We start from the raw sequence: 60,948 nt of genomic DNA, 5'->3' as shown, positions 1-60,948 counted from the left end.
GCAAAGTGACAGATACACAAAGCTTCCGTCTCTGCAGAAAACGTTTCTATACTTCATCATGAAGATGTCGGACCAAAGTCCTCACAATATGCCACTTCATGATGGACTTAATAAATGTGGTTCTGGGTGGTTTGGTTTGGTTCTGTGTGTGTGGCAAAATCCTGAATGTTAAATGACTCAGAGTGTGAAAGCGGATTTAATGGTGTAGCTCTACCTAACGCACCAGCATATGTGTGTACTGTACACAGTAAAATACATAATGTTCTCTTAACGCCAAACAGCGTACGAATGGTTCCATTTTGGCTACATTCTTCGGAGTTAAATTAACAATGGGATTTTACTGTGTGAGCATGCGTTTACTCCAATCCACATGTGGCAACATGCTGGCCATGCAGCGTACCTCTCTCTCCTCTATTCTTCTTGGTGCGGTCGATGTGGTCTTTGAGCTGGATGTGGACCTGCCTCTCATTGGGCAGGTCTCTGATGAAGGGATGTTTGAGGAGCTGCTCTGTGCTGGGCGACTGTGGCTTTTCACCAGACAGCTCTCTATGAACCCCACACACACACACACACACACACTTCAAAGATAACAGATATACAAACTCATATAAGCACGGCACCAAGTGCTGCTATGAGCTTGTAGATCTGCTATTTCACAAACATCTTGAACATTTTTAACAAATCTTTGCTATTGGGGGAACCAGGCACAACACATTTTCTAATGGGGGCCCGCGGCCAAAGTTTAAAATGTATTTTTGCCATTCTTATAATTTATGTCTGATAGTGACAGTGAGAGGGAGAGAGGAAGGACATAAGAGTGCGGGTCGGTCACATGCAGTAAAGCAGCTTGTGTCGTATTTGAACCATGGTCAGCAGCAGCTGAAGTATGTAATGTGTTGGGAACAGGAGTAGAAGACTAGTAGCATTGGGTCAGCAACAGGCTTGTTTGTTTAGCAGCCTTACATGTAAATACTGACCATATCAAGCCAGGTCTTTAACATATTTGGATCAATAACAAGATCAAGAACATACCACCATGCATTTACTCTGCCCGCCAACATACTACTGGGACTGGTAATATTAGAAGTGATGTCAGGTATATTGTACACACTGAGAAACAGCATAACAAAAATAAGCAGTGCACCACCCTGTGGTACCAACTGGCATTGCATATGCCTACTGACTAACAAGTACTATAGCATTATTTATATATGCACTCATATTACTTAGTGAGAGTATGTTAGTGTTCATTGGTTTCAAGTCACTTACAGTAAATATAAGTCAATCTTAAGTATTCCTCATTCACTCCAAAATCTCGGTTGTGAAAAATCATGCATCATTCCAAAATATACTGTAAATTCACATTATGTAATTTCCCCTCCACTGGTGATCGTAGTGAGATCACCGATTTAGTTAAGTTGATTTTAATTGTAGCCTACACAATGCTTCTGGTACACAATAGATACTCATGAGTTACTGTTTTTATTACTTATTCATTTATAAAATGTGTGCTCTAATTGTTAAAAGTTCAAAGCTGGGTCATAAAACCTCCAAGTCCAAAGTCACAAAAGTCCAGTCACAAGTAACCGAACAGAACAGTTTTAGCCTAAAATTAAAAGTTGTCATTATTGGCGGAAGTTTGTACGAACTACGTGTCATAACTAGAAAACACTGACATATGGGAACAGTTAATAGGCCGGTCCTAAATGACCTGAGACTTTTTGAGGGTTCAAAATGTAGAAGCAAGTCAGAGATGTGTTTATGCCCTAATCCACTGAGTGATGCAAAGACAATGATCAATATTTTCAAATACATTTTGTGACTCAAATTGACACTGCATATAGGACCTGTTGAACCCATTTTCTGGAATGCAGCGAGATACATCTTCATATATTGCTTCGTTCCTGTACATTCCTACAAGTTTCACTTGTGCTGTATTAGAGCAGGTTACTGCGTTCAGACTGAGATATATCTTTAGAAACCTTTCTAGTGTTTATTAATTTAATTGAACTCCAGCACTTACTGTAGGTGGGTAAAGTTAAACTTTATTCAAAGGATTTCGCACATAAGTTAAAAAAATAGTCTCACCTGCTCACACATCAGAGCGATGGGGTTGTTTACACAGCCATTGACAATCTGAGCTCCTCTACCCACAGTGAGGCCTAGAGATTTTTCATCCCACACTCGGCCTCCAATTCTGTCCCTTGCTTTGAGCACCACCACCTGGAACATCATTCATATTGCACAGGATTAGGGAAAATTGCTGCCATCTGCCAATGTACTGGAAGATAGTTTACTAAGATACTTTATTTTTTTACTAAATTTCTTTTATCCCACGATTTTGTAACCCTTTTTCACCCGGTGCCAATTTTCTAAGTGATCCTGCACTCAATTTTCTAAGTGATCCTACACTCCCCCCACAGCCTAGGGAGCCCAGGGCCGAGCTCATGCCTCCTTCAATGCATGAGAGCCAACTGACCTTCTTGTCACCTGACAGGGGGGAGTTTCCCCGACTAAGATACTTTAGTTTGATGGTCTAGCCTAACCTGCATGCCTAAGTTCTGCAGTTGCCGTGCAGCAGCCAGTCCTGATGCCCTCGCTCCGATCATAATCAAATTTTTCTGTAAAGACAGGCAAAATATTCCACTACAACCAGGGGCCATACTAGAGGGACAAATTTACAGAGATACTTCACGGTATTTGACCTAAAAGTGGTTTAAGTGTCAAAGCAAGAGACTTTACCATCGCTGAGATGCTTCAAAGCAAGATATTTAAACCTCAACATCTGTCAGATGACTTCTTGAATGAGTCGAGGTGAAAAGCACTCAGGTGGTGCAGCGATGAAGGTAAAGTACCTTCCCACCACCCCGGAGTCTAGGGGTTCGAATCCACCGTGTTGCATCCGGCTTGGCCGAGTTTCTATACGAACCGTGTGGGGAGGGTAATATTTGTCACTGTACCTAATCCTACAGGCTGGGGGCGGTTCCTGTCAGCGGGTAATGTTGAGTGGGAGGAGTAGGACAATGGCTATACGTCCTCCCGGTGTGGGCTGCTCACTGGTAGGCGAGCCAGTAGGGTAAAAACCATAGATATAGAAACCTAGATACCTCATTGGCCTCTGCATTTCATTGGAGCGACATGCTTGGTATGGTGGCCACCATATTTCCGGGGGGAACGGGCACTGGCCAATCACAGCGTGTTGACTACTGGCCAACCACAGCGCGTCTTTTCCAGGACTTGTCAGAATCTAGTTGTCCCGCCCCCACCTGCGTCTGATTGGCCTACTGAACGCCCCCTTCTGTGACGCACACGGAAATTTCCAGCTGCCCCCCGGAAGCATAGAGGAAGCGGAAGTGCGTCCGAGATGCCGACGCTTCAGAGCCAGAGGAGGCGTCTACCTTTATATGTCTATGGTAAAAACAGCAGTGACAAGCAGTGGGAGGAATTAATTGGCATAACGACTAAATTGGGTAGAAAAGAGGGTAAAAGTCATTGGCTACTCTAAAGAAGGAAAAAGAAGAAGGGAGTCAACACTCACAGAGCGGTATTTCTCAGGCAGGAGAGGCTGTTTGACTGCCAGCACTCCAGTGTTAATGAGGCCCTTCCTGGTCATGAAGCGAAGCACCTGGTCCAGCTCCAGCACACAGCGCACACGCACAAAGCCATGGACGATGACATGTGGAGCGCACTTCTGGGGAGTCAGCACCTCCTGAATGAGTGGATTGAACGAAACAAAGGGGGTTCAAGCGTTATTCACTGTTTCAAGGGTAAGTTTCTCCTGAAACATTTTATTTTCATTTGTTGCTGCTGTGATTTCAGACATATTGGGTGCCAGTGGTCACTTCAAGGCTACAGAGAGCAGGTTACATGCAAAGGAAGCAAACATCGTTCTCACACTTTTAAGAGTTTTCAAAAAACGTGACGCGCTGTGAGCTTGTATATCTGCTATTTTTTAATAGCCAACGGTAAAATTACACAGATGCTTTCCCGGGAAAATATAAAATAATTGGACGTCATTACTTCATCTATACTGTACCGTACAATCCCTGTGCCAGGAGGCCAGAATGAGGTTTCGCAGGGCCAGGTACATGGTGGGTTCTCGAGAAAAGTCAGGAAACTCGTACAGCTCATCCAGTTCCATCATATCTGGTCGCACACACAGGGCTTTACCACACTCATTGGGCTGATAGAAGGGCTGGAAGTATGGACACATACCTGGAACTGTAGAAAACAATCATCATTGTAATGGTTAAAATATGACAAGATGCATTCTGGATGGATTTATTTAATGGCACAATTTGGAGCCAATGCTCCCTCAGAGTAAGCTGCTCCCTTGTAACGGTTAGACTTACCCTTAAATACAATTTAAATACATTTCATAAGGTGTTGCATTTAAAAAAGCCTTTAAAATGCCAAACATGAACCAAATGCCTTTTATATGTCATTCTTCATCCTTGGTGACTTTCACTGTGTAGATCACTTTAGTGTCGTTACCACTGTCTTTGTACTAGATGGCATACTTTTGGCATACGTTTGCTTAAAGTTACAGCCAAATATGTAGAAGGCTCAGTGTTAAAGCTGCAATCCATAACTTTTAGTAATGTGAACTCATACATGACAAGCCTAAACTATGGATGATAGCGTTAATGTACAGTTAACCAGCATTAACCATGTAAAAGTAGTGCATCATACAGTAGTAATATCTCTTGGTGGATGCAGATTATTGGGTAAAATGTGCACAAAAGTAACTGCCATGGACTGGAACCAAAAGATGAAAAATAATATAGCAGGGCTTTGCCTAGAAAGTGGAGGGTCTCGGTCCCAGACTGACTGAACCTGAAGTTAGAATAGTTTACTAGACAATACACATACATTTGTAAACATGTTGACAATGAGTCATATGTGGCAGGCACTATAGCAGCTGCTGCTGCTCGGTGTGTAGTCTATAGTGGTGGAAAGTAACTAAGTACATTTACTTAAGTACCGTACTCAAGTACAATTGAGGTATTTGTACTTTACTTGAGTGTTTAAAAAATACTTTTACTCCATTACTACTCAATTACAACTCGGATTCCAAATGTTGTACTTTTACTCCACTACATTTATTTTAAAACTTTTGTTACTCAGTTACTTTGTAGATTTTTATTTTTATTATAAAACATACATTAACCACCACTTCAGCCTACATTTAGGCCATTTGAAAATAGCAGATATATAAGTTCGAGCTTGTAGATCTGCTTGTAGATCCGCCAATCAGCGTTTCATATCAGTCCATTTAAATAATGTTACTGTGTTCTGAAGGACATTTATTTAACACCATGTTCTCTATGATAGATTGTGTATTAAATCAACTACATGTGAACACGTTAGCCATTAGCTAGCTAACAATTGATATTTAAATGGGCAGATGCTTGCATTGCGTTGGTGGCGGGGGTTATTACATAACATAACATCCACTAATGTTTACAAACAAGAACCCTTTCTATATCATAGAAAGGTTCAGTTTAAAGCTGAATACATTCTAATGTTAGCATTAGCAAATTAATGCTACAATCTGGGAATCCATTTGTAAAAATGTCTTGATTAAATTCAACTCTAAGTTTAAGCCTTCTTCTAATATCAAAACAAAACAAGAACGTCTCGTTTTAATGAAAACGGCGTCAGCCAATCATATCGTGGGAGCGCCACACCACATTTGCATATGCTCGCGCGCGCTGCGCTATAACAACGCAACGGTTGTCGTTCAGCGTCAGACCGTTCCTGCTGCACTGGTACTGTACTAGACCGTTAGCATCAGAGATGGGGAAACCGCCTGCTCGCCAGTCGCTCGTCGACATGCGTCCTTCCAAGATCATCAAGAAGCTTGCTCTCACCAAGTCCAACTCTGGCTCCTTGAGTCAGAGGAGGCGGCGGCGGGAGAAGCGTCTGGAGGCCATCTTCCAAGTCACTGAATCGGTCAAGCGAGCTTATGCCCTCGACCAAATCCCTCTCTGGCTCCACCTCGACATCCTCGAAACCATCCAGGAGGAGGAGAAGGACAAGGAAGAGGAGGAGGCGGCTCCTCCTCTTGCCGCGGCGATATAGGGACTCGATTGCAGTGACAACACAACGGCCCTTTTAAGGGCCAACCACTCTCTCTTTAAAAAGGGAAAATTCCTCTCCTGTTGATGTTACGTTATAGGAAGGCTAGCCTGCACTCACTCATACATTCACTGTACAGACTAGCCTTGGATCAAGACGGTCATCGGTCAGTCTTTTATCAACTGAAGGCTAAGTCAGTTTAAGTTTAAAACAACAAACTCACGGTTGTTAACATGGCGAGAGAGCACTCAGCACACATAAGCACCTAGCCCTGAAACATGACTGTCATACCATGACAGTCATGGTGCCGAGTCCCCCTGGTCTAAAGTTGTGTTCGATTTGTTCACATTGCCATCTCTCACATAAACATAAACGTTCAGATTTCAAATATAAAGTGCTTACCACCGAGCCACGGATGTTACAAGGCGATGCGGACCGCGATGAGTACCCGTATCTCCCGTATTGTTCAATAAAAAGCATTTTAATCCCATCGCCGGCCATTTTCTTTTTTCTTTTTTTTTTGTTTTGTAATGTATCAGAGTGCAATACACCTCCCAACCATTAGTGTCGCATGGTTGAAAGTATCGGAGACAATTTGGAGAAAATGGCCGGCGATGGGATTAAAATGCTTTTTATTGAACAATACGGGAGATACGGGTACTCATCGCGGTCCGCATCGCCTTGTAACATCCGTGGCTCGGTGGTAAGCACTTTATATTTGAAATCTGAACGTTTATGTTTATGTGAGAGATGGCAATGTGAAAAAAATTAACACAACTTTAGACCAGGGGGACTCGGCACCATGACGCTTGTATACAAGCGTCATGTGAACCATGGCTAATAAGCACCCAAAACACTCAATATGACAACGTCGTCGATGCAGCGGCTTTCTTTTAGCTGCGGAGCGCCGTTGATGATATTATATCCATAGCGCTCGCATGCAGCGTTATTATTACAGGGGGGGGGGGCGTGAGTAAGAGCGGCAGCCAGCCTGCTGCGGCCATCGTTAAAGCACCCATATAAACGCTCGGCTCACCTGACCTCCACACACAGAAACATATGAACCAGACTCACTGAGAGTACAGAGTTAACTTGTTAACATGGCGAGAGAGAGAGCACTCAGCACACTGTTAAAGCACCCAAAATAAATCACTTGAGACAAAACACTCCACATATGACGGCGTCACCGTATTGACCGTAACGCGCGGCTTTGCGCTGAGGAGCGCCTTGAATATGCATCATGTCCATACCAGGCACTCACATGGACGTTATTACAACGTTCAAACCGATCAACCATTACTAGTCTCAAATCAAATCTCCCCCTGATATATTAACACATATAGCTTGTCTGAAACAATGGTAAATCGGGCAGGCTTCACCTGGCTTTGTGCCAACGATTCAACGTCAGATCGTATATTACCAGGTGTGTTGTCGTCAGTCTGACAGATGAAGATCACAAGAGCAGCGCTCCTTTCCAAAAGGAATCTCACTCAACATACTTTAGCTGCTAGGCTACAACCATAGTTATAATATATACCTATAGATATATACCTACATCTACTGGCTACAACCAGGACACTACATTTCTACTAGAAAGACTAGACTTACCAGAGACTGCATCGGGTTCTTCCTAGGCTCATAAGATCCAATCCTCTGATCTGATCCGGGTTGGAAAATTGCTGTCCCGACGTCTCGAGGGAGGTCTCTGAGCTGGAGGTTTCCATCGAGCGGCTCATCCTTCAGGGCTACATTCTGTAGGGAAAACAAGCCTAGACTATCACCAATCCTAATGCTAATGCTAGCTCTCTGTAACCTGGTTCCAGACCATAGACCCCGCCCACTCTCTGAAGCTCCACGCAGCTTCAGGCTGATAATCAGTGCTCAGTCTCCGAGCACATCCAGCGTGAAGCTCCTTCAAAGGCAAAGCTGTCCTGCTTTAACAGCAAGGCAAACGGCAAGCCTGTAATTCTAATACTAGGTGATTCCTTAACATCATCGTCACCTACAGTATTGTCTCCCCGGTGGAAATGTAACAGAGACTGAGCTTGTTCCATCTCTGGTTGACCTTCTATCAAACAGCACGTGACACGGGGGGAAATTACGTCATGGACAGGTAATAAGTTAGACTCTGCAAGATAGCCCCACCTGGTGTACAAAGCCCGCAACACCACTCACCTCTAGCATTCCTGTTATTACACAGTCCAAACATTAGACATACCAGGCAAATGAAATGAGGGGCCCATCTGATATAGTAACTGATGACATTTGTTTAAGAAATTCAATTTAAATGCATGCCTGTGTAATTCTTTTTATTTTTTTTCTCCTTTATTTATTCAGGGAAGCCCATTGAGAGCAAGCTCTCCTTTTCAAGGATGTCCTGATAACAGCATATAAAACACATACATAATGAAGAATAACAAACATTTGAATCATATTACAACGTCACAGATGCAAATAAATATAGTGTTACATGAAACAGGTGCAGTCACTATGTAGTGTGTCCTCAAGAAGCACCCTAAATGTCTCTATTGAGACCAATCGCACCAGTTTCAGAGAGTCCTGAAGTTTGTTCCATTTGTGTGGAGAATAATGAATGAAAGCAGTCTTTCCTTGTTCACTGCTCTTACGTGGACTGGTATATCTAATGTGTTTGTGAATGTGTTTAAGGTCTATTACTAGCAGGTATTTTCTAATTGATCATTTTATTATTTCCCATGATTTAGATTTTATGTTTCTGGTTGAAACTTAAGTTGGCAGTATACCAATGTTCATCTCATTGAGGCCTTATTCTGTGTATGTCATAATAGGCAAATATTTGCCTATTATGACATACACAGAATGGGGAAACTAGGTTTCATGTGGTTAATGGTAAGGCTGCAAACTGTGGTTATGTGAATACTTTGTAAGACAACAAACATTGCTCCCACAAAGAGACAAATTAATACAGATTATGAAAGGTACCATTGGCCATCAAGTATGGTGCCATGACCAGTTTACAACATTTTTCATTCAATTTAATCTTGTTAACAGCTTGATTACTTTTCAGAAAGTTCAGTTCCAAAAATCTACGAAAAATAATTCCTATCAATGAACAGCTCCAGTGTTTGTGTCTCTGTGTCACACACACACACACACACACACACACACACACACACAATTAAATAATCCTAAAACCCAGTTAAGTGAATTTGAGCTCTTCTTCACATCTCTCTATTAATGCTCTGGGTCCATGAAGATACATGCTGGACGACTCTTTCCCATGGTTTGGTCCCCTCGTGGTCACTGCTGCTCTGAGATGATGAAACCCTATTTCTGATTCTTGACGTAGCGTGCAGCATGGACAAGTGCAGGCCCATCACGTAGCTGGTAATGAGTCTGGCTGGAAGCAGAGCCCTGGTCACCCAGCCCTATAGAGGAACATAAAGCCTGGTTTATACTCTGTAGTACCACGGTGTCGCTTGCCAAAAAGCTTTTTGGAAAGCAACACCCAAGGTCAAGGTTCAAGGTTGTGCTTTATTGTTACATCTTGTACACAGGTACATAAGAGTAAAACAGATTTTTGTTCGGCTTCCTTCAGACAATGCAGCAGCATAGGTAATAAGAATAATAACGATAATAAAAAGAAAGAGTGCAAAAAAAGCTAAAAAAGAGAACATACACAACACAGGAATATGATCTTGGTACAGTATATTATATACACCAACAGCTTTTTTTTGTAGCTGCCACATTACTTTATGTAAACAACTTCACAGTATCTTCTATATACAGCAGTTTAGGTAGGAACAGTTCAAGCATATTAAAGTGAAAGAAAAGGACAGGAGAGGGAGGAGGAGGGAGGAGGAGATGGGGGTGATGTGATATTATGTCAAATATCATGTGCTTAAGGGCTTGTGACACAGGGAGCGACACTACGCCTGTGTATCCGCTTGGATCCGCAGGGTCACACTGCGCTCCTCATGTGAATAGATGTGTTTCTACGAGTCACATAGAACAGTTCAACAAAACACTCACTATGACGGTGTGGGGAAGGTAACCGCTGGTCCGGCTCTGGAGTTCTGCCGGCACGTAGCGCTTGTCCAGCCTGGGACTTCTTATTTTACTCAGCTTGGTGGCCATGAAAAACCGCAATACACCCTGCAAGGAAGAAACTTTGATTGTTACAACACACACAAACCACTGATAATAGGAAGAAACTTTGATTGGTACAGTTACACAAGCAAGTAAAGAAAGTAGTCTGACTCGAGTATGACTCGGCCAGGAATCCCAACCTCCCAGTCTCAACCAATATTGAAGTCTGAACTATTTGTTTGAAAATGCCAGAACAATTACTTTTATAGCTATCTTAAGCGAAATGTACACTATAATATAAACTGTGAATCTATTTATTCATTTTATTTTCCTGTAACTCTGTTGAATGAACCCTAACTGACTGAGTGACCCATGAACTATCCTCTAGCACCACCCTGAGGCCAAATATAAACATTTCACACAGATATATCATAAGCCAACAGGCAGATTCTGACTTTGGTGACCCCATGGCTTTGCCTCTAGTGTCACCCTTCAAACTAAAAATGTCAGTGTAAGGATCAGTACGACTTCTATAGGCTTTTAGACTCCTTCTTAATGTCCATAAACATTCATTTGCATGAATCTAAACAGCTGTTTGTGTCATGGCTATATCCACACAGAACTTGAAGTGGTGCAATTATCTTTCTAAACAAGGTTCATTTTTCCACTGTGAATAAAAGCATCAACCTATTTGATTAATAGCTTGATTCTGATTTATTTGTCACACTCTCAGTGTAAACACCTTTAGTGTTCTTTCTAAGAGCTTGTTTACATTCCTTGTTACAAGGGGACTAAAGTGTATTGACATGCAGGCAGAGAGACACACAGATGTGATGTTAATGTTGACCACCGTGTCGATGAACTAGAGAAAACAACAAATAAATCACATAACTTAGACAGACTGACTAGAGATGAAGAGTTGCATTCCAAAATGTACATTGTAATACAATAGTTTGTTTTTCAATTTGACAAGAAAATAGGGAGGTAATAAGACCATAACATGATTCTGATGAAGATTTTTAAACTCTCAGAGATGAATGAACACCAAGGATTTTACTGTGTAACAGAACAATAATGATGTGAATGGAGTCTAATAGAATCATTCTCTAATAGAAATCTTTCAATGTTGTTGTGATTGCTATTCATCAGAAGTCATAAGAAAGCACTGAAACTATTTTGTAGGATGTGTGTGTGTGTGTGTGTGTGTGTGTGTGTGTGTGTGTGTGTGTGTGTGTGTGTATTGTGTGTGTGTGGGTGGACATGTGTGTGTGTGTGTGTGTGTGTCCAAACACACGTCACAAGTGTGGACACTTGAGCATATATATGTAAATCACATTGTCACGTTGTTGTACAGGTGATGGTTTGTTTAATTGTAATCTTTTTCCCAGTGTGTGGATGGTTGAATAATTGACATTTAGTAATAAAACTGCATTGAGCAGAATGAGCACATGATCCACATTTTAAATTACCAGTAGGGAATCTAGGGATATTGTCTAAAAAGGTTCAGGGTCCGGGAGGGTTGTGTTCTGACCTGACCAGTATGGACCTGATGTTGGGTGCTCGTCAGTGGCGTACCCACCATAGAGGCAGGGCAGGCGGCCGCCTGCCCAACTAAAATCTCGCCCTCCCCTAGAAAATAAAGTAAAAGACTGACTGAAAAACAGGCAGTGAAAAAATCCAACCTACACCGGCCGTCGGCCCATTAGCACGCCTCCTCGTCCATTCACGCAGGCAGGCAGCTAATCACCACCGTATAGTATCCATTCAGCAGAGCGACCCTCGCCTATAGTGATGCAAATGTATGCCTTTGTCTTCATGGGGTGCCAGGAGTGCCAGGGGTGGGGGTCTGGGCCATCACCTGTACTCACCTGGCATAAAAGGGACTCTGAGAGCAGCTTGAGTCATTCATTACTAAACTACAACATGAAGAGACCACTGCTGAATAATTGATTTATTGATTATACTTGCAAATGTTTGTTTTTTTACGTTTTTCTGTTTTGTAGTCAGTGTAGTCACTACAAGTTAACAACAACACTACACTGTAGTTACAACACTACACTGTAGTGTTGTTGTTAACTTGTTTTCCCCGAGATTTCCCCCCGAGATTTTTTCCCGAGTACTGGGATCTCGCCTGCCCTAAATGTAATTCCTGGGAACGCCACTGGTGCTCGTTTGTATACTACTTGTAGGGGGTTGGGGAAAATAGGCTTGAGAGTGTTGTCAGAACTGATGCGGTGCCAGTGTTTAAGCAGTGTGTTGTTGATTTCCTTACCCAGTGGGGAGTAAGTGAGGAATCACTGGAGGAGTGGGATTACGGAACAGATTGGTGGTTAGAATGTTGTTATCCTTGACTACCTTGATGTCCAAGAAGCTGATTTCCTTAATGTCTGCAGCCACGGTGAAGTGGAGCTGTTGAGGTATTCATGGAACATGTGTACGTCTTGCCGACTGCCTGAGAAGATGATAAAAATATTCTTTGTAAATCGTTCATAGAATTTGACATCAACATATATTTTCTGGGCACAATACAAATGTTTTCTAAAATGTCCCCATATACAGCTATACATTAGCCAGCTATGGGGCCATGTTGCTACCTATCGCACAGCCCACCCTCTGTAAGTAGAAGTCGTTTGAAAAGGAAGTAGTTATTCTGTAGGACCAAAGTGGTCAGTTCCAAGATACGATTAGTAGTGCTAGGATAAGCATCAGTTGATTTCTGAAATTCAGTGGCAGGGTTTCTTGTTCATTTGAGAAAAAGAGAGAAACCACTGATAAGTCAACTATTCAGCAAAGTGGATAAATGTTTCTACATGCCCTCTGTCAAGGTTAAATGAGTAAAGTGCCTTGATGTTGGGGCTGTGATATTTAAACTTAAACAGTTGTGAGTTTTAATCTGACCCATGGCCTGTGCTGAATGTCATCCCCTCTTTGTTTCTTCTACACAGCAAAATCCTCAGTGTTAATTTAACTCTGAGAAAAAAGTTTAACCAAATGGAAAAGTTCCATTTGTACAATCTGGGTGTTACAAATTGATAAATTAACACAGTATTTTACTGTGTACAGCGTTCCTGTCTCTCTCCTCTATGCTGTCTAATAACACTGAATTGACTCTAATGTCTATTACTGTACCTACATTGATTATTATGTATTTATTGGCATCTATATTACTATATATTCTATGCACTGTATCGCTTCTCTTGCATTGGACTGTTTGGCCACCAAAATAAATTTGTTGTACATTCTTGTCCATTGTCAAACTAAAATCCATCCACCCAATCAACTACATTCTGTACATCCTGTGTGTGCTTCTTCCCTGGAGAGGTCCATTGTGAGTTATTGCTACTGCAAAATAAGATGCCACAAGGCATTTACACTCAGCACATGGCACCATAGCTGAATGGTTAGATGGTTAGAGAGCACGCCTGGGAAGGCGAAGGTCCCAGGTTTGATTCCAACTGTCAGCAATGTGTCTAAGTGGCAAACTGAGCAAGACGCTTAACCCCTAACTGCTCACCGAGCACTTTACACCAACGGCTGCTCACTGCTCCAAGGATGGATAAAATGCAGAGGACAAATTTCAAGTATGTGCAAATATACAATGGTAAAAAACACCCCAAGGAGTGGGGACCAAATTATTATTATTTATTCTACTACTGTGCCACTTGGGGGCAGTAAAGGACTAGTCAGGAATATTACCCCTTGATAATATTGGAGAAGGAAATTGATACCAAAGGGAAACAGATACGTTTCATTACATGAAACGTCTGTCTTTGAATCATTACCTTCACTTTGCGTTGGTTCAGCTAGAGCAGCTCTTCTCAGACCCATGATAAAGTGTCTGTGATGGAACGCCCGTCTACACTGGATGTGTTTGTCCTCCTGAAGGTACCTCTGTGGTACTCTGCATGTTCACACAGCTGTTCACTTGGAGCTTATCCAGACACTCCACTGAACCTGAAGTAAACACCAGCTTCACAATGTTCATTCAGAAAACATTGAGATTCAGAGACTTCAGACATAGACATTTCTTTTTTAAACTATGAAAGATTACTGTAGGCATTTAACATTCACATTAATATTTCAGATTTTACAACATTACAATATCAGTTATCTTATTTTCAGATGCCAATTTGTCTCCTGGAAACAAAATGTGTGTATAAATTCTTGCAGAGGTGTTAAGACGTCAACGTAAAAGTAGTCCCTCTTGTACTGTAACTGACTCCTGGTATAACACAGACAATTATCTGTCCAAGCGTGTGCATTTGCACTTCCCTAAATCATTCATTCAGACTTTTTTTTAACGTACTCCCTCTGTTTATGTGTGAGTGACTCTAGCCTAGGAAGAAAACAGTGTTATATTTTGCTGCATACACCCATTTGTGAAATTGTAGGTGATAAAACAAATGAATGGTTTCTCTCTCCTGACTGGAGAGAAAATGGTCCTCACAATGTCTATTTCTCAAATTTTACAATACTTGTGCGGACATTTGGTCCAAGTACACACAAACAAACAAACAAACAAACAAACACACACACACACACACACACACACACCGTTTCTCTCAGCATGTTCATAGCCCTCTTGTTGACAGAAAGTACTGTTATTGTAGTACAACCTTGTACTTGGACTTCAGAAATGCTGTAAAAAAAAAAAATGGTTTTTACCTTAATTTATTTGTCCTTAGTCATGATCACCTCCTTCTGCTGGGCTAGTTCCTCCTGAGCATTACACAAAGCCTCCTATGGAGTAAAGGACTGAACAGTGAAATGGGATTTGTGGAAAACATACAGGACATTTTCAGTTGTTGTTATAATCCATATTTACTACAAGGTAGTAGCTTACTGGACGACACATAGACACACTAAAACATACAGAAACTGCATCTGTCACAGTCAAAATCTTCATTCCCTCACCCAACTACTAAACTAGTATATACTTTACCTTGTTCTGGGCCACTGTGGTGGACATACTAGCTATCTATTCCTTAATGGCTTTCATGGCGTCATCCACTGCCTGGATCTGTTGATCTCATAACCAGCCTGCTCTCTTCGCAGTTCCTCCAACTCCAGGGCCACCTATATGCATGGATGTGCCCACACATGGACAGAAGACAGGATGAGATGATAGAAGACGGGTAAGACGTGGCACTGTGGCCTGTCCACTCTTAAAAGCAGTTTTTTTGCCCCAAAGATAGAAATTAGGGTCATATCGCATACTGTAGATTTTGATATGGAAAATATGGTATTTGTAATTGTTTACCCCACAATATAGGTCTGCTTTACTCCAATGTTTACATCATTCTTTAACATACAGCAAACTATGCACAGAAATGGCATTATTCTTTAGACCAGTGGTTTTCAAACATTTTGTGCCCATGGCACACCAAAGTGCAAGTCAAAATCTCAAGACCCACCTGTATTAAAATCTGTGCAACATAGCCTCTATGACATGTGTTATTATCACTGCAAATTTGTATTTTTATTTACTAATACCAAATAAACAAAAATAAACTGTTTTCTATGAGTGCTTAGTGCTTATTTTTTGCTGCTAAAGGCAAACTACCTAGAAACAGTCCTACAACACCTTTTAACTTAACTTTATGACATTGTCTCACTGGCAGGCAACATGAAGACACCAGAAATCTGCATACCTGCTGTTTCTCCTTGAGCTTCTTATTGAAAGCATCAGCTTTGGCCGCGTTGAGTTTCTGCTGAGAAGCTTTGAGCTCCTTCTCTCTCTCAGTCTCTGCGTTCTTCATCTTGTTCTCCAGCACCTTGTACTTCTCCTCCACTTGCTTCTGCACGTCCTTGGTGCTGCACAGAGCCTCCTCGCTCACCTCTGGACGGATGCTAACACACCCAACACAAACACACTGTTTACATTAAAATGCGTGTACGTTTAATAGCCCATACTTTTTAAACCACATTAACCCTGGCATTCCTATTCAGGGCAAATTTCTAAAGTAACTTCTAAAAGCTAATTTCCAAAATAGTGAATCTACAAGTTCAAAACATATCCCGAAGTAACTTTGTTGTGAGCTTGTAGTTCGGCTAGGTACATACAGTAGGGCTTAAGACATGTCGTTAGATGTGACTGCATGGGTACTGGAGGAAAGTAGTACTGAAAACATTTGAGTGTGTGTGTGTGTGTGTGTGTGTGTGTGTGTGTGTGTGTGTGCTCACCATAGACAGTAAAAAGGTCCTAACCAATGGCCTTGTGCAGTCTCTCCATCTCCTCCAGCTGTTGGAAGGAGCTCAGCTGCATCCAAAATGTAAAAGAAAATAGGGCAAAACAGAGTCATAATATAAGGGTATACATCAAGGATCTGGGCACAGAACTGTAGTAAACACAGACCAATATATGTGAGCAGAGGTACAACATGCATGAACCAAGTCTGAGAATTTAACTGTGTGAATGTTTTTGAACCACCATACTTAGTTGACCGTATTCTTATGGACTACACTAGATATCTTAACCAGAAATTGCCGATCTACAAGCTCACAACGCATCGCGTTGCAATGGGTTGTGAGCTTGTATATCTGTTATTTTCTGCTAAATGTTAACTCCAGAATAGGAATGGTCCAAGTGGTTAATTCATTTAATAAAACATTACCTCTGGTGGCTTCATATTTAGGACTTCCTTCCTTGAAATAATCAAAGCAAAATATGACAAACTACAGAGTATATAAATGCTGTATCAATGTTTGACACATGCAGAAATGCAATCAGGCAAAAGGAATCCCAATTTGAAACCAATGTGTGCAGTTATTAACACTCTATAGCCATATAACAAGGTTAGACAATTCATGAACACCTAAGAGTACATTTACTGTAGCACCTTCTTCTACTCCACACAGCCAATGGCCCTCATTTATCAACGCGGTGCAGCCCAAATAATGGGCGTACGGCGAGATCACCGCACCTTTCGGCATTTATCAATATATCCTGACGTTGGCTTCATCCTACCGTAGGCTGAGATCTCACGTCTGGTAGAGACCAGTTGTTGACTTTGGCTGCGCCCGTTTGTTCCATCCTAGACCTGCAGAGCAACATTGTCTGACTGTCTGACAGGCATCTGGACACATATATCCACTCCAAAATGTATATCTACACTATAAAATTTTATAAAGTAATTTAAACAAACTGCTTTAACAGTCATTCAGATAAGATTGCAGATCTGGCTGCATTGAAAATAGCAGATCTACAAGCTCACAAGGCGACGCATTGTGAGCTTGTAGATCTGCTATTTTCAAAATATACGAGCGCTTTTGCGTCGACCATCTTTTCATGGACAGTGAGGTCTACAAACTTACAGTAGCTTGTCCTATGGTATGGAGTTATGTCATAGAGAGTTATATAGGCTACAACCTGGCTGGGTTAAGGATATAAACCTGACGCTCCAATCTCTTATAACGTGGGTGGTGGCACGGGATCACTGCAGTCTGCAGACCGCCCGAGTCTCATGGGGAATATAGCCTACATGACTGCTTTAGTGTAACTCGAACGCGCAATGCTCGGTATGGGGTAAATAAATATACAAACGTATTCCATTCATGGCGATGTGATTGTTATCATAATATGTCATTCATGTAGGCTACAAGCCTACGTGACTGACAAAGATTGTACCATAACGGATTATGAAAGAGTCAGACACAGTTGGGCGCGTGTGTGTGAGAGAGAGTGAGAGTGAGAGTGAGAGAGAGAGAGGCGTGTGCATGCGTGCGTGCGTGCGTGTGTCTTGACAGGCAGCGAGGCGAGGCGGCGAAACTCTTTCTTTGGTCGTATTCTGGTTCTTCATGTCGTAAAATCGGGGTGCTTCGAGAATATTTAAGGGCGTGTTATTTAAATGACGCTCGTTTTCAGACGTGAGATTTATCAAGGCTGGGACCAAATGTACGCTCGGATCAGCTGTGTAGGACGTTGGCGTACGGCCGAATATATGGAAAAATATACGCCGGTTTATACGCTGCGTTGATAAATGAGGGCCATTGGCCCTCATTTATCAACGCGGTGCAGCCCAAATAATGGGCGTACGGCGAGATCACCGCACCTTTCGGCATTTATCAATATATCCTGACTTGGGCTTCATCCTACCGTAAGCTGAAATCTCACGTCTGGTCGAGACCAGTTGTTGAGGTTGGCTGCGCCCGTTTATTCCATTCTAGACCTGCGGAGCAGCATTGTCTGACTGTCTGACAGGCATCTGGACACATAATCCACTCCTAAATGTATATCTACACTAATAAATAATCCCTCTGAAAATATAACATTTTATAAAGTAATTTAAACAAACTGCTTTAACAGTCATTCAGTTGCATTGGCTATGTTAAAATAGCAGATCTAAGCTCAAAAACGGGTTGCATCGCCACGCGTTGTGAGCTTGTAGATCTGCTATTTTCAAAATATACAGCGCTTCTGCGAGCGCATTTTCGGGACTCCCGACGATCTTTTCATGGACAGTGAGGTGTACAAACTTACAGTAGCTTGTCCTATGTTATGGAGTTATGTCATAGAGAGTTTTGAAGACTACAACCTGGCTGGGTTAACGATATAAACCGGACGCTCCAATCTCTTATTAACGTGGCGGAATCACTGCCGCCGAATCACTGCCGCCCGTCCGAGTCTCACAGGGAATATCCTACATGACTGCTTGTGCACTGCTCGGTATGGGTTAAATAAATTAATATACAAACGTATTCCATTCATGGCGATGTGATTGGTATCATAATATGTCATTCATGTAGGCTACAAGCCTACGTGACAAAGATTGTACCGCTACGGATTACATGAAAGACACAGTTGGGCGTGCGTGTGTGCGTGTGTGTGTGTGTGTGTGTGTGTGTGTGTGTGTGTGTGTGTGTGTGTGTGTGTGTGTGTGTGTGTGTGTGTGTGTGTGTGTGTGTGTGTGTGTGTGTGTGTGTGTGTGTGTGTGTGTGTGTGTGTGTGTGAGAGAGAGAGAGAGAGAGAGAGAGAGAGGCGTGTGCGTGTGTGTGTGACTTGACATGCAGCGAGGCGAGGCGATCGGGGGAAACTTTCTTATTGGCTTTTGATGTCTTTGGTCGTATTCTGATTCTTCTTCATGTCGTAAAATCGGGCGTTTTGAGAATATTTAAGGGCGTGTTATTTAAATGACGCTCGTTTTCAGACGTGAGATTTATCAAAGCTCCGACCTGATGTACGCCAGGATTGGCTGTGTAGGATTCGTTGATAAATGTGACTTCGACGTTGGTGTACGGCCGAATATATAAAAATATACGCCGGTTTATACGCTGCGTTGATAAATGAGGGCCAGTATGTCTATATTGTCCGCCTAGGACCTCCAGAGTCCTAGGCAGGCTCACTAACATCAGCTATAGCCGCTGGTATAGAACCTGTACCTCTGCTGTGTCTTCCATCGCTAATCCATCTTCTGCTGACTGCTCTTCACCGCGGACTAGAAGAACGTCTCCACACGCTTCTGCTTGGTCAGGAAGGCCTTACTGATGTCAGCTACAGCACAGATACCCAGCTTATAGTCATCTGAAATTGAAATATGGAAAACATGAGATGTGTGACACTGCAGAGGCACCTTACCATATTTTGTCCATCACATCTCCTTTGCAAATGAATAGAAAGATTAGGAATTAGAAATGCATGTTGATTAAGACAACATAGAACAACATGTTGAATGTTTCCTGTAACTCCTAATTAACCACATGAACCCCATAGCGTCCTTATTCTTGTAATTGGCAAACAAACGGTTGACATTCAGCGATAATAGCCAATCTGCAAGCTCATAACACCTCGCATTGCAACGTGTTGTGAGCTTGTAGATCGGCTATTTTCTGCTAAGAGATTTGGTGCAGAAGGGGAAAAAGGATCAACGAAGTATATAGGGTTTAAAATGGTTAATGATAAAACAAAAATATGTCCTGCCTACTGTTGACCCTTATGGATGTTAGTATCCTCTTCATCATTTTAAAGGTGTTTCCTTCCATTCAGAAATTCCACTCAAATTGAAACCAGATCAGTTATTTGGTTCAAATAAGTCAGACACCAGATTGATTGATCAGAAGGTTCACATTTCAACATCATGCAATTAGACAATTAGGCACCAACATGTAAGTGGAAACGTAGCTACCACATTAACAAAGTAGACTGTTATTCAAAATGTGTTGATTATAATCTTTACAACATCCCTCTCTGTAGAATGTATTTCAAGTTTTATAATCACATTTTCAAAAGTAACTTATCAGCAATAAAGTCTGCATAATGATACTGCTCACAATTATCTTTATTTTTGATGGGTTTTTTCCTCTCAAATACCCTAACTAAGGATCTGCAGACAAAGAGTGATTGTTCATAGAATATGATATTGTCAAATAATGTTCTTGTCATTCAGAAGCAGACAGACAGACAGACATCTCATACAGGCATACAAACAAAGCAGTTAGCAAACAAAACACATAACAACACAAGAAGGCAACAACAACAATGATATAGCATGTCGAGGGTTGAAAGCATCAAACAGATTGTACAGCTACTCATATCAATACCTCTCCTGTCCAAGTCCTTCAGGGATTTGGATGACAAGTCTACTTTGGGCTTATTGAGTGTGGCCCTGTACCATGCTCTGTAAACAACATTACATTAGGATTCAATTAACAAGTATATATAGAACACAACATAACTACACTACTACACTACAACACAACAAAGCCAAGACTATAGCATCATAACAAAGCAGTCACATTGTGACTGCTTTGTTATGATGCTCTATAGGTGTTGTGACTGTCACAACACATTTTCAAAAATGTTCAAGAATAACGAAAATAGCCAATCTCTATCTCTGGTCCATAGCATTGGACCAGAGCAAGCCGATCTCGGCAATCAAAACTTGTCATGTCACAACGTGATGTTACTTATGAGCTTATATGACTCATAACATGACAATGGTGGATTAAAAGATAATAAATAAATACTTGACACAGACAAAGAGGATAAGCTTACCATACAGCAATATTGGTGAGTTTATCAGTTACAATCAGACTCAGCCAATAATTAATTACAGTCAGATTGTCATCTATAGTTTCATATCCATTTGAAGGTTGAGGCATTAAACGTGAATTTAGTAAAATATCTACACTTTTCCACGAGATTCAAACAGCCGAATTGACAGCAGAAACACATGTAACCTTCCTTCAATGAGCAACTTTGGTAGTGTTATGGTGAAACGTGTGACCTGCCAATATTATGTCATGTGACTGAGGACTTGTTATGTGGAGTCCAATATGGTCAAATATTTCGACAGGTCACACATTTCAGCGTAACACCGCAGGAGGCGAGTAAGCGAAAATGATTGACAGGTGCATTGCGTGTGGGGTCACAATAATTATGAACTTTTACCCCAGGGATGCAAGGGCCAATAATGTTAACAAACAAGAAACCTTTCTATAGGTTCATTTTAATCCATGCCTTTGAGAATCCATTTGAATGTTAGCATTAGCAGATTAATGCTACAATCTGGGAATCCATTTGTAAAATTGTATTGATTCAAACAACTAAAAGTTTTTCTAATATTAAAACTAAAACAAGAAACGTGTTTAACTCTCGTTCAGCCAATCATAGTCTGGGAGTCGTGCACCACATTTGCATATTCACGCGCGCGTTGCACTATAAACGCTCATCAGTTTTCGTTCAGCGTCATATCGTCCTATCCTACATCTCAAACGCAACAAAACAACCATTGGTTGAGAAGAACAGTGTGGAGTGGACTGAACATACTTTAGCCCTGAAACATGACAGTCGAGCGTCATGTGAACCATGGCTAAACATACTTTAGCTGCTAGGCTACAACCATAGTTATAATATATATACATATATCTATATCTACTGGCTACAGCCAGGACACTACATTTATACTAAGAGACTAGACTTACCAGAGACTATACAACTGCATCGGGTTCTGTTCTTCGTAGGCTCTAAGATCCAATCCTACTGATCTTATTCGGGTTGAAAATCTGCTGTCTCTACGGGCTACGGGCTCCGAAAGGAAACCAATGTCTCCACCACAAGGTCTCTGAGCTGGAGGTCTCCATCGAGCGGCTCATCAGGGCTACATCCTGGCATCTGTTGTCTGTCCAACCTCTCTTTATCTTTGTGTCCAGTAGTCTCCAAATTCTTCTACAGAAGGGTGCGGATCAACAGCTCCACGTGGATACGTTCCCAATCCCATAGGGTTTTAGGCTACTTACTACTCACTAGACTCTATGCTATTGCTCTGCTCTCTACTCTTTACACAATACACACACACATAGCACACACATAGCACACACACACACACAGTAACAGGAAGTGAGGCGTGACCTTTTTCAATCACATCCGGGGGAATGTCGTAAATAGCTGATCTACAAGCAATTGTGAGCTTGTAGATCTGCTATTTTCAAATGGCTGAAAAGTGGTTAATGTGTGTTTTGTAATAATCAAAATCTACAAAGTAACTAAGTAACTCAAGTTTTCAAATACATGTATTGGAGTTAGCTGTAGTATACAACCCTCGTAGACGTATTTATGATTCTGACGTTTTCAATCTACGAGAGTTGTAGGGTGCACTTCCCATAGTGACCTGGACTTTCTGCACTATGCCCCGTAGACACTCCAAACATTGTACAAAATGAAAATAAAGGCGCTTACCGCCGAGCCCCAAATGTTAACTGGGTCTACGGGGTAGTAGTGTAATGTAATAATCCATATCTTTCAATAAAGAAGTGTTTTAATGCCGTCTGTGGCCGAACGCCATTTTTTCACCCTCGTTTACTTCCTGTTTACATTTAGTGTAATTCCGGGTTTCACCGGATGCGCCCCCTCACTTCCCGTCACTACCGCCCATTGGGAACTTCCGACAGAATCGGCCACAGACGGCATTAAAACACTTCTTTATTGAAAGATATGGATTATTACATTACACTACTACCCCGTAGACCCAGTTAACATTTGGGGCTCGGCGGTAAGCGCCTTTATTTTCATTTTGTACAATGTTTGGAGTGTCTACGGGGCATAGTGCAGAAAGTCCAGGTCACTATGGGAAGTGCACCCTACAACTCTCGTAGATTGAAAACGTCAGAATCATAAATACGTCTACGAGGGTTGTATACTACAGCTATATTGGAGTAAAAGTACAATATTTGGATCCGAGATGTAGTGGAGTAGAAGTAATAGTATTGGAAATTGGAAATACTCAAGTAAAGTACAAATACCTCAAAATTGGGTGATCTATAAAAATGCCAAACATGTAGACCTACTTATATTGTGATATGTGACACTGATGCACACGCACACACACGCGCTTGCACACACACACACACACACACACACACACACACACACTTGCAATTGTCAAGATGACCACTGCTTGATTTAAACATTTTATAGTTTGGAAACCAAAGATGGTTGAGGAAACCAAAATGCCTCGCAATGTCGCAAAATAACAGCTATGATATGTTCCCTGGAACTTGGAAGTGTATGGTAGCCTTGGTAATTATGAAAGAACATGTATTTCAGTATTGTCACATCGGGGTGATGTCTGCGTAAATGAGTTGACATATTTGTAGTATTTCCACTGGCGTAATGTATCGTCGTGAAACACTTGCGACATACCGTAGTCTTTTTATCCACGACTCTTTTGCCATCCCCGGGTCAGAATGAATAGTGGAGGGTCTTCTATTTCTGGTCCCTCTGTGGCATTAGCCATTGTTGTAACAGTTTAAATTCAGCGTGTTTTCTCTTTCGGCTGACTTTTTTTGTTTGTTTACTCTGTGTGGGGGGAGCGAGGGGGAGGAGCAGGTAGTTCTAGGTTTCATAGATGATCGCAGATCCATTGAAGGTTATCCATTGAAGGTTAGTATGTTGAGCACAGAGCGCATCGTCTGAAGTTTAAAAATAAATAAAGTATATTATAGGATATCGTTTGGTTCGTAGCCGTACCGAACCGAGACCCTTGTATTGTTGCAGGCTATATATATATATATATATATATATATATATATATATATATATATATATATATATATATATATTTTTTTTTTTAACATTTTGGAGCAAATACTGCAATGTAGAAATACTCTCTTACAAGTAAGTTGTACAAAATGTACTTAAAGTACCAAAAGTAGAAAGTACTCATTATGCTGAATGTCCCCACACTAAAATGTATAAAAATCTTTTGAAAATAGCTGATCTACAAGCATTTGTGAGCTTGTAGATCAGTTATTTTCAAATGGCCGAAATGTATATGGTTGAAGTGGTTAATGTATGTTTTATAATAACAATGAAAATCTACAAAGTTAACTAGTAGGCTAACTATAGAACAATATTTGTAGTGGAGTAAAAGTACAATATTTGCCTCTGTCTGCGATGTAGTGGAGTAGAAGTAAAAGTACTGTAAACTGGAAATACTCAGTAAAGTAAAAAAAACTGTACTTAAGTACAGTACTTGAGTAAATGTACTTAGTTACTTTACATCGCTGTTTACAAACAACAATTCTCTGACACTGCAGAGTTGTTGAGGCGTGCACGCTCTGGTGCTCTGTCTGGCGTGCACCTGGCTGGCGTGCACAGTTTGTCAGGAACCAATCATATGATGGGAGCAGCACACCTAATTTGCATATGCACGCACGTGTTGCGGTATAAAGCAGCAGCAGTTAACAGACTGTACTTATTGTTCCTGTTCATCTGAAGAGGCTACATTCACTCTGAGAGTTTTCCTTTCAACGATGGTTAAAGTTCCTGAAAGCCAGCCTGACCGGCAGGTCGTCATCCACCATTCTGACGGCAAGGAGGCTCCTTCTAGCTCCATCACCATCTCCAACTCCTCTGACTCCTGTACCTCCTCCGGCTCCCAGAGTCAGAGGAAGAGGCGGTATAGAGGGAGAGCCAGCCGAGAGAGATACAACCGTCAGAGAACTCAGTTGCATGACATCAAGATTCTTCTGGACCGTCTGTCACTGCAGTGAGCCACTAGCCTGAAGTATTTTGACCCACAACAAAACGGTTCTTTTAAGGGCCAAACACTTGTATCTTGAAAGAGTGTGTAACCTATACACTAGAAACTACTGTGCAGTGTGCAGTGAAAATGCGGGGCCACCGGTCACTCGCCCATCCCGGTCGACGCCGTCACACCGGTCCTCCTGAGCCGCAACCCGCAATAGCAACGGGCGCCGAAGCGCCACAAGCCGGCAAGGGGGAAGCACCGGGCCGGTGTCATGCGATGCGAGCCCAGGCTCAAAGCCTGCCGCCAGAACCAATCAATACGCTTTAGTAACACAACAAATAAGATCGTGTTAAGTGTTCACTTTCCCAAAATCGTTGCTTTTAGCCTAGTCCATTGTTTAACGTTGTTACTTAAACTCAGCCACTATTGCCTGTTAGCTAATCACACTGCACGGTTTGAACTATCTCTTGGGTATAAATATGGCTTGGACTGTGGGCAATGTGTTCAAATTGTGGGTAGTAGGCTATATGGTAACAGGATAGGTGGGCACCAAAACCATCTGGGCAATAGGGACAACTGGGCACCTTGGACGAGTGGGCACTTAATGTCCAGTTATCCTGGTGCCCACCTCTCCGGTGCCCAGTCATCCCAAAAATATGGTGCCCAGATGTCCTATAGTGCCCACCTATCCTGTTTAGTGATAGTCAAATAGTGTCTAGTGGTCTTGAAATGGTCTGGTCACATGTTTTATTGCACTTTTCTTGACATTTTCATCGGGTTAATGTCGAGACTGAGGGACACATTTAAAGCACCTTAATACAATTATCACTGTGATGAAACGCTCAATATAAGAACCTGCACACATAGAAACAAATGAACCAGCAGGAGGAGACAGCACACCAGTGCAGCTGCTCAGTGGCAATGAGTTGTGCAACTCTCAGGTTGTGTGGAAACTGGAACCTTATTTCATCAATGAAATGTGCTGTTGTAAACAATAACAAATATGTCCAGCAAACATTTCTGGAAAAATGATGGCATCTATCGATACCATTGTTGTTTAATTAACTTGCTTGTGTCCATATGACATTTTAATTGTACCTGAATGCATTATTGGTTCCATCTGCAGTTTTCTTGTTAAGAAAATATATGTACTCTTTGGTATTCTTGTGACAATGTCCAAGTTAGGCTTTAAGTCCATTTCCATATTGTGCATATGACCATTAACCTATATACATAGATATATAGTCCTATATACTTCGTTGACCGGGGTCCCCTAGGGGTCTGCCGAAAATAGACGATCCACAAGCTCACAACTTGTCACCGTGGTTGATCCGGTTAACTAAGTGAATAGGGTTTAATTGCTTAATATCTTGAATCAATTATTACCTCCACCACCACACCCCTCCATCTATGGTGATGTTATTGGTTATTTCCATACCAATACACAGTACAGTACATGAATAATCTACTTTGTTACCTTCATATACTGATCATGAAACACATAAGCAACAGATAAAGATGGACAATATGTGGGCTTATGCCCAGATAACTTACATAACAAGGTTCTACCAAAGTTCAGGGTCAGTAGTAATTCAGCATTTAACCAGACCTCATATAACATAAGACAGATGTATGGATTCACAGTATGTCAGGAACAGACAGGACATTAGATAAAAACATATTTGAAAATAATATTTATTGATGACCTGCACAGCAGAGATGAATGATATAGGCTTCATTCAGTATTGAGTAGAGCTCATATCAATGTTGATACAGTATTTGAGCAGATGCAGTGTAAATCATATATTCTAGTCCATTTTCCCATAGCTTTGTTTGAGCAGCAGGTTTGAAGCAGAAGCAGGTGTCATATTATGCGTGTCCGGTTCAAACCTGCTGCAGAGCCGATCAAATGAAGCTATGGGAAGATGAACTGCAACAGGAAATGGGTATGCCATCTTCTCAAATCTTGACACTGCAGTTATGCAGGGAGCCAATAGGGATGCAAAAGTTCAAGTGTTTGTTAAAGCTCTTCTTCACATCTCTCCGTTATGCTCTGGTCCCTTCGTGGTCACTGCTGCTCTGAGCACCCAACCTCCCAGTCTCAGTGCATAGTATACAATCTAGTCTAAGCACAAGGCCACTGAGTTGCTTTACACACACAAAGACTCTAAATCCCTGGATTCACTTGATGAATGCAAGCGGTTTTCAACTTTCATAAGTCATAATAGAACTAATGTTTGTCATTTCATACAACTTTTTAAATATTTATATAATTGAAATGACTTTCAGGATACTGGTTGCACTGTCCAGCATTGGCCAAAAAAAAATTCTTCTGCACCACAAGTTATTTGTCACACCTGGATGATAATGCCCTTGTTCTTGTATTCAGCATCAGGCCCTTGTGGAAAGCAGTCCACAAATGCCTATACAAAATAAAAGCATGCTATAAAATACAACAAAAGTAGAATTATAAATGCCAATATAGTGTTGCTGTCGGGCAGAAATCTTGTATCTCTACATTTAATCTTTCAATGTTTTTTCCCCATCAATTAATTCCCTATGACTCGCAAAAATATCCAATCTAAAAGTTCTCTTTTCAGTCAGAACTATTTTGTTTGTTGAAGAATGTCAGTGTTATCACTACATACTGGAGTCTCTTCAACAAATTTGCCAACTATTTGTAAAAGAAAACTATAGCTTCAACTTATTATTTGGTGACATTAACACATTACTAGAACTATTCGATCATGAGTTATCTATAAATGGCATGATTGAGAGTGTGAGCAACAATGTAGCAGTACAGATTACATACATACTGTATGTACCACTGTGTCTCAGGAGGTACAGCCAGAAGGTTTCCGTTTCCATCCCCGGTTCCTCCTAGTCTTGTGTCAAAGTGTCCTTGAGAAACAACAACACATGGTTACAGTGTCCTCACAGTATCCCACCTTTAACACAACCCACTATGTAAGCAAAAGGTATACACACAATTCCCCAATACTGTAGAACAAAAAAGAAAAACAGTCACAGCTGTCCATCCATACCATGACTCACCCTTGCTTAGGCAATAAAAAGTGTCAATGTCAACAAGGCAAAGAAAAGTGACAACAATGCAGTACAATAACCATACCTAAAGTGTCTGTAAGAAGGAAAGCACCAGTGAAACTATGATGCCCTCACCATGCTTAAAAGTCAGTCTTTGGATATGACAGTTGACTTATCGGAGCGACCAACATGTGACTCATTGTAAATCCTCAAAGTTACTGGCATATAAACATTAATTAGTTGAGTAGTAGCAAGTTGAATACACCATATTGTTCTTTGTTATTTTAGTTGTCTTGTACATTGGAAACTGTTAATGTATTTATAGATTTTTCTGCATCTCTGCTGAATGAACCCTAACTACTGTGTGACCCATGAACTATCCTCTAGCACCACCTTCAGGCAAAATATAAACATTTCACACAGATATATTATAATCTAACAGGCAGATTTCGTTTCGATTTTGTTGTCCCCGGGTGTCCTCATTCATGGATTGATGCGATCTCTGCCCACTATTCCCTTTATACACCTGCCTTTTCACACGTTGTTCAGTACACCTGACGAAGGCCACAGAGCGGAAACGTTATGTTTTTATACTGCTGCATAAATAAATATATTTTTCTGGGAGCATTAAGACAGTGTGCAGACCTTCTCCCTCTCTACAAACGTGAGATGTGTGACACTGCAGAGGCATTATGGTGGGGATATTTATGTCCATCACTGAAACACAGAACAAAATATAGACTGTTTTCTGTAACTTCTAATTAACCACACGAACCCCATAGCCTCCTTATTCTTGTAATTGGGCAAAACAATCGGCTGACATTCAGTGAAAATAGCCGATCTGCAAGCTCGTGACCCGTCACATTGCAACGTGTTGTGAGCTTGTAGATCGGCTATTTTCTTCTAAGAGATTTGGTGTAGAGGGGAAAACAAGAGGGGGCCCTGGGGGACTCCAGTCAATGAAGTATATAGGGTTTAAAATGGTCAATGATTAAACAAAAAGAAGTCCTGCCTACCGTTAGCCTTGTCCCTTGAGGGTGTCATCTCTTCTTCATCCAAAAGGTGTTTCCTTCCATTCAGACATTCCACTAAAATTGAAAAATGAAACCAGATCAGTTATTTGGTTCAAATAAGTCAGACACCAGATTGATTGATTAGAAGGTTCACATTTCAACATCATGCACTTGTCTCTAATTGCCCCACCAACGTGTAAGTGCAAACGTAGCTACCACATTAACAAAGTACAAGGTAAACTGTCATTCAAAATGTGATTATAATGTGCTTTACAGCATCCCTCTCTGTAAAATGTATTTCAACTTTTATAATCAAACTTTAAAAAGTAACTCATCAGCAATAGAGTCTGCATCATGATACTGCTTACATGCATCTTTATTTTTGATGGGTGTTTTGTTCTTCTCAAATAACCTAACTAAGGTTCTGCAGACAAAGAGTGATTGTTCATAGAATATGAAATTGTCAAATAATGTTTTGTCATGCAAAAGCAGACAGACAGACAGACAGGCAGTTAGGCAGGCAGGCAGGCAGACGGATATCTCATACAGGCAAACAAACAAAGCAATTAGTAAACACAAACACAACACAAGAAGGCAACAACAACAATGATATAGCATGCCTGATAATAATAATATCTCTCTTGTCCAAGTCCTTCAGGGGTTTTGGCTTATTGAGCGTGTCCTCTGTACCATGCTCTGTAAACATTACATTAGGATTACATTAACAACACTAAGTATAAATAGAACACAACCCAAAACTACACTACATCACAATACAAAACAGGACAACACAACAACAGGGACTAGCGCATCATAACAAAGCAGACAACACAACACTATTAGTTTGCTACTGATTCACTGGAGGCTAAATGTTCATTAACTATCGCGCAAAACAATTAACGAAAATAACGAAAATAGCCTATAATTATATCTCCCAGCTCACAACTTGTCATGTCACGACCAGGGGTCAACAATATGTCCGTACACAGACAAACATGTTTGTGGCTTGACTTGTCCGCTGCAATTTTTTTATTTTGTTTTTACCTGACATTATAATGTTCTTATTTTGATCATAAGACCCAATTACTGAATGAAAGTCTCCAGGTTTTCTTCAGAATATGTCTGACACTGATTTACTATGGCACATTACAGTAGGAGTCCACCAGTACAGTGGTGCGCAAACCTTTTAATTTCAAGGACCCCCATAACTCTGAGAGTGTAGAATATAGGCCTATGCATAAGATAGATCGTTTATTATAATAATAAAATATATATATATATATCAGATATATATAGGCCTATTATTATTATAGTTATTATTGTTGTTGTGAACATTAAACATTGTGAGCTTGTAAATCTGCTATTCTCAAATTGCCGAAATGTATATAGGGTTGGTGAAGTGGTTTTGTATCAAAATCCACATAGTAACTAAAGTTGTCAAATAATTGTAGTGGAGTATAAGTACAATATTTGCGTCTGGGATGTAGCGGAGTAGAAGTAAAAGTATTGAAAATTGGAAATACTCCAGTAAAGTAAAAAATACCTCAAGAACTTAAGTACAGTACTTGAGTATATGTACTTAGTTACTTTAGCTCTGTCACTGTCCCCCTAACCATTGAATGCCGATCGTGGACTAAAAACACATAGCCTACCCACAAAAACAAAATATTAAAGTTTTTAATCTAGCAGATGTACTAGACCTACATCTATAGAGTATAGACAGACAACAGAAGTTTAAACACAGCTCCAGTCCGGTGGTCGCGATGCGGTTGTGAGGAGATCACTTGTAGATCTGCTATGTTCAAGCTGGTGCAGGCATGGTTCCCTGATGCTTTTTCCACACAGCATTCGCGAATTTATATGAATGTTTTTAATTAGCAGCTGTGCATGTTAAAGTATTGAAGATTGTTCTTGTGAAGTAGTTAGGTTTGTGCTTTTTTTATTGAGATTTGGTCATTTCTAGCACAGGGAACCACCGAGATGTGCTCCCCGTGATCGGGCTCCTATGACGGGCTCCACAGAGAGCAGCATGGGGGGGGAGCGACCAGACGGCTCGTTGAGTAATTTAGCAGCTTGTTTATAAACATTATGTAGATTTTGTATCCATAAATAGGTTATGTAGTAACTAAATATAGACTTATTTCTCATCTACAGCTGCTATTTTTCATTTTTGACTTCATAATGCGCATCTGCTCAAACAACCCGTTTTTGTCTCGCCTGGAAAAAGCAAACTTGAGGAGACTTGAGTGACAGCTCATTGTACACGCCCAGTTGGATAAAAAAACGCCCATTAGGCGTTTTTTTCACAAAGGCGTCCTTTGGTTTTAACGCAGCATCAGTTATCCTTTTAATGAAGAAAGCATCTATCCCGTCGGCAGTTAGTCATCCAATCACGATACGACGCTACTCGCCGTCATATCCTGATTGGCTGACTGCAATTTAAACGCTACGGATTTTCGCGTCTTCTGTCAGCCAATCATATCATGGGAGTCGCGCACCTAATTTGCATATGCACCTGTATAAAAGCGCAGCGGTTACCGCTCCACGTCGTTATCGTTCCTGAGCTGAAAGAAGATTCCTTTGCATCAGAGATGGTTGAACCGATTGAACACCGTCAGTTGAGCGCCTACCCTTCCTACATCATGGAGGAGACGGTCGTTTCTCTTAACCACTACCTGCTGATGAGGAGGAAGATGAGGAGAGAGAAGAGGGAGAGGAGGAGACAGAGGAGGGAGGAGAGGAGACAGAGGAGGGAGGAGAGGAGACAGAGGAGTAGAGAGGACCATCAGGAGTTCCTTGAACAGACTGATCGGTTGCAGCTACAGATGCTCCAAATCCAACAAATCCTCTCCATGATAGTGGCGTAGAGGAGAAGAGTTGGAGGAAGGAGTCTGTCACTGCAGTGACCTTGGCTTGGAGTTACATCTCCCACAAAAACGGTCCTTTTAAGGGCCACCCAACTGTACACAAAAAGAGTGTGTAGCCTACACTAATAAACTGGACTGGTCCGGACCGCGGCCCCTAGCGGACCCACCACGAAGTCATTGTCATTGTTGAGCGCGCATCGTTAAAGCACCCATATAAACGCTCACCTGACCTCCACACACACATATGAACCAGACTCACTGAGAGTCCAGACAAACAAAAAACTCACGATTTGAACTAACTATTATATATAAATAAATAGGCTCTTAGCTTGTTAACATGGCGAGAGAGAGCACTCAGCACACAATTAAAGCGCCCAAAATAAATCACTTATTTTACAGACAAAACACTGTGATGGCGTCGCCATAACGCGCGGCTTTGAGCTGAGGAGCACCGTGGATGCATGCATCATGTCCATAGCACTCACATGGACGTTATTACAACATTCAAACCGATCAACCATTACTGTGCTCAAATCAAATGTCCTCCTGATCTATTAACATATAGCTTGGCTGAAAACAATGGTAAATGAGGCGGGCTTCACGTGGCTTTGTGGCAACGATTCAACGTCAGACCGGGTGTGTTGTCTTCAGTCTGACAGTAGTTAGGGAATTTTAGCAATATGTGTGGACCATCTGTGAAAAAATTTACTACCAATAGCTTTCTTCACCAATGTGTTCTTATAGGTGTCTAGAATCACCTCTCAATTAATATAAACCCAAATCCTCGTGGAAAATCCTGGAGAGCCAATCAAAGTTAAGGAGCCCAGAGGGCTTGGGTGAAAAATATGTAAGTCTAAAATGAACTTGTGAGGTGTCTAACTAGGGGTTTTCAGGGGTGCTGAATCCATTCCAACCATTATTTTTGAGTAAAAATGTCTCCCTGGCCATCTAATATTGGTATATTGGTTATTGTTAGTGCATAATCAGTGTATAATCAATGGTAGGGGATTGGGGTGTTGTTGAATTGATTCTATTCTGAAAAATAAAATAAGAAAATATTGCTAAACACTTGATAAGAGTGTACACGGGATACACTGTCTGCATGTGGGGAAGGAGCGGGAGTGTTGCATCCTGGCAAATATGTCTGGACGATTTTAAGGTACGGTAGTTTATCTACTTTTTGGCATTTATTTTCCTCTGCTGGCAAAACTTTTGATTACTGTGAATTTAGATGTCAATTTTCTCTAGCCTATTGCTTACATTGAACAACCATTAGTTAAACAATCATGACACTTGTCTTTTAGTAGACAACATGGAAGAGGATTCTGTAGCTTGTGGCTTAAGGTGCTTCATCTGTGGTGGTCCTGAGATAGCCTGGTAAACCCTCCCTCCGGAAATCTCAATTCCATTTCATTTCAGGAGTGAGTCTGGCATGATCCGCCTTTCTGCAATATTGGCTCTGTATGCCAAACGGCCGGGCCTATCAGCGTCGTCGCTCATTGTTCTGTGATTGACAGCTTACGTTGGCCAATCAGGTGGCGAGTTCGAGTGAGCCCAAAACACGAACGGCAGCCATCTTTTTCTTGTGCGGCCAATTCTCCGCTATTTTTTTACTTCAAAAAGCTCTCTAACTTCTATTTTGAGGCACGGAATTTACTTATAAGATATCGTTTGGATAGAATTTAGTTTAACTTCATATATGTGGTCAATTAATCATGACAAAGCCTATTTAAAAATAAAAATTTAGAGAACCGGTAGGGGCGGGCAGTGACACCATTTTATCCGAATAAGGCAACCCATTTTGGGTATGGCTGTCTCAAAAGTCCCGTCGCGTCACATTAAGACTGGTGAACTGCTGATTGGCTGAAGGGGAAAAATTATCATTGGCTGAAGGGGTTGTCAGTCAACGGTATTACTCCCGCCCAACTCCAGCACAGCCAATATTGCAGACAGGCGGATCAGGCCAGACTCACTCCTGAAATCAAATGGAAATGAGATTTCCGGAGGGAGGGTTTACCAGGCTAGTCCTGAGACTGAGCTCTCAAAAGTCACCCAAAAAGGCTATGCATAGATTTTGTCTTATTCTGAGAGTGTGGATGATGCAGCATTAATCAGAAGACTTCATGAGGACTGGAAAAACTGAGATGACCCCAAACTAAGATACCATTTGGAATGCAAAACCGAGCTATACAGTTGTGCAAGAAGTATATCCACTGGAAGTTTTTTTTCATTGTGATGAAAGTTGCCACTTGCAGATTTCAATCCTATTCTATGTTGTGAGTGACATCATGATTTAATAAAAACTTTAAACATAATCTATTCTTTAGAGCAAGATGAGCAAGACCAACGGCCAGACAGGAAGAAAAGACGCAGGGCATTGTCTGGGTCAAGTAGTTCAAGTGCTAGCTGGCACACTTGATCTACCATAATACTTGCTGAAAGAAACCCTGGTAAGTCTTTTGTATGTAAGATTCAAATGAATTTTTATAATTGTTTTTCTTGCTCCTCATTGTAGGCTTCCACTCAAAGTCAAATAATTTAATCATGCACATACTGTATGTGGCTACCTTTTATCCAGACAGAGAAAGGCTAGAGAAAATTGACATCTAAATTCACAGTAATCAAAAGTTTTGCCAGCAGAGGAAAATAAATGCCAAAAAGTAGATTACCGTACCTTAAAATCGTCCAGACATATTTGCCAGGATGCAACACTCCCGCTCCTTCCCCACATGCAGACAGTGTATCCCGTGTACACTCTTATCAAGTGTTTAGCAATATTTTCTTATTTTATTTTTCAGAATAGAATCAATTCAACAACACCCCAATCCCCTACCATTGATTATACACTGATTATACACTAACAATAACCAATATACCAATATTAGATGGCCAGGGAGACATTTTTACTCAAAAATAATGGTTGGAATGGATTCAGCACCCCTGAAAACCCCTAGTTAGACACCTCACAAGTTCATTTTAGACTTACATATTTTTCACCCAAGCCCTCTGGGCTCCTTAACTTTGATTGGCTCTCCAGGATTTTCCACGAGGATTTGGGTTTATATTAATTGAGAGGTGATTCTAGACACCTATAAGAACACATTGGTGAAGAAAGCTATTGGTAGTAAATTTTTTCACAGATGGTCCACACATATTGCTAAAATTCCCTAACTACAGAGACAGATGAAGATCTAGAGAGCAGCGCTCCTTTCCAAAAGTTCAACCGTTTCAAGCTTGAAGCGCCCAGCACGGTGAGCACCCGCGCTCAACCCAGTACCAAGCGATGGGCACCGGGTTCAGCGGGGGCAGCGCGGGGGGCCGGAGCGCGGTGGTGCTGAGAAGCAAATGCCTATTTTTGAAAGGAGCGTCGTTACATAGACATGTATTGCTGTGGCAGGCTGGTGGCTTGGCGCTGCCAGCTCAAAGGGCTTTCTCAGTGGACACGGCGTCAAATGGTTTTAACCCTGTTTTGAAGCTTTTCTTGTTTTATTTAACTACATTCCTTACATGGTTGTTGATCTTGACCTACATCTCAAACTGTTACACAAAGTTGACCTGAGCGACCGAAATCAGATTAGAACAGTGTGGAGTGGACTCAACATACTTTAGCTGCTAGGCTACAACCATAGTTATAATATATCTACATATATACCTATAGATATATATCTATAGTGGCTACAACCAGGACACTACATTTCTACTAGAAAGACTAGACTTACCAGAGACTGCATCGGGTTCTTCCTAGGCTCATAAGATCCAATCCTACTGATCTTATCCGGATTGAAAATCTGCTGTCCCACCGCTACGGGCTCAGAAAGAAAACCTAAGCACAAGGTCTCTGAGCTATTCCTTTGTGATCCAGGCATGGATGTAACTTATCCACCTACAACGTTTTAAGTTTCCCCAGGAGAGATGTTCTCTCACCGATTCCATGCCAGGCTCATATGGAGTGTACTGCATCCGGGGAACGCATAATAGAAAAGGTTCCAGGGGTCTGTCGATAGAAACCGCCAGTCCAGCTCCAATCGGCCAAAGGCCTCACCGCGTCGTCGTGGTTCAGCTTCCGGAGACAAGCGTCCTTATTTGTGTCTCGTCCTGCATCCTGAGCCTCAGACCTTAAAGAGCATTTCCATCTACTGCTGATATTATTACGACAACTCCAGTAGCTGTTAATCCGCTAGATCTAGACCCCAGAGCTCCTATCACCAATCCTAATGCTAGCTCTCTGAGTCCGTGCCATAGAGTTAAAAACAAGGTCTGAGGTCTGAGCACATCCAGCGTGTTAGCTAAGTTTCCTTCAAAGCTGTCCTGCTTTAACAGCAAGACAAACAGCAAGCCTGTAATTCTAATTCCTATAGGTAGGTGATTCCTTAAAATCCCCCCAGGGACCATTACTGTCATCTATTGTCTACGGTGAAAACAGAGACTGATCTCTGGTTGACCTTCTGTCAATATGATCATACAGCACGTGACACGGGGGGAAATCACGTCATGGACAGGTAATAACAAAGACTCTGCTAGATAGCTCCACCTGGTGTACAAAGCACGCAACACCACTCACCTCTAGAATTCCTGTTATTACACTTAGACCAAACATTAGACATCCCAGGCAAATGATCTCATTCATATAATAACTGATAACCAACTGATAAGAAATTCAATTGAAATGCATGCCTGTGTAATTTAAGGTCTATTACTAGTAAGCATTGCTGCTGTAAGTGTGGATCTCAATTATTTTGGTTCTCTACATTATTAAGTCCAATTCTATTATTATTACCTATGTGGTCCATCAATCAATGCATACGTTTCCACAAAAAAGAAAAACACAACATTGATTTTACATCATTGTAAGTACTGTCATAAACCACTTATATACTTCATTGGCCGCTGTTCGCCAGAGGTCTATACTTAGTCCCCTCTTTTTTTTCTTTCTTTACCTCTACACCAAATGTCTTTGCCGAAAATAGTGAATCTACATGCTCACAAGGTGGTGGTCTGCTATGTTTGCCAAATATTTTCCTATAATGACATACACAGAATGGGGACACTAGGGTTCATATGGTTAAAGGCATTCAAAAGGAAGGCTGCAAACTGTGGTTATGTGAATAATTTGTAAGACGACAAACATTACTCCCACAAAGACACAAATTAATACAGAGATTATAATTATGAAAGGTACCATTGGCCATCAAGTATGATGCCATGTCCAGTTTACAAAACATTGTTAACTCAATTCAATCTTGTTAACAGCTTGATTACTTTTAACATAAGAAAGTTCAGTTCCAAAAATCTACGAAATAATTCCCATCAATGAACAGCTCCAGTCAGTGTTCTAGCCACACACACACACACACACACACCTAATCTTACATAATCCTAAAACCAGCCCATTTAACCAAATTTGAGCTCTTCTTCACATCTCTCTATTAATGCTCTGGGTCCATGAAGATACATGCTGGACGATTCTTTCCCATGGTTTGGCCCCCTCGTGGTCACTGCTGCTCTGAGATGATCAAACCCTATTTCTGATTCTTGACGTAGCGTGGAGCATGGACAAGTGCAGGCCCATCACGTAGCTGGTAATGAGTCTGGCTGGAAGCAGAGCCCTGGTCACCCAGCCCTATAGAGGAACATAAAGCCTGGTTTATACTCTGTAGTACCACGGTGTCGCTTGCCAAAAAGCTTTTTGGAAAGCAACACCCAAGGTCAAGGTTCAAGGTTGTGCTTTATTGTTACATCTTGTGTACAGGTACATAAGAGTAAATCTTATTTTTGTTCGGCTTCCTTGAGACAATGCAGCAGCATAGGTAATAATAATAACAATAAAAAGAGCAAAAAAATCAGCATCAGCATATGTACGCGACACGTGTATATGATCTTGGTGTATCATATACACCAACAGCATTTTTTCAGTAGCTGCCACATTACTTTATGTAAACAACTTCACAGTATCTCCTCATGTGAATACGAGTCACATAGAAAACAGTTTAAAAAAACACTCACCATGCATGACTTGCAGAACTCGTGGGACTGGCTCCGGAGTCCCACGAGTTCTGCCGGCACATATCGCTCTGGACTCGGCTTGTCCAGTGTGGGCCTTCTTATTTTACTCAGCTTGGTGGCCATGAAAAACTGCAATACACTCTGCAAGGAAGAAACTTTGATTGGTACAACACACACAAACCACTGATAATAGGAAGAAACATTGATTGGTACAACGCACACAGAACACTGTGCTAGGAAGACACTTTGATTGGTACAGGTACACAAGTAAGTTAATTAAGTAAGTCGTCTTTGGTATGACTCGGCCAGTATGGTATGAACCCCAACCACCCAGTCTCAGGGCAGACACTCTAAGCACAAGGCCACTGAGCTAGCTTACACACACACAAAGACTCTTAGAATTTGAAGCATGGAGAAATATTCCTGGATTCACTTGCTGAATGCAAGCCGTATTCAACCGTCGTCTTTCTATGTTTTTTGTTTTGTTTTTTCTATCAATGTCCTATACCTATATGACTAACAGAAATGTAGAAAACAGTCAATCCATAACCTCTCTCTTCACAGACCAATGCTAGAAATAGGGACCTATTCTGTTTGTTGAAGAGTGTTATTAATCATTCTAGTTTTTGTTTTTATTTTGTATTTGTATCAATTAATGCCCTATGATTCACAAAAAATGCACATACCAATATAGAAGTCTGAACTATTTTGTTTGTTGAAAATATTAACTGTGAATCTATTTATTCATTTTATTTTCCTGTAACTCTGTTGAATGAACCCTAACTGACTGAGTGACCCATGAACTATCCTCTAGCGCCACCCTGAGGCCAAATATAAACATTTCACACAGATATATCATAATCTAACAGGCAGATTCCATGAAGAATCCTGCTGACTTTGGTTACCCCATGGCTTTGCAATAATCTAAACAGCTGTTTGTGTCATGGGTATATCCCCACAGTGTGTGTGGGGGACACGTGTGTGGGGGACACGTGCGTGTCCCCCACACACACACACACACACACACTTGTTACACACGTAACAAGTGTGGACACTTGAGCATATACGTAAATCACATTGTCACTTTGTTGTACAGGTGACGGTTTGTTTGATTTTGATTTTTTTATCTTTTTCCCAGTGTGTGGATGGTTGAATAATCGACATTTAGTAATAAAACTGCATTGAGCAGAATGAGCACATGATCCACAGTTAAAATGAGTCTGACTAGTAGGGATATCGTCTAAAAAGGTTCAAGGTCCGTGAGGGTTGTGTTCTGACCTGACCAGTAAGGACCTGCTGTTGGGTGCTTATTTGTATACTACTTGTAGGGGGTTGGGGAAAATAGGCTAGAGAGCGTCAAAACTGATGACGTGTTTAAGCAGTGTGTTGTTGATTTCCTTACCCAGTGGGGAGTAAGTGAGGAAGCACTTAGGTTGTTTCTCCATAATATGCAGTTTCTTGCTGCTGGAGTTCAAGCAGTGGGACTGGGAGATGTTCGTACTGGTCCTTTCTGGTTTCTGTCAGGCGGACCTGTGGCTCCTCTAGAAGGCGTGCAGGGGATGGAAGCAGAATTGGACTAAGTACTCAACATCAGTACTTGAGTCAAAGTATAGATACTCCTGGTCAAATAATTACTCTGGAGTACTTGCTTTCCAATTTCTTTTTGTTAAGTATTCAAAAGTATAAATTACAAAGTACCAAAAATGTCAATAATTGTGAAAACAGCAGATCTAAAAGCTCACAATGCGGCACGATGCAGTCTGTTGTGCCTGATATAGAACTATTTAACACTTATTTTAACATAAAGCATCACTTACACCACATTTAACAGACAAGTGTCATGGTTCTGTAGTGTCATAATCATGTTTTCGACTACAGATAAACATTAACCTATTTGGCAAAAGAAAGTGCGACTCCCTCCCTCCCCGTAATCTAGGGACGTTGCTCTCTGTGTGTGTCATCACCTTGTAATCCTCCAGGGTCCTCTCAGAGCTGTGTTCGAGCCACGCTGCATTGCTGTTCCATCGTCAGCTTCTGCAGACGATCTAGCGTGCTGGACCACCCACCCATGACTAGTGTTACCCTAGTACAAGCCATTCAAAATTGCACATTGATCTGCCAAGAAAGATTCGATTCGTTAAATCGCTTTTAACGATACAGTGAGTTATAGCGAACATTGCCAAAAATGTTCATAGACATTCCTGTAAAAAGAATTGAATGCAAATTAATTTTTTTGAATAAATCTTGGTCACTTGTTCTAATGTTTTTGTGACATAGATTTGTATTTCTCTTGACCACAAATACAAAATGTTATTTAGATGGCATGTTGTTTAGACAGATGCTAGGTTCATTGTTTATTATTATTCATAATAATAATAAGTAGTAGTAAAAAGGTACTAGCAACATAAAGTGTGAAGAGTATAAAGAGTATGAAATGGTTTATATATTTGATTTGTTATTGTGCTATGATATTTCTTTATAAGAATGAAACATTAACTTGATGACTGTGAGTGAAGTGAAAGAGGCTAAATGGGGAAGTTGACAAAGTTCTCCACGACCTTTTGAGAGTTCGTCTGTGTACAGCTTCATTTGAAACTTGAAGGTCCAACATTTTTACATCTTTTTAAGTTGAGTCTGTGAGTCCCAGGTGACATGACATGGGACAAGTCTGTCCCCACATGATGGTATAGTCATTTAAAGGGAACATGAGACTTGTGAAATATAGACAAAGAATCTATGTAGAATTAAAGATCAAATGAAAAGGTTACATGTGTACTGTAACTGTTTTACTGTTGTATCCTCTTTAGATCATCAATGCTGAACAGTGTTGTCAACAACCAGTGTCCACAGCAGAATTACTCCATCAAAAGTACCTGACAGTTGACCCTGAAGACAGCCATGATGCTACAGACAGGAAGCTGGCATTGTTTCTCCTTCTTATTTCTGTTGTTCTCGCTTCATCTTAGTCCCATACTGGCTTACTTCCTGAAAGCCTGCACTATTCTTTACTCTGACAATGTCACTGCTGGTGCTTCAGTAGATTGCGCTGCTTTTGAGCTCGTTGGCATCCCAGATAACATTCCCAGAGACGTTACATTATTAAGACTAACGGGCAGCATCCAAAAGATAAACAGGACAGATTTTTACCATCTGTCAAATCTCACATATTTGGACCTGGGTTTTAATTCAATCACTCGTGTAGATGATGGGGCTTTTGTCCCGTTGGTGCAACTTAAAGTGCTCCATATGCACAATAACAAACTAACAACACTGACAGACAATATGTTTCAGGGACTGTCTAACCTCTTAATACTGACCTTGGATTTTAACAATGTCCAATTCATCAACCCTGCTGCCTTCCAGTCACTCACCAGCTTACAGGAACTAAGTCTGACGCCAAATCAAATGACAGATATTATCCCTGTCTTACAAATACCAAGCTTACAGGTGCTGAACATCTCAACTGATGAGTTAAGAGTTTTTTCAGTCAAAAGATCTGCCATTAAACATGTCCTCTGAGCTCAGGGAATTGAAAGTGATGTCAAAGTCGATACAACAGTTCAGCATCACAACAGCTGTATTTCCACATCTTAAGACAATCGACCTGTCAGAATGTTGTAATGTTATTGGATGGGAGTGGGACATACCAGACCAGTATTTTCGAAGGAATATAACTACTGTGTATTTGACTTCGTTTATGTCTTTTAACCCCATCAGAGGGGTTCTACAAAGGCTTGATTCACTGGAGTACCTAGAGCTGAGATTGATGGAGGTGTGGATAGACAGAGATCTCTTAAATATTGTCTGCAAAATACCCACACTGAGGACACTGATTCTGCAGGGTAGATTCAATACCAACCTAGGTGAAATACTGTCACCTTGTACTCAGCTAACCAACCTGGATCTATCAGATAATGACCTGACTGAACTGTCTAAGGATTCCGTAAAACAAATGAAGCGATTGAGTCATTTGAACCTCGCCTGGAACTAACTTTCCAAAGTGCCAGAGGACGTTAAGAATCTCTCCATGCTTCAAATTCTAAACTTAGGTGAAAATTATATGAATCATTTAAGCTGCTTAGACTTCTTACATTTAACCAGACTCACACACCTTTATCTAGATAACAACCAAATCTCTGAACTCAAACCGTGTGTTTTTCAACATCTTAATGAATTACAGGTTCTAACTCTGAATCACAATTTAATTGAGACGTTTGGCGACATATTCAAGACTGGCCTAGAGAAACTAGAATTATTGGATTTAAATAAGAATAACATCCAACGGGGCTCAGCGAAGGGGAATTAATGAGTCTGAAATCTCTCAAGCACTTAGGCATGGAATTCTGTTACAAGGAATGGAATCCATGGAACAACAACTATTTGGAAGGACTAGATGAAACACTTAAGTCTAACTATTTGTATCAACCTCTACAAAATGACAGCATACCCTCCCCATGAGTTACAAACAAACAATGCCACCTTACTGAAGCCTGAAGAGCTTAACAATAAAATCCGATCCACAATACTATATCAAATCAGACATAATCTCGGATATGAAATATTTGGAACATTCGAATGTCTATGGTGGACGACCAGACCCAGACTCATGTACCACAGCTGAAGACACGTTCCTTAATAAACTGTAGTCTGACGTCCCTGGATTTCCTGGCACAAGCTAATCTGACTCAACTCTCCTGGCTGGACCTGAGCCCGAATGAGTTGACGGTGATCAATGTCTCCGTGTTAATTTTTTTCCCTGCTCTCAGGTATATTAAAATGGCCGACAACCCTTTAGCTTGTGATTGTTCTAATGCTGACTTTCAGCAGTGGATTCAGAACAACAACCAAACACTGGTAGTTGACGCTCAGATTTACAAAAAAGGGAACAACGTTTCTGGACTTTGACTATCATTCCTGTTGGGTGGACGCTAGCTTCATCTGCTTCCTTTCCTCCACTTGTGTGATTGTGCTAACTCTGCTCACATCCTTCACCTACCACTTCCTGAGGTTGCATCTTCTCTATGCCTACTACCTCTTCCTGGCCTTCCTTTATGATGCCATGGAAAGAAAGAGGGGGTCTCCTCAGCGCTACGATGCCTTCATCTCCTACAACGTTCACGATGAGCTCTGGGTTTGCAGAGAAATGCTTCCACTGCTGGAGGGAGAGCAGGGTTGGAGACTGTCTGCACCACCGAGACTTCCTACTATCTGTCTCTAAGTAATACTGTATTTATCTAAATCTGGCTGTCTCTTTTTCTGTCAACAACACTTGTTAACAGGTACAGCATGGACCTCTCTGCGTCTGAAAAGCTTTGTTGTCTTTCTGTGGCATTATTATTACAGTATGTAATATTATCTGTCATCTGTTATAATTAGGTGTGAAATAGTTTTGAACGTAATGTGAATAATGCATGTGTGTTTTATTTCCAGGTAAACCCATCATAGAGAACATTACAGATGCCATCTATGGCAGCAGAAAGATCATCTGTGTGATCAGCCATCATTACCTGGAGAGTGAATGGTGCTCTAGTCTAGAGAGATCCAGATGGCCAGGTGAGGGCGCCATTTCTCTGTTTCACTGCAAATCCATGAAAAAAACAGGAACACATTACACACATGAAAGAGACGGCACAATTTGTGTATTATGCATAATTTACTTTTCTTTTTACAACGTATAATAATAACAAGACCAGGAGACCTGGTTCTGCCAGACCCAGACTTCACATGACGTGTCAGCCTGTGTCTATGCCCATGTATGGACGAAAGGGGGACAGACTTTTATGGCTGGGGCCTAAGGACAAAGTGACCAAAACCTGTTTTTTGCCCATGTATGGAGAAAACAGGAACTGTTTACTCATGCCAGTGCCTGAGCTTCATCTGAATGGCCGGACTTCGGTTGACGTATCTGCAGAGTGTGTGCAGAGGAAAAGAAGAATTAAATTCCGACATCCCCATATATGTAGAATGACGAAAGGGGGACAGACTTTTATGGCTGGAGCTTAAGGAAAGGGGGCATGCCTAAGGACAAAAAGGGCATGCCCATGTATGGAGAAAACAGGTACAAAACATGCACTACGTCACGGCTAAGCCGGACTTCACATGACGTGTCAGCCTGTGTATGCCCATGTATGGACGAAAGGGGGACAGACTTTTTTGGCTGGGGCCGGAGGACAAATGGACCATACCCATGTATGGACGAAACAGGTACAAAGCCTCATGTAAGCCCGACCCCTTGGGTCTGGCAATAATAATAATAATAGATAACTAGTAATCAATAATAATGACAAAATAATAACAATTATAAATGTATTTTATGAATAGCAGCAACCTATCGAAAGCTTCATCCCGTGCCCCTAACCTCTCCCTCCACCTTTCACCATCAGAAACTGGAGGATACTGAAATTATTAAAAACTGTTAAGCAATTAAATCATTTAATTGGGATATGTCTATGATCTTTATGTTGCCATATTTGGTAACCATTTTAGAAAAGCAATAAGCCATGCAAGGCTGTGGTTTACGGTGATGTTAGAACAGCTATAAGAGGGTCTGAAAGGCAGTGGTTTCACTGTGATGTTAGAACAGCTATAAGAGGGTCTGAAAGGCTGTGGTTTAGTGTGACGTTAAAACAGCTTTAAGAGGGTCTGAAAGGCTGTGGTTTACTGTGATGTTAGAATCAGCCTAATGTAAATGAAACTTGACTGAGTGTATATGTCCTCTGGTCTCCTGTGTGCAGCTACCGTCTGTTTGATGAACAGAAAGACGTACTGATCCTGGTGTTTCTGGAGGACATTCCAGCCCACCAGTTGTCTCCCTACGATCACATGAGGAGGCTGGTGAAGAGACACACCTATCTGAGCTGTTCCCAGGCTGGACAGCACCCTGGACTGTTCTGGCAGAACCTACGTAGAGCTCTGGACACACCTCACACTGACCTGGGTTTGAATGAATAATCTATGTATCTGTATATACATTGTTACAAATGATGGACTATTATGTGGCAAATGACCCAAATAGGTTACTGATGAATGGTAGCTGGTCTTTAAGAAACTCAGAGGTTCAGTGCCCAGATACCTGTCAAACTACTTCTCTAGAGTGAGTGATGCTCATGGGCACTACACCAGAGAGAGCTCACCGGACCTATAGTTCCCCCTAATGGCTGACATTAAAATATAATTGGTCTTAGTTTAACACCTTTGAACACTTTGGTAGTAGCATCCTCTGTCCCTCACCCCTCCTTTCTCTGTAAATATACCTGTTGATGCTTTGAGTTTCTTTTTTTTTACCTATACGAGTTGTATATTGCATTGTAAATTGAGTACAATGGGCCACAATGGAAACAAGCCCAAGGTCTTTTTGTGTTATCCTTTTTAGCATAACCTTTTATCGTACCAACTGTACTGCTAACAAACTTGTTAATAAAGTATTCAATCAATCAAAACTCTGATGAAAGCAAGTCTGGGATCATTCTATTTGGTCAAAACAAATTCATGGATTGTTTATATGTCACACTCCTTGTGTGTGTAGTAGGGGGAGGCTTTTTAAAGGGAATAATAGTAATAAAAGATACAATGCCTACTAGACTGCGCCACCTTTTTCTAGAGGGAAGGTCCTCTTTAACAATGTAATGCACAGGTTTGTGTAATCAAGGAGGAGCATGGAAATTAGACAGAATGTTTTCAAAAAGGCTCTTTATTCTTCTGCCTTCTGCCATTTGTTTTCTTTTTCATAAATGAATGCCCCATTTCAGTGTACACTATTTCAGTGTACATGGAGGTACTACAGGAGGTGTGAGAGGAATTGGAGAATGAAAAAAAAAGAAAAAAAATGTTTAATCACAGTTTCTGATGTTCTGGTGCTGGAATTCAGCCTGGATGGATGTACATCACAAAGTGTTCAGCTGCATTTATACTTTGAAGAACAATAGCTTATACATCTTAAATATAAATAAATAAATAAGTATACACTTTTCATTTGGAAGCAGAACATTTTCAACTGAAAAATGCATCACATCACTTTAGCTTAAGTTTAAACTCTATCAATCATTTAGCTCGGGACTCTCTGGACAGTGCGTCACTTTGTGCTGCGCTGTGAGCTTGTACATCTGCTATTCTTAAAAAATCATTAAAAAAGTGTTAGAACAATGTTGAATCATTTCAAAACATTTTCAGATGGGGATCCGTGACAAAATACATTTGGGTGTCCTTGACACGAAAAAGTTTGAGCACTACTGATCGAAAGTATGTCGCTCTCTGTCCCCTTTATGTGGAGCCTCTGGACCTCGCTGTGATGTCACTTCTTGTCCGTACCTCGTTCAGGTCCTCTTCTGTCTCTCTCCTCTGACAGAGTTGCACCTGCAGTCTTCTGGTCTGCGTTCTCAGTGCCTGGTTCTTCAGCCGAAGTTTCGCCACCTGGTTGTGCATATACATGAACATAGATTAAGATCTGTACAGTACACACCTGTGAGAAGAATAAAACACAAACCCATTGTGGTTGTGTGCGCAGGCACGGCACGGCACGGCGCACACACACACACACACACACACACACACACACACACACACACACACACACACACACACCTTAAAATCACTGCTAGTTGTAGCTCAATAGATCTTGGATCTATTATTATGTTATTCACATTGCTATATTTTATTATTTGCACTGAAGTGTAAATGTTGAACTATTTTCTGTTGCAATGTGACAGCCACATGGTCAGAAAGGGATCTTTGATATCAAATCAAAGAAAGAGGTCCCACACACTGTCTGGAACTTGCAAAAAGGATGCTCTTCATTAAATCGACGTTTTGGTCGTTAGACCTTCATCAGGACAAACATGACAGCCACATGGTAAAATAAATCAATAAAATACAATGAAAGTCATTCTTTTCTATTCATACATGAATACCAAACATTTCAGCAACTTCACATAATGTAGACTACTATTAGATTTCAACTAATTGTGTTTATATTGTGAGCACCACTGGTAAGATAATTAATCAAGAGCTTTTTGGCATGTCTCCATAAATCTAGCAAACAACTAACCTTATTGGTCTTCATCTTGTCCAAGAGGTAGCGGAGGACTTTTTCAGCTGCCATCAGCTCCTCTTTGTTCTGCATGTTCATGCACGCACAAACAAACATGAACACTCGTGCACACACACACGCACATGCACAGATGACAAACACATGTAATATAGTACACACGCTAAACAAAGCAGCGAAGTATAAATCCACAGACAAACTATCATTTATAGCATACATTGGGGTCCCAGAGTTAAACAGTTCGGTGGGTCCATGATACATTGGGGTCCCAGAGTTAAACAGTTCGGTGGGTCCATGATACATTGGGGTCCCAGAGTTAAACAGTTCGGTGGGTCCATGTTCTAAATGCATGTCAGAATGGGGGTCTTTGACATTCAAAAGGTTGAGAATGACTGATGTAGACTATGGAGACAGAGGGTGGACATGCTACACAGCATGTGTTTGACAACATGAGTGTGACCCAGTGGTGGAAAGTATCTAAGTACATTTACTCAAGTACACTACTTCAGCACAATTTTGACTTACTTTACTTGAGTATCAATATTTTATATTTCTACTCCACTACATCCCAGATGCAAATATTTTACTTTTTACTCCACTACAATTAGTTTGATTATTATTACAAAACATACATTAACTAATTAAGCTCTATATACTTAATCTATTCGAAAATAGCTTAAAGCTTGTATTATAACTTGTATTATTCTGCATAATAATTTTGTTTACTTGTGGCACTTTAAGTAGCGGCCTATATTTTGATGCCAATACATTAGTACTTTTACTCAAGTAACATTTTGAATACTGAGTGGAGTACAAATATAGAACTAGAACCTATAACCGATCTACAAGCTCACAACATGTTGCGATGCAAAGCTTTATGAGCTTGTAGATCTGCTATTTATTCATTTATTATAATCACTCTTAATCATAATTGAGGCAAAAGTTACTTTGAAATAAACAGGATATTGATTTGAAGATACATTGCCCAGCCCAAGTGAAAACGATCAGGGGCAGGTCAGGGGCCAGGCGGGGGTGGGGGGAGTGCACACTTTATGATGTCTTGGGCAGAAGACCTCTGTCACTGTCAGAAGTTCATGCAGGCCTACTATCCAAGTCAAGACCCCCAGGGCACAAACAGCAAGCCACAACCCACAGCCAGACAAATCAACACTCTGTCCAAAAGAGACAACAAGGCCATGATGTTGCTGTCCTCTGTTCCACAACCAGTTTAAAGCAACACACACAGACACACACACACAACTTTCACCTCACCTGATTTAGTCCCCCCAGGGGTCTATACAAGGTCCGCTAGTGATTCCTCCTACAGTCTACACCAAAACAAGTTGCTAAAAATAGCCAATCTACGAGCTAACAACGAATCGAGAGCTTGTAGATTGGCTATTGTTGCTCAATGTACACCGGCACGCCCCAGAGGAGGGATGCTATGGAAATAACAGATCTACGCATTTAATAGATCTATTGCACCATCAGTCTAAAGAAACAAGACACAGAAAAAAAATCTTCACCTCATCTAATTTAAGCCACTTATATAATATTTTACAGTATCCTCAGCCTGGTTGATCAATCTTGAGCATTCCCGTAGCAGTGGAACGTTGATAACAATAGTTAGGAGTTAACAAAAATCTAAGCATACTGCAATAGACTTCAAAAGAAGAACAAGACAGTTGGAGGATGTAACACTCTTGATCTGAAGACTGTTCTGCGTTTTGGCTGCGAATGGACAATTAGCCCAATAACAAACAAATATATAGACGGTGAAGTTTTAAAATCAAGACGTTTCCAAAGAAGAGAATGTGAGCTGGATGAGAGATTAGAATTTGACAGAGAACAGTGATGTTAATCATGCTAGGAGGCTGCCAGACACTATAGGAGTCAATAGAAAACCACAGAATTGTTTAAATAACAGACTTGCTTGCAAGAATAATAACAATCCAATCAGCATGCCGGTAGCTCTCATTTAAGTTGTATGAATACTGTATAGGAAATACTTAATTTCTGGGTAAAATATGAGTTGCTCAAAACGACTGCCAGGTAGTCAAAGCATTATGGAGTCAGCATGCTGAACACAGACAGTAGTACACCCGTTCTTCATCACAATGAAGCTTAAAAGACCAACATGCAAATGTAGGCTACATGTACACTGAACTGTAACTGGCCTTCAGATATCTGTCCAAATAAAGTGAAAGCCAGACTCCCACGTCTCCAACTGTGAGTTTGTGGATGTGAACTTTTACCCAGGGATGTAAGCGTCCACTAATGTTTACAAACAAGAAACAGGTTGAATGTTAGCATTAGCATGCTACAAATCTTAACTCTAAAAGTAAGCCTCTTGCCTTCATCCACGATTAAAACAAACATGTTAACTCCCGTTCTCATGATTTACTTACATTCTATTTGAAATGTGTCTTTTTTTAATTTCTTCTCACTAGCTTAAAATGTTCATGAGTGAGTCACTGACAGAGACGTCGCTAAACCAATCCCCGTAAGATGCGACCAGCGTCATATTGTGATTGGCTGGATTCAAAGCGGCGTGTTTACAGCGTCGCCTGCTGTCAGCCAATCATATATTGGGAGTCACGCACCAAATTTGCATATGCACGCACGCGTTGCACTGTAAAAGCCCAGCGGCGGTTGTGTAGCGTCAGACCGTTCCTGCTGCACTGGTACTGTACTCGACCGTTAGCATCAGAGATGGGGAAACCGCCTGCTCGCCAGTCGCTCGTCGACATGCGTCCTTCCAAGATCATCAAGAAGCTTGCTCTCACCAAGTCCAACTCTGGCTCCTTGAGTCAGAGGAGGAGGCGGCGGGAAAAGCGTCTTGAGGCCATCTTTCAAGTCACTGAATCGGTCAAGCGAGCTTATGCCCTCGACCAAATCCCTCTCTGGCTCCACCTCGACATCCTCGAAACCATCGAGGAGGAGGAGAAGGAGGCGGCCGAAGAGGAGGAGGCGGCTCCTCCTCTTGCCGCGGCGATATAGGGACTCGATTGCAGTGACAACACAAGGGCCCTTTTAAGGGCCAACCACTCTCTCTTTAAAAGGGAAAATTCCTCTCCTGTTGTGACGTTATAGGAAGGCTAGTCTGCACTCACTCATTCACTGAGTCGAGACTAGCCTTGGATCAAGACGGTCATCATCGGTCACACATAAGCACCCAAATCACTGTGCCAAAACACTCAATATGACGGAGGAGCGCCGTTGATATTATATCCATAGCGCTTGCATGGAGCGTTATTATTACAACGTTCAAACCGATCAACCATTGCTGTACCTTAATGTCCTGATCTATGTTATTGGCAACTAGCTGGGCTGAAACAATGGTAAACGGGGCAGGCTTCACGTGGTTTTGTGGTAACGATTCAACGTCGGATCGTATATTACAGGGTTGTCAGTCTTATTGACAGACACACCCACCAACTAACTGGTTCTACAAACCACTAGTTGGTTTTAACAGTTTTTTGGTGCTGGGCGAAACGCCGGGTATCGAAGCGCAGTGATGCTAAGATGAGCGCTCCATACGTCACGTCTTTACATAAACATGTCTTCTTTACATACATGATGTATGGCAGGCTGGCGCCTTGGCGCTGCCAGCTCGCGTTCTCAGTGTACACGGCGCATGTGAGTTTAAACCTCTTTTAAAGTTGTTTTCAAACTCAACATCTAAACCATTGGTTCGACAGTCTCCATCGAGCAGATCAAAAAGGAGCTCCTTCAAGGCTATATCCTGGGCATATGTTGTCAAAGACCGTCGCAAAAAAAGCCTTGCTCTTCCTTTTTGATCCAGGCATGGATACCACTTTTACACCTACAACGTTTTAAATGTCCCAAGGAGAGACTGTCCTCTCACCGATTCCGTCCCTGGCTCATCGGATGGACTTCAGAAACAGGATAGGTTCCAGGGGTCAGTAGGTAGAAAGCGTGCCGCCAGTCCAGCTCCAATACGCTAAGGGTCTCACCGCGTCGTCGTGGTTCAGCTCCACCCGGAGACAAGCGTCCTTCTTTCTGTCTCGTCCTGCAGCCTGAGCCTCAGACCTTACAAAGCATTTCCATCTACTGCTGATATTATTACAACAATTTCAGAGGCTGTTAAATTAATCCGCTAGATCTAGACTCCAGAGCTCCTCAACAATCACCAATCCTAATGCTAATGCTAGCTCTCTGAGGTCTGAGCACATCCAGCGTGTTAGCTAAGTTTCCTTCAAAGCTGTCCTGCTTTAACAGCAAGGAAAACAGCAAGCCTGTAATTCTAATACTAGTTGATTCCTTAAAATCATCACTGTCACCTATGTCTCTCCCCGCCCGGTGGAAATATAGCAGAGAGCTTGTTTCGTCTCTGTTTGACCTTCTATCAATATGATCATACAGCACGTGACACGGGGTGGAAATTACGTCATGGACACGACAGGTAATAACTTAGACTCTGCTAGATAGCTCCACCTGGTGTACAGAGCACGCAACACCACTCACCTCTAGCATTCATGTTATGATTACACATAGTCCAAACATTAGACATCCCAGGCAAATGAGGCCCATCTGGTATAATAACTGATGACATTTGTTTGAGAAATTCAATTTAAATGCATGCCTGTGTAATTCTTTCTTTGTTTTTTTTCTCCTTTATTTATGCAGGGAAGCCCATTGAGAGCAAGCTCTCTTTTTCAAGGACACCCTGATAACAGCATATAAAACACATAAATAATGACAAAAAGAATAACAAACATTTGAATCCTATTACAACGTCACGGATGCAAATAAATATAGTGTTACATGAAACAGGTGTTGTCACTATGTAGTGTGTCCTCAATAAGCACCCTAAATGTCTCTATTGAGACCAATTGCACCAGTTTCAGAGAGTCCTGAAGTTTGTTCCATTTGCACATATTAAATAAAAGCAGTCTTTCCTTGTTCACTGCTCTTACGTGGACTGGTATATCTAATGTGTTTGTGAATGTGTTTAAGGTCTATTACTAGCAGGTATTTTCTAGTTGATCATTTTATATTTTCCCATGCTTTAGATTTTATGTTTCTGGTTGAAACTTAAGTTGGCAGGATACCAATGTTCATCAGTTAAGTGAATTTGAGCTCTTCTTCACATCTCTCTGTTCTGCTCTGGGTCCATGAAGATACCATGGTTTGGTCCCCTCATGGTCACTGCTGCTCTGAGATGATCTAACCCTATTTCTGATTCTTGCATGGACAAGTGCAGGGCAGGCCAATCACGTAGCTGGTAATGAGTCTGGCTGGAAGTAGAGCCCTGGTCATCTAGCCCTATAGAGGAACATAAAGCCTGGTTTATACTCTGTAATACCACAGTGTCGCTTGCCAAAAAGCTTTTTGGAAAGCTAATAATAATAACGAGAATAAAAAGAAAGTGCAAAAAAAGAGAACATACACGACACAGGAATATGATCTTGGTATATTATATATGTTACAGGTAAATTGGCATTCCAGGTAAATTGGAAAAGAAGCGCTTGTTTTCACCATGTATACTATAATATAAACTGTGAATCTATTTATTCATTTTATTTTCCTGTAACTCTGTTGAATGAACCCTGACTGAGTGACCCATGAACTATCCTCTAGCACAACCCTCAGGCCAAATATAAACATTTCACACAGATATATCATAAGCTAACAGACAGATTCTGACTTTGGTGACCCCATGGCTTTAACTCTAGTGTCACCCTTCAAACTAAAAATTTCAGTGTAAGGATCAGTACGACCTCTAGAGGCTTTTAGACTCCTTCTTAATGTCCATATACATTCATTTGAATGAATCTAAACAGCTGTTTGTGTCATGGCTATATCCACACAGAACGTGAACATAACAAGCGATAAAGCGGTGCAATTATTTTTCGAAACAAGGTAAATTTTTCCACCGTGAATAAAATCAACCTATTTGACTAATAGCTTGATTCTGATTTATTTGTCACACTCTCGGTGTGTAAGCACCTTTAGTGTTCTTTCTAAGAGCTTGTTTATATTCCTTGTTACAAGGGGACTAAAGTGTATTGACATGCAGGCAGAGAGACACACAGATGTGATGTTAATGTTGACCACCGTGTCGATGAACTAGAGAAAACAACAAATAAATCACAAAACGTAGACAGACTGAACTAGAGATGAAGAGTTGCATTCCAAAATGTATATTGTAGTACGATAGTCTGTTTTTCAATTTGACAAGAAAATAGGGAGGTAATAAGACCATAACATGATTCTGATGAAGATTTTTAAACTCAGAGATAAATTAACAAGTATGAACCAAGGATTTTACTGTGTAACAGAACAATAATGATGTGAATGGAGTCTAATAGAATCATTCTTGTTGTTGTGATTGCTATTCATCAGAAGTCATAAGAAAGCACTGAAACTATTTTGTAGGATATGTGTGTGTGTGTGTGTGTGTGTGTGTGTGTGTGTGTGTGTGTGTGTGTGTGTGTGTGTGTGTGTGTGTGTGTGTGTGTGTGTGTAGGTGGACACGTGTGTGTGTGTGTGTCCAAACACAAGTCACAAGTGTGGACACTTGAGCATATATACGTAAATCACATTGTCACATTGTTGTACAGGTGATGGTTTGTTTGATTTTAATTTCCCAGTGTGTGGATGGTTGAATAATTGACATTTAGTAATAAAACTGCATTGAGCAGAATGAGCACATGATCCACATTTGAAATTACCAGTGGGGAATCTAGGGATATTGTCTAAAAAGGTTCAGGGTCCGGGAGGGTTGTGTTCTGACCTGACCAGTATGGACCTGATGTTGGGTGCTCGTTTGTATACTACTTGTAGGGGGTTGGCTTGAGAGCGGTGTCAGAACTGATGCTGTGCCAGTGTTTGAGCAGTGTGTTGTTGATTTCCTTACCCAGTGGGGAGTAAGTGAGGAATCACTGGAGGAGAGTGTTACAATCAATGGGTTTACGGAACAGATTGGTGGTTAGAATGTTGTTGTCCTTGACTACCTTGATGTCCAAGAAGCTGATTTCCTTAATGTCTGCAGTCACGGTGAAGTGGAGGTGTTCATTGCAGCTGTTGAGGTATTCATGGAACATGTGTAGGTCTTCCCGAGTGCCTGAGAAGATGATAAAAATATCCTCTGTAAATCGTTCATAGAATTTGACATGCTTAAAAAATATGTTTTCTGGGCACAATACAAATGTGTTCTAAAATGTCCCCATATTAGCTAACTATGGGGCCATGTTGCTACCTATCGCACAGCCCACCCTCTGTAAGTAGAAGTCGTCTTTGAAAAGGAAGTAGTTATTCTGTAGGACCAAAGTGGTCAGTTAGGATAAGCATCAGTTGATTTCTGAAATTCAGTGGCAGGGTTTCTTGTTAATTTGAGAAAAAGAGAGAAACCACTGATAAGTCAACTATTCAGCAAAGTGGATAAATGTTTCTACATGCCCTCTGTCAAGGTTAAAGGAGTAAAGTGCCTTGATGTTGGGGCTGTGATATTTAGACGAATGGCTGAACCAACTATGCACATCAATACCTGTACACACAATAGCAGAGCAGCATCATTGATATATTACAGCCCCTGTTACTCTACTGTACTGGTGCAACAACCATGTAATAAAATGAGCATTAAAATGAACACTGCAAATTTTAATTAGCACACAAACACCACATACTGTAGGTGCAGAGCAGATGGGGGGGAAAAAACAGTTGTGAGTTTGAATCTGACCCATGGCCTGTGCTGAATGTCATCCCCTCTTTGTTTCTTCTACACAGCAAAATTCTCAGTGTCAATTTAACTCTGAGAAAAAAGTTTAATCAAATGGACAAGTTCCATTTGTACACTCTGGGTGTTACAAATTGATAAATTAACACAGTATTTTACTGTGTACAGCGTTCCTGTCTCTCTCCTCTATGCTGTCTAATAACACTGAATTGACTCTAATGTCTATTACTGTACCTACATTGATTATTATGTATTTATTGGCATCTATATTACTATATATTCTATGCGCTGTATCGCTTCTCTTGCATTGGACTGTTTGGCCACCAAAATACATTTGTTGTACATTCTTGTCCATTGTCAAAACTAAAATCCATCCATCCAATCAACTACATTCTGTACATCGCGTGTGTGCTTCTTGCCTGTAGAGGTCCATTGTGAGTTATTGCTACTGCAAAATAAGATGCCACAAGGCATTTACACTCAGCACCTAGCACCATAGCTGAATGGTTAGATGGTTAGAGAGCACGCCTGAGAAGGCGAAGGTCCCAGGTTTGATTCCAGCTGTCAGCAATGTGTCTAAGTGGCAAACTGAGCAAGACGCTTAACCCCTAACTGCTCCCCGAGCACTTTACACCAACGGCTGCTCACTGCTCCAAGGATGGATAAAATGCAGAGGACAAATTTCAAGTATGTGCAAATATACAATGGTAAAAAACACCCCAAGGAGTGGGGACCAAATTATTATTATTTATTCTACTACTGTGCCACTTGGGGGCAGTAAAGGACTAGTCAGGAATATTACCCCTTGATAATATTGGAGAAGGAAATTGATACCAAAGGGAAACAGATACGTTTCATTACATGAAACGTCTGTCTTTGAATCATTACCTTCACTTTGCGTTGGTTCAGCTAGAGCAGCTCTTCTCAGACCCATGATAAAGTGTCTGTGATGGAACGCCCGTCTACACTGGATGTGTTTGTCCTCCTGAAGGTACCTCTGTGGTACTCTGCATGTTCACACAGCTGTTCACTTGGAGCTTATCCAGACACTCCACTGAACCTGAAGTAAACACCAGCTTCACAATGTTCATTCAGAAAACATTGATATTCAGAGACTTCAGACATAGACATTTCTTTTTTAAACTATGAAAGATTACTGTAGGCATTTAACATTCACATTAATATTTCAGATTTTACAACATTACAATATCAGTTATCTTATTTTCAGATGCCAATTTGTCTCCTGGAAACAAAATGTGTGTATAAATTCTTGCAGAGGTGTTAAGACGTCAACGTAAAAGTAGTCCCTCTTGTACTGTAACTGACTCCTGGTATAACACAGACAATTATCTGTCCAAGCGTGTGCATTTGCACTTCCCTAAATCATTCATTCAGACTTTTTTTTAACGTACTCCCTCTGTTTATGTGTGAGTGACTCTAGCCTAGGAAGAAAACAGTGTTATATTTTGCTGCATACACCCATTTGTGAAATTGTAGGTGATAAAACAAATGAATGGTTTCTCTCTCCTGACTGGAGAGAAAATGGTCCTCACAATGTCTATTTCTCAAATTTTACAATACTTGTGCGGACATTTGGTCCAAGTACACACAAACAAACAAACAAACAAACAAACAAACACACACACACACCGTTTCTCTCAGCATGTTCATAGCCCTCTTGTTGACAGAAAGTACTGTTATTGTAGTACAACCTTGTACTTGGACTTCAGAAATGCTGTAAAAATGAACAAAAGGTTTTTACCTTAATTTATTTGTCCTTAGTCATGATCACCTCCTTCTGCTGGGCTAGTTCCTCCTGAGCATTACACAAAGCCTCCTATGGAGTAAAGGACTGAACAGTGAAATGGGATTTGTGGAAAACATACAGGACATTTTCAGTTGTTGTTATAATCCATATTTACTACAAGGTAGTAGCTTACTGGACGACACATAGACACACTAAAACATACAGAAACTGCATCTGTCACAGTCAAAATCTTCATTCCCTCACCCAACTACTAAACTAGTATATACTTTACCTTGTTCTGGGCCACTGTGGTGGACATACTAGCTATCTATTCCTTAATGGCTTTCATGGCGTCATCCACTGCCTGGATCTGTTGATCTCATAACCAGCCTGCTCTCTTCGCAGTTCCTCCAACTCCAGGGCCACCTATATGCATGGATGTGCCCACACATGGACAGAAGACAGGATGAGATGATAGAAGACGGGTAAGACGTGGCACTGTGGCCTGTCCACTCTTAAAAGCAGTTTTTTTGCCCCAAAGATAGAAATTAGGGTCATATCGCATACTGTAGATTTTGATATGGAAAATATGGTATTTGTAATTGTTTACCCCACAATATAGGTCTGCTTTACTCCAATGTTTACATCATTCTTCAACATACAGCAAACTATGCACAGAAATGGCATTATTCTTTAGACCAGTGGTTTTCAAACATTTTGTGCCCATGGCACACCAAAGTGCAAGTCAAAATCTCAAGACCCACCTGTATTAAAATCTGTGCAACATAGCCTCTATGACATGTGTTATTATCACTGCAAATTTGTATTTTTATTTACTAATACCAAATAAACAAAAATAAACTGTTTTCTATGAGTGCTTAGTGCTTATTTTTTGCTGCTAACGGCAAACTACCTAGAAACAGTCCTACAACACCTTTTAACTTAACTTTATGACATTGTCTCACTGGCAGGCAACATGAAGACACCAGAAATCTGCATACCTGCTGTTTCTCCTTGAGCTTCTTATTGAAAGCATCAGCTTTGGCCGCGTTGAGTTTCTGCTGAGAAGCTTTGAGCTCCTTCTCTCTCTCAGTCTCTGCGTTCTTCATCTTGTTCTCCAGCACCTTGTACTTCTCCTCCACTTGCTTCTGCACGTCCTTGGTAATGCACAGAGCCTCCTCGCTCACCTCTGGACGGATGCTAACACACCCAACACAAACACACTGTTTACATTAAAATGCGTGTACGTTTAATAGCCCATACTTTTTAAACCACATTAACCCTGGCATTCCTATTCAGGGCAAATTTCTAAAGTAACTTCTAAAAGCTAATTTCCAAAATAGTGAATCTACAAGTTCAAAACATATCCCGAAGTAACTTTGTTGTGAGCTTGTAGTTCGTCTCTCCATCTCCTCCAGCTGTTGGAAGGAGCTCAGCTGCATCCAAAATGTAAAAGAAAATAGGGCAAAACAGAGTCATAATATAAGGGTATACATCAAGGATCTGGGCACAGAACTGTAGTAAACACAGACCAATATATGTGAGCAGAGGTACAACATGCATGAACCAAGTCTGAGAATTTAACTGTGTGAATGTTTTTGAACCACCATACTTAGTTGACCGTATTCTTATGGACTACACTAGATATCTTAACCAGAAATTGCAACGCATCGCGTTGCAATGGGTTGTGAGCTTGTATATCTGTTATTTTCTGCTAAATGTGAACTCCAGAATAGGAATGGTCCAAGTGGTTAATTCATTTAATAAAACATTACCTCTGGTGGCTTCATATTTAGGACTTCCTTCCTTGAAATAATCAAAGCAAAATATGACAAACTACAGAGTATATAAATGCTGTATCAATGTTTGACACATGCAGAAATGCAATCAGGCAAAAGGAATCCCAATTTGAAACCAATGTGTGCAGTTATTAACACTCTATAGCCATATAACTAGGTTAGACAATTCATGAACACCTAAGAGTACATTTACTGTAGCACCTTCTTCTACTCCACACAGCCAATGGCCCTCATTTATCAACGCGGTGCAGCCCAAATAATGGGCGTACGGCGAGATCACCGCACCTTTCGGCATTTATCAATATATCCTGACGTTGGCTTCATCCTACCGTAGGCTGAGATCTCACGTCTGGTAGAGACCAGTTGTTGACTTTGGCTGTGCCCGTTTGTTCCATCCTAGACCTGCAGAGCAACATTGTCTGACTGTCTGACAGGCATCTGGACACATATATCCACTCCAAAATGTATATCTACACTATAAAATAATCCCTGTGAAAATATAACATTTTATAAAGTAATTTAAACAAACTGCTTTAACAGTCATTCAGATAAGATTGCAGATCTGGCTGCATTGAAAATAGCAGATCTACAAGCTCACAAGGCGACGCATTGTGAGCTTGTAGATCTGCTATTTTCAAAATATACGAGCGCTTTTGCGTCGGGAGTCCCGCGGTCGGGACTCCGACCATCTTTTCATGGACAGTGAGGTCTACAAACTTACAGTAGCTTGTCCTATGGTATGGAGTTATGTCATAGAGAGTTATATAGGCTACAACCTGGCTGGGTTAAGGATATAAACCTGACGCTCCAATCTCTTATAACGTGGGTGGTGGCACGGGATCACTGCAGTCTGCAGACCGCCCGAGTCTCATGGGGAATATAGCCTACATGACTGCTTTAGTGTAACTCGAACGCGCAATGCTCGGTATGGGGTAAATAAATATACAAACGTATTCCATTCATGGCGATGTGATTGGTATCATAATATGTCATTCATGTAGACTACAAGCCTACTTGACTGACAAAGATTGTACCATAACGGATTATGAAAGAGTCAGACACAGTTGGGCGCGTGTATGTGAGAGAGAGTGAGAGTGAGAGTGAGAGAGAGAGAGGCGTGTGCATGCGTGCGTGCGTGCGTGCGTGCGTGCGTGCGTGCGTGCGTGCGTGCGTGCGTGCGTGCGTGCGTCTTGACAGGCAGCGAGGCGAGGCGGCGAAACTCTTTCTTTGGTCGTATTCTGGTTCTTCATGTCGTAAAATCGGGGTGCTTCGACAATATTTAAGGGCGTGTTATTTAAATGACGCTCGTTTTCAGACGTGAGATTTATCAAGGCTGGGACCAAATGTACGCTCGGATCAGCTGTGTAGGACGTTGGCGTACGGCCGAATATATGGAAAAATATACGCGGGTTTATACACTGCGTTGATAAATGAGGGCCATTGGCCCTCATTTATCAACGCGGTGCAGCCCAAATAATGGGCGTACGGCGAGATCACCGAACCTTTCGGCATTTATCAATATATCCTGACTTGGGGCTTCATCCTACCGTAAGCTGAAATCTCACGTCTGGTCGAGACCAGTTGTTGACGTTGGCTGCGCCCGTTTATTCCATTCTAGACCTGCGGAGCAGCATTGTCTGACTGTCTGACAGGCATCTGGACACATAATCCACTCCTAAATGTATATCTACACTAATAAATAATCCCTCTGAAAATATAACATTTTATAAAGTAATTTAAACAAACTGCTTTAACAGTCATTCAGTTGCATTGGCTATGTTAAAATGGCAGATCTAAGCTCAAAAACGGGTTGCATCGCCACGCGTTGTGAGCTTGTAGATCTGCTATTTTCAAAATATACAGCGCTTCTGCGAGCGCATTTTCGGGACTCCCGACGATCTTTTCATGGACAGTGAGGTGTACAAACTTACAGTAGCTTGTCCTATGTTATGGAGTTATGTCATAGAGAGTTTTGAAGACTACAACCTGGCTGGGTTAACGATATAAACCCGACGCTCCAATCTCTTATTAACGTGGCGGAATCACTGCCGCCGAATCACTGCCGCCCGTCCGAGTCTCACAGGGAATATCCTACATGACTGCTTGTGCACTGCTCGGTATGGGTTAAATAAATTAATATACAAACGTATTCCATTCATGGCGATGTGATTGGTATCATAATATGTCATTCATGTAGGCTACAAGCCTACGTGACAAAGATTGTACCGCTACGGATTACATGAAAGACACAGTTGGGCGTGTGTGTGTGTGTGTGTGTGTGTGTGTGTGTGTGTGTGTGTGTGTGTGTGTGTGTGTGTGTGTGTGTGTGAGAGAGAGAGAGAGAGAGGCGTGTGCGTGTGTGTGTGACTTGACAGGCAGCGAGGCGAGGCGATCGGGGGAAACTCTTTCTTATTGGCTTTTGATGTCTTTGGTCGTATTCTGATTCTTCTTCATGTCGTAAAATCGGGCGTTTTGAGAATATTTAAGGGCGTGTTATTTAAATGACGCTCGTTTTCAGACGTGAGATTTATCAAAGCTCCGACCTGATGTACGCCAGGATTGGCTGTGTAGGATTCGTTGATAAATGTGACTTCGACGTTGGTGTACGGCCGAA

The 60,948-nt window shown here is 41.3% G+C and overlaps 1 protein-coding gene across 5 annotated transcripts; it reads right to left on the bottom strand.

Moving 5' to 3' along the window:
- Window positions 1-500: 500 nt before the first annotated feature.
- Window positions 501-35,811, bottom strand: LOC308098704 (lysine-specific histone demethylase 2-like). Of its 5 annotated transcripts, XM_080447118.1 has the most exons (5): window positions 7,690-7,884; window positions 4,037-4,221; window positions 3,539-3,709; window positions 2,089-2,223; window positions 501-546 (listed from the first exon to the last, which is right to left on the bottom strand). In XM_080447118.1, the coding sequence occupies exons 2-5, from the start codon at window positions 4,211-4,213 to the stop codon at window positions 532-534; spliced, it is 498 nt and encodes a 165-aa protein (XP_080303244.1). In that variant the 5' UTR covers window positions 4,214-4,221; window positions 7,690-7,884; the 3' UTR covers window positions 501-531. The 5 variants fall into 5 exon arrangements, with proteins under 5 accessions (XP_080303244.1, XP_080303243.1, XP_080303246.1 ...); XM_080447117.1 differs by lacking the exons at window positions 501-546; window positions 7,690-7,884 and adding an exon at window positions 35,760-35,811 and having other exon boundaries at window positions 1,980-2,223; XM_080447120.1 differs by lacking the exons at window positions 501-546; window positions 7,690-7,884 and adding an exon at window positions 35,760-35,811 and having other exon boundaries at window positions 1,980-2,223; window positions 4,042-4,221.
- Window positions 35,812-60,948: the final 25,137 nt, after the last annotated feature.

Source organism: Gymnoscopelus braueri (assembly GCF_963280865.1).
Source record: "Gymnoscopelus braueri genome assembly, chromosome: 1".
In the NCBI taxonomy this organism is placed as follows: Eukaryota; Metazoa; Chordata; class Actinopteri; order Myctophiformes; family Myctophidae; genus Gymnoscopelus; species Gymnoscopelus braueri.
Note: the sequence above shows the minus strand (reverse complement) of the source record. Positions and strands in the feature narration are given on the sequence as shown.

Excerpts from the sequence above, each read along its gene's own strand:
- LOC308098704 (XM_080447117.1), bottom strand. The coding sequence starts at position 4,213 with ATGTGTCCATACTTCCAGCCCTTCTATCAGCCCAATGAGTGTGGTAAA. Across the intron at positions 3,710-4,036 it reads CCTGGCACAGGGATTGTACG|GAGGTGCTGACTCCCCAGAA; the intron begins GTACAGTATAGA and ends CCACTCATTCAG. Across the intron at positions 2,224-3,538 it reads TGCCTGAGAAATACCGCTCT|GTGGTGGTGCTCAAAGCAAG; the intron begins GTGAGTGTTGAC and ends ATGATGTTCCAG.